The 71,877-nt window shown below is 38.6% G+C and overlaps 4 protein-coding genes across 10 annotated transcripts in view; 3 read left to right on the forward strand and 1 right to left on the reverse strand.

Moving 5' to 3' along the window:
• Positions 1-4,803: 4,803 nt before the first annotated feature.
• cfd (complement factor D (adipsin)) lies at positions 4,804-8,178 on the forward strand. 2 transcript variants are annotated; one of them, XM_060872246.1, is made up of 5 exons: positions 4,804-4,959; positions 5,323-5,467; positions 5,592-5,730; positions 5,855-6,115; positions 6,650-8,178. In XM_060872246.1, the coding sequence occupies exons 1-5, from the start codon at positions 4,902-4,904 to the stop codon at positions 6,797-6,799; spliced, it is 753 nt and encodes a 250-aa protein (XP_060728229.1). In that variant the 5' UTR covers positions 4,804-4,901; the 3' UTR covers positions 6,800-8,178. The 2 variants fall into 2 exon arrangements, with proteins under 2 accessions (XP_060728229.1, XP_060728228.1); XM_060872245.1 differs by having other exon boundaries at positions 4,813-4,959; positions 5,320-5,467.
• Positions 8,179-8,319: 141 nt separating this feature from the next.
• Positions 8,320-30,743, forward strand: dnaaf9 (dynein axonemal assembly factor 9). The gene is made up of 38 exons (XM_060872244.1): positions 8,320-9,822; positions 10,006-10,205; positions 13,235-13,314; positions 14,119-14,235; positions 14,519-14,643; positions 15,573-15,669; positions 15,757-15,863; positions 15,949-16,026; positions 16,104-16,205; positions 16,476-16,531; positions 16,645-16,780; positions 16,873-16,954; positions 17,043-17,079; positions 17,156-17,240; positions 17,437-17,513; positions 17,849-17,893; positions 18,006-18,051; positions 18,159-18,270; positions 20,161-20,231; positions 20,365-20,415; positions 20,522-20,612; positions 20,706-20,809; positions 21,241-21,387; positions 21,473-21,558; positions 21,699-21,800; positions 21,891-22,011; positions 22,308-22,396; positions 22,477-22,611; positions 23,706-23,831; positions 24,032-24,069; positions 24,212-24,347; positions 24,461-24,547; positions 24,645-24,751; positions 24,997-25,071; positions 26,302-26,477; positions 26,853-26,918; positions 27,072-27,165; positions 27,267-30,743. The coding sequence occupies exons 2-38, from the start codon at positions 10,150-10,152 to the stop codon at positions 27,368-27,370; spliced, it is 3,444 nt and encodes a 1,147-aa protein (XP_060728227.1). The 5' UTR covers positions 8,320-9,822; positions 10,006-10,149; the 3' UTR covers positions 27,371-30,743.
• Positions 30,744-31,923: 1,180 nt separating this feature from the next.
• Positions 31,924-39,724, reverse strand: ky (kyphoscoliosis peptidase). The gene is made up of 7 exons (XM_060872247.1): positions 39,578-39,724; positions 38,706-39,414; positions 35,568-35,682; positions 35,283-35,400; positions 34,414-34,605; positions 34,085-34,275; positions 31,924-33,458 (listed from the first exon to the last, which is right to left on the reverse strand). Exons 2-7 carry the CDS (start codon positions 39,408-39,410, stop codon positions 32,113-32,115), a joined length of 2,667 nt encoding a protein of 888 aa, XP_060728230.1. The 5' UTR covers positions 39,411-39,414; positions 39,578-39,724; the 3' UTR covers positions 31,924-32,112.
• A 10,551-nt stretch (positions 39,725-50,275) lies between these two features.
• The window catches only part of slc4a11 (solute carrier family 4 member 11), a 48,317-nt gene continuing 26,715 nt past the window's right edge, over positions 50,276-71,877 (forward strand). For 2 of the 6 annotated variants that reach the window (XM_060872251.1, XM_060872253.1), the window contains exon 1: positions 66,290-66,636. Coding sequence is in view for 2 of the 6 variants with exons in the window: in XM_060872249.1 (XP_060728232.1) it covers positions 50,406-50,466 (61 nt within the window). In the remaining 4 variants the exon portion in view is untranslated. Of the gene's footprint in view, positions 50,467-55,251; positions 55,437-66,289; positions 66,637-71,877 lie in introns of those variants that run through there. The other 4 variants (XM_060872249.1, XM_060872254.1, XM_060872250.1 and 1 more) reach the window with 4 other exon arrangements.

Genomic DNA, 71,877 nt, shown 5'->3' on the forward strand with positions numbered 1-71,877 from the left:
TCTCATCAGCCGGATCTCTAATGACACCCCCAAAGGCCCACACAACAGTCCCATGGGGCTATCAATAGATCAGTAGAGTTCCTCCAACGCTCCTCTCCAGGGATCCACGTATCAGAAGTTTAGAGCCAGAACCTACAGAGAAAGAAATTAATGCTTTTCCTCTAATCTGTTGGATTATACAAAGACTAATAGCATGTTGTGCTACGCAGTAGCTGAGCTGACAGGCAGAATTTGGACATGACCTTCAAGTGTGAGTGTGTCATATGTGTGTGACCCTCCACTGGGGGGTGTTTTAAACAAGGAACATCCTACATACAGCAAGGATCAAACGTCTGAGAGCAATAATAACAATATTTCAATTTTTGCATTTGTTTCTAATTTATACAACAGTTTTCTTTACAAATCACATTACTGAGTAAAAAACAACCTGAGTAAAAAAGTATTATATTTTAAGTTTCAGAGTTTAGTATTAATTGCTATGTTTTGGCTTTAATGACAGTGTTCATGTGCTAATAATATTCATTATTATTTACAGTGTTTTTAACAAATGGTATTGTTACAAAAGAAGTTGGAAATGTATATGTTTTGTATGAACATTCTGATTCATAATTGTATATTATCCCCATTTTAGATCAAATCCATCAGTGTCATCTGAACACATGCAAAGCAGTTAACAAGCTCAATATCACACATTTGTTTGCATTTAAATAGATGGGGGAAAAAAACCTCTATCTTCTTCCTTGGACACATCGTCACCTGAATAAAGGAGTGAGGAGTGCGGAGACGTGTGGGATCAGTGGTGTTGAATGACAGCTAGGCTTAAAATTGGAAACAAAAAGACCTAAATAAAAGCAATGAATTAACACATTAATATATTTAAGAAAATATAGGCTTAATACAAGCCTAAAGTTTAACTGCTATGATATTGAATATGAAATTTCATTTATATAAAAAATATCTTGCTAAAATTTAGATTTAAAAAAAGCTAAAGAGTAAATCAATGCACTTTTGTTAGTTAGTAGGTATTATGAGTTGCAGGAGTTATTGAAAATACAATTTAAAGCTGTTTGCATGTGAAATAAATGATGACAAAGGAATCCTGAGAGGCAGGATTGAGGGCTCATCTTCAGTGTGTTGACTGAGTGAATGCTTCCTCTTCCTCTTGGTTAAGAGATACTTCCTCATGCCAATCATTCCCAAACAATCCTGACTGGGGAACACTGACCTCTGACCCCAGCCAGAGACATTAAATCATTCTGAGTTAAAATTCTTTCAAAGAGAAATTACATTTCACTTTTTCCCCTTTACATTTCCTGACCGTGTTACAGATTGTCTCTGTCGGAAAACCTTCTGAATAGGAAGCATTCTGCTGAGTTACTATCTTTGTGAGGTCCTTCTGTTGATCTGATTGTTAATGCAGCCAATGAATGCTATGACACACCTAAATCTAACTCTAACCTTGACCTCAGTAATTAAAACCCTTTTTGTTTGTTTGTAATTTGTTTTTTAAGCAATTTTTGTTTAACAGGCAAACAAACAACCAAAAATGTCTCCAGATCATATCTCTCTCTCTCTCTCTCTCTCTCTCTCTCTCTCTCTCTCTCTCTGTCTATCTATCTATCTATCTATCTATCTATCTATCTATCTATCTATCTATCTATCTTTGTATACTTCTTGAATCCCAGCACCACCAATCTGCCAGATGTTATACAAATGTAAATGTAGAAAAAAAACAAATGAACAAAGCACTCTGCTGCCTCTTTGTGGTCAAACCGTAAAACTATACTTATGGGGTCACAGGCATTAAGAAAGAGTACACAAAAAACCTAATACAAAAAAGAAATATTATACAAATAATATAATACAAAAATTCAAGATTAATATTATACTTATATTTTAAATGTGTTTGTATTTATCCCCAATAAACAAGCCTGAAGTAACTGAGGCAACTGTGGCAAGGAAAAACTCCCTTAGATAGAAGAGGAAGAAACCTTGAAAGAAACCAGATTCAAAAGAGAACCTCATCCTCATTTGGTTGACACTGAAGGGTGTGATTATAAATATACAGTCCAACAATTATGTATTGATTAGGAGGTTGTTGTCCTCAAAGACCACATGTAGTTGGCATCTCTTCTTATAATGTTTGAATACTTCATGAAGAGGAATCCAAACAGAGCTGATACATCTTTAGATGCCTCAGGATCCTCACAGGGTGGGCAAAGGGTCATCTCAAGGAAGGTTCAAAATCTTCATCACAAAAGAACACAACTAGATCTCTTGGTGCCTCGGGATGGGTAGAAAAATAGAAGCAGTGGCAAGGAATTAGTGTAGCTACGGTTCATAATATTAGCAAGCACTAGATGATAATGTGCATTTGATCAACTGTACTAGAGCACAAGATTATGGGAAGTATTATGTGGATGCCTGGCTAACAGTAGTTTATAATCAATTCTAAACTTAACAGGTAGCCAGTGTAGAGATGATAAAATTTTGGTTATATGATCATATTTTTATATTTGTAGCCTATTTATTAAAGATGCAAGACAACTAGTAATGCATTACAATAGTCCAGTCTGGACATCATGAATGCATGAACTAGCTTCTCAGCATCAAATACAGATAGGAGGTTTCTTAGATTAGCAAGATTTCTAAGATGGGAAAAGGCTGTTTTTGTAATATGGGTGATATGATTTTCAAAAGACAAGTTGCTGTCTAATATAACATCCAGGTCTTTCACTGCCATGCTAGTTATAACAGTACATCCCTCTAAAAGGAGGCTGGAGTGTGAAAGCTTCTGTCTACAGCAATTGTGGGAAAAACTGTAAATGGGCACAGAGGTACTTAAAAACAGTGTACCAATCTATGAGAATCATAGCAATGGGGGCATGGGAAATCACTGGGTTATAACAAAAATTTGAATCCAAATTTGGCTTCTCATTTCCAAACAAAAACCTTTGCACAACCTTGCTGCTGGTGCCTGGTCTTTGATGCACATGATTAGAAGTGTTTGAAACTTAAACTAAACATATGGGACTTAAACTAAACATATGGGGCTTTTAGTGATATCCCTTAACCGTGGTCACATTATTTCTAAAGAAGAATTTCAGAAATCACAATGGATGTACAGGTATATAGATATGCAGAAAACATTTTGCACAATACTGGTACAGCAGCAACAGATAAGAACAAGTTTAGGCAAAAACACAAGTGGTGAGTTCAAGTCAGGGCAAGCAGTGATCAAATTTCTAAAGCAGGATTTGTTCACCTGAAGCACAAGAGAATTCCAAGACTGGACAATAACATCAGATCCATGGTTAATGAGCACACTGTCCATAGGCAGTAAAACAGTCTGTACAGACTGTCCATGCATACCTTGCAAGATATTTCCTCATAGGTAAAAATAAATGGAGGGGGAATTCGCCCCATGCTAAATCTGCCATAACTGGATGTGTTCTTAAAATGATTGCCTTTCCATATGCTGTGCATACAAAATGTGATGAAATAACATCAAAATATATCATTCCACCTGATGTGGAACACAGACAATTTCTCCACCTCCACAGAAGTACACTGTAGTGTGTTTTCTTTTGGCTTAGCACCCAGATTACTGCTCAGATATGAAAGATCTGAATGAAGGTAAACAGGCTTCACAGCAAATTACCATTATGTTGGCAAGTCTCTGATAGGTGTTAGAACCATGGAACTTTCTCAAAATTGGAATTATTTACTTAATTAAAGAGTTCCAGTCTGGCCTCCTGATTCTTACTGCTGATGAGTGGTTTGCATATTGTGCTTCTTATGGAGGATTGTGATACCTACACCCCTGCCCTGTGGAGGTTGTTGGCAATATCACTGACTGGTTTTTCTTCACAGCTCTCATAATGTTTTCATGTACTGCTGCTGTTTTCCCTTGCTGACCTGTTCGATGTTAGCTCAGCAGTGGTGTACTTTCATTTTCAGGACATTCCAAATTGTTGCTCTGATCAAATTTCCTTATTTTCTCTGCTTCATAATGGCTTGCTTATCTCCAATAGACAACTCTCCGGTCTTTTTGTTGATTTATACTTTTAAAAATAAAACCAGTCTTCACAGAACAATCACTCTAACAGAACAATCTAAGAAACACCTGTCAGTCACGTGTTCCAATATTTTTTGTCATGTAAGAATGTGAGGAGGAATGTATATTATAGCAGAAACACACATTTAATAGTTACTCGTTCATATTAGGCAGCAACACAGGGAAAAAGCCAGTCATTTTTCAAGACATCTGTGGTACTTGTCTAAAAAGCATTACAATATACATACTGTATGAGAATATTACAGTTTTAATTTTAAATCTGATTGTAGAATTTCATAAGCAATGTTTTCAGCCTGCTAGAAACAAAGCCCATCCTGCTAATACTAACTTGCTGTTTTTATTTCCACTAACATAGATCTAACTAGAACATGTTGTCACTGGCCTAAAGTATTTTATCTGTCTGTTTGTATGTGTGTGTGTGTGTGTGTGTGTGTGTGTGTGTGTGTGCGTGCGCGTGCGTGTGTTTTGAGGGGTTTGAGTGCGCAGGTTGTTTATTTATGTGTCATTTAATTCACTAATAAAAGAGTTGGTCAAGCAGTCAGGGTTGTTATAATTGTCCTATCAGTGGATATTGGAAATATCTGAAAACAAAAACTACAGAGAAAATACAGTGGTAATGTAATAAAGTTGAGATGGTGCCAAAGTGGAGATAAGAGACATGTCTCAGCATCACATAAATGTAGGAGGAGAAAGTAATGATTTCCAAGAAGTCAGCATTTTTCTTGTAAATGCAGACCCACTCCCAGCTTATATAAGGCTAGCATACAAGACTATAAATATATTCCATCTCAACAAGGGAGTGCGTAGAAAGGAGTTATTCAGTATGTGTTCTCTACAAGTGATCCTTGCTTCAGCTCTCTGCTATGCATTCCTCCTTCCTGGTGAGTAGAATACATGAATTCCTTTATTTTGATTATTAATTATTAATATTAATATTAATTATTAAATCTCGGACACATATTGAGACTACAACATCTCTGTCATTATACAGAAGACCAAAAACACTACATAATAGATCAGTCAACATAAGAGAACATGAGAGAAAGTTGTGCACAACTGGATTAATGCATACTTTAAATGGACCGATATAATAAGAAAATTCATCATGTAGTTTTACAGATTAAGTTGAAATTAATTAATTAATCCAAGACTTTGATCTTTACTGTATTCCAACTCTAAAATATATTTTTCAGCTCTTGCTTTTAACATTAGCACTTATTATTCTTATATGTGTCTTTGAGAAGGTGAGTGTATCACAGGAGGGAAGGAATCTACACCACACTCCCGTCCCTATATGGCCTCACTGCAGCTGGAAGGCAAACACAACTGTGGTGGATTTCTGATCTCTCGTGAGTGGGTTATGAGTGCCGCACACTGCTTTCAGGACAGGTAAGTACCATAGACCAACCTTTCACATATCTATTATCAAATTATCCTAAAATTCCTCTTTTAAAAAAAACTATTGAAAATGTGTTAACAAAAAACGATCATTTGTGTGTATTCTCTACTGCAGCAGTAATTATAAGATTGTGTTGGGCGCTCATTCCCTATCCCAGGAAGAGGACACGAAACAAACGTTTGATGTGGCTGCTGTCTATAATCATCCCGATTTCAACATTAATAACTATGATAATGATATTGCACTGGTTAAGGTAAAGTATATAAAGTTTTTGAATGAGGACTAGAGCATCAAGAGGGTGGGGAATTTCTTATACCATATCACTGTACCTTGTGTTAAGTTCCACTGACACTGACAATATCCTCTGTAATTGGCAGCTAAGTCAGTCAGTCACAGAGACTGATGCAGTGAAGCCTGTGAAGTTCCAGAGATCAGGAGGGAGTGATCCTGGTACAGATGCGTCTGTGGAAACTGCAGGGTGGGGCAAATTAGACAATCTTGGCAACCGGCCAGATAAACTGCATGAAGTGACTGTTGCTGTTATAAAGAGACGTACCTGTGGTCGCAGTAACTCCTATGGGGAATCATTTACAACAAATATGCTCTGTGCTGGAAAACAACTCAAGGACACCTGCGATGTAAGTTTTTATCTTAGTCTTTCTGTTGTACGAATTAGTCATTGTTTGCCCATTTCACACTTTTCCCCAAATTTCTACATTCTGGCTTAGTTCTTCCCTGTTGCACAACCAGAAAGAATAAAGACTAAGACCAAACACACTTGAAGCTCACAGTCAACATTGCTTATCTTTTTTACCAGTGGAGGAAGCAGTACCATCCTTCCCAGCCAATTCTGCAGTCTTGATCTCCCAGCCACAGATATTAGACACGGTGTTTGAAATTGAGATTCATTTATGTGAAGTTTTAATTGCAATTCACATCGAGAGGAAATTCTTTTTAATGAATGTAAAATGAAAACATAAACAAATGTATCAACAATCTCTGGAGTCAGTGAAACAGTTGAATCAGTTTCTCTCCCCCACTCAGTCCTCCAACTACCTCCGAAGTACATTTCAGATCTGTGCAAAACACTAATTATCACTATAGTTTTTCCATCCTACCTAGATTTCACATCATTTAAGCAATTCTCTCATGCCTATATTCTACTCTTACAGGGTGATTCTGGTGGTCCTTTGCTCTATAATGGCATTGCTGTGGGAATAACCTCAAATGGAGGGAGGAGTTGTGGTTCCACCAGGAAGCCTGGACTCTACACCATAATATCACATTATGATGACTGGATCACCAGCACTATGTCCCAGTAACCTGTCAGCGGTTCGACTGACAAATTGACCATATTATTGCTTGTTCTATCACATCATATTTGAGGCAGATTAAATGAAATCTTTATTGTCACACTGTACACAGAGGTTAGTCACCACTTTCGGTCTTTCATGTTGTGACAGGTTACTTGCTATAGCTCACCATTATACGAAATATAGCTTTTTTTATTGTTCTTTGTGAACGGTAATATTTTATTATGATGTATAAGTATAATAGGTTTGTTCAGATTTTATACCAGAATTTAAAATTCACAGGTTATCATAACTCTAACATACATATAGGTTTTCTTCATTTTTGTAGTTACTCTTTTTCTTTCATGCTAATGGGGTGTATTATCTTGTATTCTGGTTTTAAAAATGAGTTCTGTAAAAATACTTTTTTTTTTAAGTCTGCCAAATAAATAAAGAAATAGGCAAATACTAAAAGGATAACTACATGGATAAGTGCAGCAATGTAAGGAAATGGTTTAATACATAGTGAAATATACAATAATATTAAATAATCTGGTCATTTTTAACTATTTAAACTTTAAAATAACCATTAAAATGTATTTCCGTGATGTCAGTAAATATATATATATATATATATATATATATATATATATATATATATATATATATATATATATAGGGAATGCAGCCTAAAATGATCATCAGGTGTGAAATGACTTTAATCTGTTTTGTCTGCCAAATTAATTATTACAACACATACATGATCCGGGTTTTCAGTGAGTAGGCCTGTAAGTTACTACCAGTTTGAGGTAAAATTAATGAACAGTATTCTAAATTATTTAGTATATAAATTCAGGACCCATTCCAAACCCATTAGTCTTGTTGAACAGGTGATTAAATCATTGTTAAAAAAGTGATTGTCTATTAACCTTTTGGCCTAATGTATGTGACACACTGGGAAAAGCGCCCAACGTTGTACTCAACGTTTGGCCCAACCCATGGGATATAGCTACCATACACTAGCTACTATAGCCCCATTGCCCAAGTGGTTGTGTTTATTACTCTATTAGCCTGGAGAAATATTTTTCTTAAATGGAGTTGTACCACTTCCCCTACTCACAATAAATGGATACAAGCTATATTTTTCTACATTCATTTGGAGAAATTATGTTTTATGCAGCAAACCTGGGATCCTTTCTCTGCCTGCTCTGTCCCTCTGATTCAGACTCATATGATAAATAAGAAATGTCTCCTTTAGAACATCACTGAATGCTATTCATGACAGAATATTGTACATCTGTGGTTTTTTTCTGTGTTGGGACGGTAAAGGTTTTGCGTTTGATGTGTCCTGTCCTGTTAAAATTGCAAGAAAAATATAGACAAATAAAAATGTGATTATCTAAATACAATTTAATGGCGTGTTCAAAAGCAAAATATCTCAAAATTAAGAAAAATGTGTTTAATAATGTGCTTACTTGTAGGAGTGACCAACCTCAGAGGTTTTCATATTCAGATAAAGTAAATTATGCCAGTCTTAATTCTTCCATGCAAATTGTTTAGAGGTGACGTTTAATGCACTGAATTTGCATCTAGTGCCCTGTGACAGACCATCCAGGGTGTATTTCTACCTCATGCCCAGTATAGCTGGGATAAGTCTCTGGATCTGCCATGACCCTAACTGTGATAGCGTGGTTAGTGGAGATGAGTGAATGGTCAAAGATAAGGTGAGATAATCTAACCCTAGGCAAGATACTTTTACTAATCAGTGATTAAGAAATAAGAAATAATAATAAGTGGCTTGAGAAAGACGAGACCTACATGAGAAAATAGTTTCTCATTTCGTGAAACAATAATTATTTGAATTATAGATGTCTCTCCTGTTTTTCACATACATAGGAAATCTTTAGGGCTACATTTTGTGTGTGTATGTTGGCAGTGTGTTTTGTGTGTGTGTGTGTGTTGGCAGTGTGTTGTATGTGTGTATGTGTGTTGGCAATGCGTTCTGTGTGTGAGTGTTTGTGTGTGTTTGTGTGTGTTTAAGTGTGTGTGTGTGTGTGTTTGAGTTAGAGGTCTTCACGGGCCCACTTAGATCCGAAAACCCAAGGTCCAAAAAGAGACCCGAGCGGGTTCGGGTCAAAAAGTTTCACGTGTGTCTCGGACACCGGTCGGGTATAATAATAGCGGTATCGGGTCTCGGGTAATTTAAAATGAATGTGTTTTTACCGAACGGACCTGAGAAGACCCGAACTACTGTATCTCGCGTGTGTGCATCGACTCGACCTTTTCCAACCTCTCCTCTGTTTGCCAAGACCGCTGTAGCGGTTACTTTAGTGTAGAGTTATGCAACATTCGGGTCCAGTTGGGTAAAAAAAAATTGCCAACGGGTCGGGTCGGACTCGGGTCTAATTTTTTCGGGTTTGTCGGGACTTTCTTAAAAAAAATAATATATTATGCACGTCGGGTTCGGGTAAAAAGTGATTCGGGTCACTTGGGGTCGGGTACATTTTTTTAGACCCGAGAAGACCTCTAGTTTGAGTGTCTGTGTGTGTGTGTGTGTGTTGGCAGTGTGTTACAGGAAGTTCAAGTGCAAAGCTTTATCTTTAACTACATAAAGCTCTTTTAGGAAGTTCTTGTTCCTGTTTTATGATTATTTAAAATCTCAGTATATGTTTACACAAACCATAATGCAGTGTACACAAACTATAATGCAGTGTACGTACAAGCATTTCTGGTTTGTGTAAACATATTCATATTGTTTTGGGTTTTTTAAATTAAATGAATTTTTCTACATTTTTAGTTATATAAGTCTTAAGTATGTGGCAAACTAAACACGTCTGAGCCGTGAAACGTGAACACTTACACATCAGTTATATAAATCAGTTACCATGTAATAGTCACTACTGTCATGCATTAACCCACTTATTTATTAACCCTTTGACGCTCCAGTCTAGCAAGAAAACCCTCAGCTCACGTTACATACAGTTGAGGTCAGAGGCGTTGCTCTAGGATTGCGTTAGCCATTGTAACAAGGCATGTGGGACTCATACTTCAAGGTAGGGGAATACGTGAAGCCAAATTCTGTATTTTTTTTTATCTTTCAATGCATTCGAATTCAAATCGTATTTAGAATTATGCGTTTTAATATTATCTACCAGAATTGCCTTAAGAATGCTCATAACACCCATGTAGAGAAATGTTTATTGTATTAATTGACAACCAGAGTACCCTCCTTACAGAAATGGTACAGTCGGTTGCTATCCTCGTTCGCCTGTGTTGCTGTTCTCCAGCTGAGGCTATTGACTATGGAGATGTGCGCGAGCTGAAGAAAGTAACGGCAATTTTAATGTCGAGCCTGACTTTCTAATATAAATATCGCCAATATGTCCGGCTTAAATAAAACGACAGGAAAGTCTTCTGTGGTCTGTTCGCCTGTAAGGTAATTGCAAATTTCGCTTTGTATTCAAGTGTATATCTTTTTACTTGAAGGGACGTATTTTGTGTTTGAAAGGAGGTGACGGTTGTTGTGGTGATGTAGTTGGGCCGTATGCTATCGCTAGCTAGCTAGTTAATGTTTGTATACAATTGTTTGTCTTCAGTCATACACCAGATTGGTAATAATAACATTTGTTACATAGAATATGTATTTGTCTGATTAATGTACAACAGAGACTATCCAAGGCCATGGTTTTCAGATGCATTAAAGCCAGATCAGTTAGCATGACCATTAAAGTCTAACCTATAATGCTCTACTAATGATGATTTACTAATTAAAATAAACAAAACATTTCCTTTTTTATGGCCCCGCCATATACTGAATTGCTATATACTGCATTATGCGATTGTTGAATGGGCCAGAAAGCCTGTAAAAAACAAACAAAACAAAAACAATCCTGTAACAATGCAGGAAAATGTAATCAGTAGAAAACAATAAACAACATCTATTTACTTGTGTAATCTCAAATGTATTGAAAATCATTACAGTCAACACCGAGTTTAGTAGTTTTCTCTTTTATTAATGGTTCAATCTCTGTAAATTAAGCAATTTGTTTTTCTGCCTTTTGTTTGTTTGTTTGTTTCTTAGAATACAAAATGTCTATTAAATGTCTATTAAATTCGGCTGATCTCGCAAAAATGTTTTTTTTTTTTGCTGTGCCATGACATGTGATTACATAATAATAATAATTATAGTTATAATAATGATGATTTAATAATAATTTCTCTGCTTATTTGTAGAGTGAAAATTAAAGTCGTTTTAGATATTATTCAGAAGAAAAAACTTGATCCTGTAGATTGCAAGGCACACTATCTCATTTTATTTCTTTTTTTTTCTTGCACACCCATTGCACACAATTCAACAGGCTCAAAGGGAAATTAAAATGTAAAAATATTTAAATCATTAAAGAATTTGTTTTAATAATTCTGATCATTTGTATATTTTTTTAAAATAATCCTGTTCAGGATATAGACAGTATGCAAATGTTACATCAAACAGGATAGTTAAATTATGCATATAAATATAAAAATACTAAATACAGTTGAGGCCAAAATTATTAGCCCCCCAGGAATTTTGGAACATTTTCCTAAAGATCTTTCCAATGTTTGCAGCATTGATAAAACTTGATATAATCAAACATTCGCCAGTGCTATTTAGTAGCTTTTGGTACATTTTGGAATATAAAATACATTTTTAGGCTTGCTTTATAATCAAATATAGTGAAAATGGGGTGGTCAAAAATATTAGCCCCTTGTGAATATTTGCTTTCAAAACACACCCAATTAATCAATCAGCTTTCAAAACACACCTAATTAATCAATCAGCTTTCAAACCACACCTGTGCAGTCAATTGGCTTCCTAACAACACCTGGGCATTCAATCAGCATTAAAGGACTCCAAGGAACAGGGCACTTGAACACATTATTGGGAGAGACTACTTTTACTCACCATGCCAAAGACAAAGGAAATCAGTCTTGAGCTCAGAAAGAAGATAGTGGAGGCTCATGATAAGGGGGAAGGCTATACTGCCATTTCCAAGCTTTTCACAGTGTCTAGAACCGCCGTACGTTGCATCATTGCCAAGTACAAGGAGACAAATTCTGTAAGAAACAAACCTGGGCGTGGTCGTAAGCGCAAGATTTCAAGAACCCTGGAGAGGAAAATAGTCAGAGATATCAGCAAGATGCCCCAGACATCTGCCAAGATGATTGTTGCTGACCTGGCCTCTTCTGGAGTTGATGTTTCAAGGAACACAGTTGTGAGGGCTCTTCATCGTGGTGGGCTTCAGGGCCATCGTCCCAGAAGAACCCCTTTACTCAAACAGCGGCACATCACAGCTAGACTGAGGTTTGCCCGTGAACATTTGAAAGGTAAAGATGAGTTTTGGGAGTCTGTGCTTTGGTCTGATGAGACTAAACTGGAACTGTTTGGGCACATGGATGTTGCTTATGTTTGGCGAAGAAAGGGTGAGGCCTTCAACCCTAAGAACACAGTTCCCACAGTTAAACATGGTGGTGGGAGCATCATGCTGTGGGGCTGTTTTGCAGCTTCAGGCACAGGGAGCCTTGTTCGGGTGCATGGCATCATGAAAAAAGAAAATTATGTTGACATTTTGAGGGATAATATGCAGAAATCTGCTCGTAGTCTAGCCTTAGGTCGTCGCTGGGTCTTCCAACAAGACAATGACCCAAAGCATACATCGAAATTGGTCCAACAGTTCCTGAAGGATACCAAAACAAAGGTCCTGGAGTGGCCCGCACAGAGCCCAGACCTCAATCCTATTGAGAATCTGTGGCGAGTGCTCAAAGTGAATGTCCATGCTCGGAAACCACGTAATTTGGACCAGCTGGAGCAATTTGCAATGGAAGAATGGGCTAAAATCCCTCAGGAAACCTGTGCCAACCTAGTAAAGAACTACTCTAAGAGGTTGTTGTCAGTTGTGGCTCAGAAAGGGTTCACTATTGACTATTAATGACCGGGGGCTAATAATTTTGGACGTTTCATTTTTGCCCTTTCTTGTTTCAACTCACTATTTCAATTAAATATCCTAATCAAACTTAGTGGAGATTTTGTCTTTGTTATTTTGGAAACAAACACACTATAAAACACTTGTTGTTAATGGTCATTTCCATGGAGAAATCAAGAGTTTTGTCTAATTTCATAAGGGGGCTAATAATTTTGGCCTCAACTGTATAAATGCTCATTTTCCCTGTTACTGATACCATGATTTTATTAGAATTGATTCTAAAATGGTGCAGAGGACCCTGCTCATTAATGTTATGTTCAAGTGTGATTGGTTGGATTTTTATTAGAATTGTTATTAGTTATAACTGCTCTCACTGCCCCTAAGCCTTAACCTTGCTTAAAAAAAATGACAGAAATATAGGCATCTACAATTATGTGATTTGTGATCATGATGTGAATATTGTTAAGGAAAAGGGTAGATCTGTACAGCTGTGCTGTGTTTGCAGCTGTTCACGCTTGCGTCAAGTTCAGGCTCTCCTCAAGGCTGGTGGTGAAACCGTTCCAGATGGCATCCTCTGTTCACTGGGTAAGTTCATCAGAGCACCGATTCCCTGTTACTTATTACTCTCTTAATACACTGTACCCAATCCACAGCCCTCTGTGGTGGCAGTGAGGAGAATACTCACTTGAAATGAAGAGGAACTGAATTGCACTGATTCTTGGTTTTGCGATTGTGATTAGTAGATTATGCACAGTACACCACAGATTGATATTTGCTAAATTCTTTTATATGTTGCTATTATATTCTTTTATATTTCATATGCTGCTAGTGCATATTCATATTAAACAAGCAAATCACATGTTCCATATACTCTCTCAGTCCACTTTAATAGGAACACCTTTACGTTCACATTTATACAGTTATCCAATCAGTCAATCAGCAAATAAAATCACCCAGGTACAGGTCAAGAGTTTCAGACATGGTGATTTAAACCATGGTATAATTGCTGGTGCCAGATGCTGCTTTGATAGTATATTACAGTAATTATAGTTGCTATAGACCTCTTGTTTCTGTTATCAGCACAGTGTTTTAGCGTTTGTGTTTTTTTTGTATTTCTCACCATTCTGTGTAAACTGTAGAGATTGTTGTGTGTGAAAATCCCATGAAATTTCTAAAATCCTCAGGCCAGCCCATTTGACACCAGGAAACATGCAATGGTTAAAGTCACACATATGACATTTTTTTCATTGTGCTTCTACCACTCGATTGGTTTATTAGGTAACTGCATGAATGTACAGGTGTTCCAAATAAAGTAGATAGTAAACAAATGTTGCCATAATCTTATTTCAAAATGAATTCTGTCGCTATGTGCATCCGTGGCTTTTTCAGGTATCGACAGCCGTTATAATGAGGGCTGTAGTGAGTTGGCCAGCTACCTTTTCTTTGGTCTTTATCAACACAACCAGAAGCAGCTCTGTGAGGAGTTTCCTGAGGAGGTGCTGGATGGTATGACCCTATTTGCTTTATTGTTTTCTTAAGGGATGTGAAAGTTGTTGCTTGTGGCTTTTGTCCAAAACATTTCAGAATGTAAACAAGAAAAGTAATGCAGCACACAAAGATGTTGCCTACATGTGTTTTTGCTTGAGTGTGCTAAAGCGATGATTACTTGTCCAGTTTACTCAACTTTAAGACAATAACTAGAATATGTTTAATATATAAAATCGAACATATCTGTGATCCTCCAACAGAAGTTACACAAAATATTTAGTCTCTGTGTGCTTGTCTCCAGATGTGATCCTTCTCATAAAGGCAGAGTGTGTGCACCTGTATTGTAACCCTGTGAATTATAGCTACTTGCTTCCTTACATTTCCCACTGGAGGAATCTACACCTTCACTGCATGACTGAAGCAGAGGTGATCAGCTACACTACACATTACAAACATAAGGCACAACTGACACTGAATCATACGTTCTATATAAGCAATCCATACACTTGGTATGTCATTCCTATCTACATAGACCATGTACATCCCATTTGAACTATTTGGCAGAATAGCTCAATATAATTTATTTAAAGACATTTCTATTGCTAAGTTCAAGGTGTTTGCTTGTGCAATGGCATGTCGGTTGCTATGTTACTGAGACACCATGTTAGTATTGCATGCCTTGCACTGTTTAAGGCTTTGCTCTTCATTCAGTGTTCATTCAGTATAATGATCTGTATCCAGGAACTGTGATTGAGTTAATGAAGAATTTTCAGACCTAGCATTTAACCACTTCTTATGGTTTAGTAATTTAATAGGTCAAGAAATGTACTTTTTTACAGCTGTGATCCTTTTGTTTCAAGACAAAACACAAGTAAATGTATTTGTATTATTCAGTATGTTTTAGTAGCATTTTTAACAATTGACATTGTCACAAAGATTTACAAATATATATATATATATATATATATATATATATATATATATATATATATATATATATATATATACACGTATATATATATATATACGTGTATATATATATATATATATATATATATATATATATATATATATATATATATATATATATATATATATATATATACACACAGGACATGCATCAGATTGGATCAGGCAAGTCTAGTGAGCAAAAGTGGTCATGATCAATGATATCTCAGGAATCTAGGATGATATCTAGGATGCATAGCCGGAGGGAGAGACAGAAAGGGAGAGAAGGATAAAACAGATTACTATATAAAATAGTCTATTTATCTGTCTACATCTTTATCTTTATCAGCATATTTAATTATGCTATTTATAAAGGATTTATTTCTGTCATTCTCTCCAACACTCAGTATGAGGATGAGGAAGCCGCAGAAGAGTTTAAAATCTCCAGTTTTGTGTCCATGGTTGATGACTGCAGTTACATCGGAATACCCTACAGCTCTCAAAGTAAGACACTTGCTTGTTACATTTACACATGGAAATCAATTATTATACTATTGCTGCTGCTGACTCAAATTTTAATGTTGTCTGTAGGTCATGTGCAGAAGTTTGATATGTTCATGTTAGAGAAGTGGCCCATTATTCAAGCATTTGCCCTGGAAGGAATAGGAGCTGGTGGGTTTTTCACCATGAAATACAAGGTACTGTAGGGCATTGCTGCATCACTTAGCCGTAGCAATCCTATGGCATGTTTACCTATGTGTCCTATGTGTAATATATTTCTAGCTGACTGATATGAGCGAGTGTCTTTGGGAGATTTACGGAAGACTAGACCCAGTGTCTTTGGACTATCTGCTCAGTGAGGTACAAACATATCATTAACTAATTAAACAATTTAAACAAATACACATAGGTGATGTGAGTTTATTGTTCCATTGCAGGATTTGCTGTTGTTTGAGAAGCAGTGGAGCTGCTTGTTTAACATTGTGAACACAGAGAGCCCACTGTCTATGCAGGAGATGTCAGAGGCTCAGACTGCAGAGGTACAAATACTCTGTTCAGTTTTTGAACATTTTTTAAGTTGTAATCATTACTAAAAAACAACTCCCAGAAGATTGTCTAGAAAATGTGATTGGTAGGATTATTAAAAGACATAAATAATTAATAAGATAAAGCAAAAGATTACAAATGTGTGTCAGAGTGAAAACAAACGCTAGTCGGGTAATATTTCATTGTTTCGGGTTTCACTTGTCTTGTTTACATTTACATGTTTGTCTTTTACATATTTTCTTTCTTTTCTTTCTTTAATGAAGTCATTCAGGACCTATTACTCCCATGGTCTCATTTCAAGTAATATCACGGATAAAAGGTACCTGATACTTCTTTGTCTAGGCCTTTATATATCTTCATAGATATATAGGTTTATTTTTTTTAATTTTATATAGAAATATGTGAAAAATACTTTCCTTTGCGTGTTTAAAGTAAAAGCAGGCAACCATATGTACTGTTTGGGAGTCACTCCTCCAAAGATGACCTGGAAAACTATTGCTTCACCTTCCCCTCTGAGGGCCACCAGGTCCGCAACACTGGGCCTAGTGGGAGTGCTGCGAAACACATGGTAATAGAATACCAACAAATATGACGATAATAACCAATCACTGTGTAGGAGCATGTGACAGAAATAGCATTTTACTGTCTTTCTGTTTTCAGCTGCTTCAGTGTGTGGCTCCTAAAGGCCCATTGACGTGTGCAAGAACATATTTCTTTGGCAGCACTCATGTCCCATACCTAGGTAGGTTTGTCTAATCAATAAAGCTTCTTATAATGACTTTGTTCTGAGTAACATTTTCCAATCTATTTTCTACATTTTTGTCATGCAGGAAATGATAACAGCACCCCACAGAAGTCATCAGTGATGTAAGTGCTCAGACAATGTTGGACAATGTTATAAGCTGCCTCCAGTTGAGTAAGAAGTGGATTTGCTCTTTTGCAGGCTGCTTACACAGATCTACACAGCTGCTGTTCAGTCAGTGCTGGCAGGAATAAAATGCTTCTCAATCAACTCCAGCGCTTGCAAGGTAGGGTTATAATTTTAAGTACCATCATCTGCACTTACAGATTCATTTCAGAAAATAGAGAAATCATTTAGACAAGATGATAACACTGCATGGTTCATAGCAGCAAAGCAGACCCGGATGTGTAGTCAGTTAATTTGCTCATTTAAAGCTATTTCTGCTGTAAACCAAAACTGATGCAGCATTGTTCATTTACTAGGCAAAGGATGTTGCAGAGCAAACATTTCATCTGGCTTTGGAAACCTTTGGGATGCTTCAGTACAAGAGTGCTCTCAGGTCTCTCATTCTGTCTTACTTTTACATACATTTTATATAAACCCTGTGTTCAAGGTCCTCATTGGGCACAGGATCATTGTCATTGATTTGGGCTTATTTTCTTAGTTGATGAAAGTTGTCACGCTTTAGCATACAGAGATATCCTATGCAATTGTGTGCTTCTAACTTTGAGGCAATGGTTTGGGGACGGACCACACGAGGTGATGACATTTTGGCCATATATTGTGCAATACATGAAGCTTATGTTATGCATTGGTTAGTTATATATGATGTTTAATCCTTAGGACATACTGTTAATGGCACTGCACTTATTGTTGCTTTTTGTGGTAATTCAGGTCTAAGGCAGTATTTACCATTGAAGCTGTGAACAATGTAGGCAGGTAGGTTTTCACATGCACACACACACGCACACACACACACATACACACACACATATATATATAGTTTCTTTCACAACCTGATCACATTACACATTGTCTTCCTCCTTTCTAGGGTTATACCTCTCAGTGATGAGCACAGTCGCTTTCTGGTCAAAACTGTAAGCTGTTTGTCAAATGCCTAACAAGCTGACTCAAACATTCTGCTGTGACTGTTCCTTCCTGCCATAGTATAGAGAATAATGGAGTGTTCTCTGACTCTCCTCAGGCCTCCATGGCGGTGTATGATATTCCAGATCTCCAGCAGGGGGGAGGGGATCTGGGATCTGTAGTCTTCTCTGAATCCTTCCTGGAGTCTAGCATCTACATTCAGCAAGGGGGTGAGATTTTTGTTTTTATGCCAAGTATTTACATGTTTCAGCTGGAGCATCTGCCTAAACAATTCTTCAAAAGCATTACATTAGAAACGCAGTGGAGCAACATGTTGCATGCATGATGGTGTTGATACTGTCAATCATTATTATTTATAGCTTCACTTGACATAATGCAGCTTTTCCAGAATTGTAGGTATTTTTGTTGATCCATGGAAAACCTCTGTAATAGTTACTTACTATTACAAACACATATCGCATTTATTACTATATTAAACCATCATAAGTGGCCTCCATACATAGCTGACTTTGAGAGTGAGCTTTGTTTTGTCTTAGAAGAAATAATGTTTTATTTAATCTGACAGTTATACCAGGGGTGAGATATGTACAGCTCACAGGCCCAGACCATTCTTATAAAGGCTCTAATCTGGTCCAGGAAAAGAATTTTTGAGTCTGTGCTTTAAGTTGAAGCCATCCTGTGAACCATTTGATATGGGAAAATGTGTCTTCTAGAGGGCGAAATAGAATAATGATCTCTATTGTGCTAATGATAAGTCATTTTTCATAATAGGCACTGTAACCATTTCTTTTTCAAATGAACTAGTTTATGGTTTTCACACCAATGCAAATGAGTAAAATGACTTATATTTATTTCATTTATGATTGAAAACTTGGGTTTTCTGCCTTGTTCACCCACAGACTAAAACAATGGCATGTTCTCATTTACAAATCTCTCCCGGTTTGCTTCTGTCATATCTTCAGAACTACATCTGTAAACAAAAATAAAAACATATCTACAGCCTTTGCCCAGAAACTCTTCTTGATCTCTGTTCCATTGGTGCAAGATGAAGTAAGATAAAAGGTGTTTAAATATGCCACTTCCCCTGCCTGTAATACTGTAACTTGCAAAGTTAGGTGAAACATAAAGAGCTGATCTCATTATATGCTTTAAAGTGATTTTTAATGACTCTGAGACAAACATCTAGCTGCAGATGCTTTGTCTGATTAATTACTGCTATTAATATCCTTCCATTGTACATTTTATTTTATTGTAATTTGATTTTACTTATATGATGGTTGTATGTATGTATGCTGTCTGTTAAAATCATTTAAACTATGCTGCTGCCTGTTTTGTCCAGGACTCCCTTACAAAATAGATTTTTTTATCTCAGTGTGCTTTTTTCCTGGTAAAATAGGTTAAAAGGTTAAATTAAAAAAAAAAAAATAAAATGCTCCATCAGATTGGATGTGAGCATCTGTGAACTGCCATCTTCAGGTCTCTTCACAGATGTTCAATGAGGTTTAAGTCTTTAAGTTTAAGGCTTTGCCTGGACCACTCAAGGACATTCGGAGACTTGCCTTCAGTGTTGTTTTGGCTGTATGCCTAAGGTCATTGTTGTGTTAAAAGGTGAACTGTTGATCCTGCCTGAGTTTGCGTGCACTCTGGAGCAGGTTTTCTTCAAGGGCATTTCTGCATTGGCTGCAGTCATTCGTCCCTCAATTATTACCAGTCTCTCTGTACTCTTATTATAGGGATGGTATTATCCAGGTGGTATGCAGTGCCATAGTGCTTACCTGTTTGTCCAGTGAGATCAGATAAATGTTGATAAGTTGATATCTTTAAGATGATTTGTTAATGTTTATTTAGCCTATCCTATTTTTTTCTTTTGGCCCTCTTGATATTAGACTAAGTGAAATATGACAGATTACATAAAATGACATCCGTTTCACAACCATTAAATTAAACCACAAACAACCCCATTCATTATGGTAATAATGTCCGTATATATTCATGCACAAATCTCAAACAAAGCAAAATGTGAAAAAGAGCTTAGTTTAAAATATATTTGGCTTTCTATCTGATGAGACATTAAAGTGTATGTGTGTCTTGTCCTGTAGATGGAGCACTTGCGTCAAACAGCTGTTTTACTCTGCTTACCTCTTCAGTCCCTCGCTATATTTCCTGGATGGTACAGTGTTTTCTTTTCTCTATACAGTGTCTGTTATATCTTTATTTATGTGCTGACAGATGGATTGTCTCGATAATTCAATTTTTTCAATACATTTTAACGTAATAATATTTCTTTTTTCTTTCGACTGTAGGTGGACGACGCTGATGTGAGATTGTCTGAGCAAGCTCTGAAGTTGTTAAAGGTGAAAAATATTTCACTGCTTATTTCAGGGAGATGAGTATCACTCAGTGCGCTTAATCTATGTATTCTAATTTATTTTCCCTCCTATTGTATGTGTGTGATAACAGGAGGAGAATGGGACATGTTTAGGGGTTCCTCTAACAACAAAACACTCAGCACAAGTGTTCTCTAACAGTTTGCTTTCTACACCTGAAGAAGGTATGAGTTATTGTCACTATCACATATGTAGGGTGCTTATTAAATAAGATACATATTTGATTAGTCTCTTACATATGGAATTTTGTGTTCCAGTGAAGTTGGGTTTTTTTTCCGAGGGTTTATTGATTGTCCATCCACATTATGGCATCATCGTTCTCTCTAAGAATCACATCAGAAGCATCAAAGTTTATGATGGGGTTAGTATCTACTTTAAACATAAATCAGTGTTCTGTAAATTGGTATTATGTGTTGATTCGCCTAGAAAAAAACACTGCCACAAGAAGCATTATATTACAGCATTTGAAACCTGTGCTAAAGCTTCTGATATATCTTCACCATCAACTGCTAGCACTCTACCTCCATCTTACTTGTTTTTATCTATGAAGCTGCAGCTTAATTTGGTTAGGAGATTAAAAATGAGCTTAGGGTTAATACATGATATTATGAAGAACTATATTATTTCCTCCTTAAAGCTGCTTCCCATACATTTTATGTACTTTTTATGTAATAGAACATGGCAAACACCAGTGTAACACTATTCAAATTAGACAAACTGCAGGTCAGATGAACAACATCTGCCAGCTCAGGTACAATGTGTCACTTAAAATGCTGTGTGAATATTTTGCAGGACTCTTTCTCCGTTGCTACCATGCTGTTTATTGAGTACGAGACCTCTGTGCTTCCACACCTTCCTTTTCCTCTACACAGTGCTGATTGCTGTATAGCCATCGCTCTGATGCCCAAAACCAAGGGTTACAAAGAGTTTTACTCACAGGTATTATCATCCCTCTATGTAGAAACCTAGCTAAACCATTTCAGTATTTATATTTTGTATATAAATCTCTGGGTTTTTTTCTCAGGTTCTGCAGTTTTGGAATAAGCCTGATTCCAAACTCCATGTGCAGCATGTTTCCCAAGACCAGCTGGGTCCGGACCAGATGAGCATGTGAGTTAGTCATTGTAGTAAAGTATTAGTTGTGTTTTACAACAGTAGGTAACGTTTATATTTCATTTTTTCTTATTTTTCTAAACATCAGGCTTAACACCTCTTTCTGTGTCTGTGTTTAATCCTGCTGACCCGGACAGGTACTCCAGATTGCTGAAGCTTCAAGAGGCACATGGTTCTTCTGCAGTAAATACCAAAGCAACCCTGAAGACCGCTTATTCAGACCTGCCAGATATGGACCGGTAGTAGCATTTTCATTCAATGATCAGTTCCAGGATATAGTGCTTCCATGATGGGTTTGTTTTAATTTACTGCTGTGTTAACATCCTCAGGTTTCTGAAGCACTTTGCTATCAGTAGTAGCATCGGTGAGGAGTCTGTGTACAGTGAACACCTAGCAGCCCTATTCTCAAGCACACACCCCAAATCAGCTGTTCCTGAGTCAGAGAAAAAGGTTAGTAAATTAAATTCAGAGCTTATAAAAAAGTTGTTAAAAGTTATAAATAATTTAAAGTGTTAAAAAAAACTATTACATATTTAACAAGGAAATGGTGCTCAAATTATATGATTGAAATAGAATCAGTTAGATTTTACAATGAGTGATGGTAGAGTTAGTCGTTTCAATTCATGCTTGAACTCTCAGAAAAAAGCATATTGTCAAGTGCAATTGCTACTATTGTGAGTAAAGATAACTTTGTGTGTGTGTGTGTGTGTGTGTGTGTGTGTGTGTGTGTGTGCGCGTGCCTTTAGGTGGCCCTTTCAATCATAACAGGCTTACCAGGCAGCTATAAAGAAAGTTTGTGTGATTTTTTGGTGGATGTGAATCAGGAATGTGGCAGGTAAGCTCAAAAGAGTCTTTAAACCAACATTATATTGGGCAGTTATGGCCACATTTTTATATTGAATGTTTGGTTGATAGGTGGGAGGTATACCGCCCTGATCTGGACTCAAAAGAGCTATGTGTTCCACATCTCCAGAGGTTCCTGAGTAGCCTAGTGGCCAAAACAAGTGATACATATTTTAAAGCACCACAAGTTCTGCTGATGACACCAGGGTAAGCTACTGGCATACAGGTAGACACACATTCACAATGAAACCTAGAATAGCTTGAATGCTTTCTTACCTTTTAGTGATGTTTATCTCGCCCAAATTGGAGTATAATTGATGCATTTGGTTTGTTATCTATTTGGCCTTATTGTTGCAGGCACACAGAAATAATGGAAATCCTGTTTGTGCTAAATCATTAATCTGCAATTAAGTCATCTGTAGGACTCCAGGTCTGTCCTCTGACACTTTGCAACGTGCATCAGTTAACATGGAATGTTTGCTTCACATTCTGGCTGACATCAGGGTTAAATTGTAACTTTTAGATCACACTCTATTGTTGCTTATGAGTGGACTAGACTTCTTTCTCTTTGGGTAGGATTCAGGTGCATTTGCTCTGCCTAAACAAGTCATCATTAACAGAATTTACATTGGACCAGCAATAAACATTTTTCTTCTTGGTTCCAATTCATTTTGTATTGAGAAAAGTGAAAATCGTGTGATTTGGGAGGGAGAGTGGTGAGAAACAAGTGAGGATAGCAGAAACAGTTTGAGAAAAAGTCTGCAAAAGTATTTTGCCATGATGATTACAGTATATGTTTATATACCAGTATATATGGTGTTTATATCCCAGTATACCTTAAAATCAGGTGGGAAGTAACTACATTGGTTTAAATGTTTAAACCTTGAGTTAAATGTGTGAAAGTGCATGGATAAGAAATACATAGGATAAAAACATGGACAAACATTTAGCAAGATCTAAGTATATTTGTAAGTACAAAGTTTTCAGAACTCTTAAATATAGCAAGCTTGTTTCTGTGGGGCACAGATCTAGCCTACAACTCTGCATGCACTGTTTTCCTGGCAGCTAAACCTGATTTTTTTTTTTTTTTTTTTTTAGCAGCCCACCCCCAAAGCAGCCAGCGGCTTGCAATAGAAGCGCTTTGCTTCATTGCGATATTAATGTAGTGTAAGGAGCTAAACACAACAGAGTTTGACTCTAACAGTAATACTGCATGTTTGAAAAGCACCTTATGGCTTCAGTGTGATAAGATGTTCTGTATTACATGTGTCTTCATGTCTACATAAATATGTGTGTTGCAGGTGTACAGATGTGCTGGATGTGGTTCAAGCTGTCATTTGTCATCCAGACCCACAGGTTCAAAGCAGAATCTCTTTGGGTGCTGTCACAGCCTGCGTCAACCCACTAACATCCTTCATGGAACACAGGTCTTTACCTTTTTCCCAAAGGTTTCCTGTCATTACATTTATCTGCAGAACAGCCATCACACTTGCATACACAAAGATTAAAAAGATCCTTTACACGCCTGCGCTATATCTCAATACAGAAACAATTTTATTAAAGCATAATTTTCCACTTTCATCTCCATAAAGAATTTATGCAATAGTGAAGTGCTTTATTTCCCTAGGCTTCTCTTCCCCAAACTCCTGGAGCAGTGTGGTCACGGTAAGGACAGTGGGAATATTTTTTGTTTATCTTAGCATATGTGGGTGTGTGTAAACATATAGGCATGTCCTTGTTTGATTGATGAAATAATATCTGGGGTTTTTTTGCTTGTTTGTTTGTGTTTTGTGTGTGTCTGTTACAGGTGTAGTGAGTAACGTGGTGTTTACGGGTTTGACCGCAGAGCAGAAACACCCTCTGTTGAAATACATGCAGCAGCTCATCCGTTCAGCGAATCCCAATGCAGCATTTATCCTAGCCGAGAGAGGAGCTGTGACCAGGTTAGCAAGCGCAAGCATTAATCTTCGTGTTCTATCTCAGACATTAATATAGCATTAATATGAGGTGCTCTAGAGATTCAAGCTTTTGCACATTTTTAATATTTGCATTACAGGACGGAGGATATGCGGCTGATTCTTGGTGACAGCGGATTTTATCAGTCTCAGATGATCAGAGCTAGATATCTGCTCTACCCTGGCTGGTGAATCTCTTTCTACCTTTAATAGTATGTGTGTTTTGCCATGTGAATGCATGGAGCATATGAAGAGTGTTCTGTGTTTTGTTTTGTTGTGCTGTAGGTGGGAAGGCAGATTTGTTACTGGTTGTGGATCTATAGCAATGTCCCAACACTTTGTACAGTTCAACCGTCCTCTAGAAAGATCCTTATTTCTGCACTGCTGCAAAGGTAAATGTGTGTGTGTGTTTGTGTGTGTGTTTGCAAATGCATTTGTGAAGGGAAAAAAGTGATTCTTTAATCCAGGTTGGTAACATACAATGAAAATGATGCAATCTGAAGGTGCTTGCGGTGTGTTAGCAGTGTTGAGATACCGAGATACCAAGTCTAGTGTTGAAAGCTGACAGTGTTCTGTGGTGTATCTCTCTTCTCTTTCTCTCTTTCTCTCTTCCCCCACACACATATCTGTATCTCAGGATTAAAGTCATCCCTCAGAGGCAGCCCTTTCACAGGAAACATCTATCACATCAGTGGGAAAGTGCTCTTTTCCGGTAGGGTGTTCATGCTCTACATTTTTTACTGACTAAAATATCTTGTTCAGCATATAGATAATATTCTAAATGCAGAGTGTTTCAAATTTCTTCACTTTATTCAACCGCAGGATATGTCTTGCTGTGGCTTTCTCTGTTTTGAGTGTGTATGTAAGTGTTTGTAACAAGTGTGTGACTTGCCTTTGGGAAGTGGTAGACAGGAGCCCTCTGGGCTGCTACTGGACGGTAGGACTTTTGCCTTAAATCCTCAAAGTAGTGTGCCCTGTTCCACTCATCTTCGTATTACTTCCTTTTTTCAGTTGTTGCAAGGGTCTGTCCATTATTTTCTCTGGTGTAGTTGCATGGAGAGAGTGAGTAGAATGCAGAGATTTGAATTGCTGTTTTGAATGGTCAGTACAAGTTGATTTAGTAGTTTGTTTTCACACCATAAAAAGCACCCTCAGTAGTATAGCACGTTTTTTATTCACTTAGCAAGATGTTACAAGGCTCTGCCATCTGCAATGCTCTGTTTACACCATGAATCATCCATTTTTTTTGTATTAAATACTTCTTTATTCTTTGGTGCTCTCTGGTATTGCTTTCATTTTGTACAATGTTTGCCAAACACATTAAATTGATTTGTAATGCATTATTTTCAGTTTTTTGATCCTAAGCCTGTGTACTGACATATTAGCTCGTATTGTCATATTGAGAAATGTATTTAAAGTGATACGAGTGCAGGAACTACAGCATGGTTGTAATCAAAGTATGTCACTGTATTAGGCATATAAACTCATAGACTAAAATTCTTCAGCCATAACAGGTTTTCATCATGATCATTATATTATCAAGGGCTGTATTGAATTAATCCAAAATGTTAGTGAAAACAAGGATACTGCTAGTGGATAAGTCTACAGGACCATCCAGATGTTTTTTTTATTTTTTGTTTGTTTGTTTGTTTTAAACAGCACAAGAGCTTTCTAATAATTCTCACTGCTCTGCTTTCATATACATGACTCAAAATAGATGCATGAGACAGCCAAAATCTTGCTTTTGAATGCAGCACAAAGTGGTTATCCATGGAAAGATATTTTACACATGGATACGTTTTATGTACAGTAATATGCTACAAACAAACCTATTACTGCATAGCCAATGGATAGTCATGTCTGCATAATGGTTTTTTTATACCCTTTTTGCTGATTGTGTGCTTGTGTGTGTGTGTGTGTGTGTATAAATGCTTGCAAATAGATAGTGAAAGGTTGTGGGAGGTGAGCTGTAACTCCATCAGTGGAAATGTGTCTATGGCTCTTGATCAGAGCTCAACGTGTAGCCCCCAAATAACACAAACTTGTTACCTGCTGATGCATGGGGTAGGACTCACCCACAGCGGACTGAAGGACTGGCTCAGACAGTGTGCTAAACAGGTACTCATTAAGTCACTTTTGGCTTTGTACTCCACTACATTTATTTCATTGCCAAATGTCAGCTTTACATAAGCATATAAAAATATCAGCTGACGTTTCCTGAATTCTGCACACACCGCCAGTTAAAAGGCTCAAAATCTAGAATAAAGGAAGCAGTAGAATAATAAAGCATAAAGATTTTAGGTAAAAATTCATTATGAACTGCCATAATGTTTAGCATTCCTTGCCCTCTGTTGTTTTCTGCTGGAGATACCTATTTGTAAGAAAAATAATAATGGTGATCTATAATGTGCAGATCCACAATAACAAAAATGGTCACTGTCTAATCACTTCAGAATTGTCTGGGGTTGTCAGCTTACTCATATTGTCTTACAGAAAGCACCAAAGAAAGCAAAGAAGACCAGAAACACTCTTACACCTCAGGAGATCAGAAATATCCATGTGAGCAATGCACATAACACAAAATTGATGGAGTAGACACATAATATCTAGCTGTCTATCTATCTATCTGTCTGTCTGTCTATCTATCTATCTATTTATCTATCTATTTATTTATTTGTTTGTTTATTTGTTTGTTTGTTTGTTTGTTTGTAGGTAAAGAGACACTTGGATCCTCTCCCTCCTGGTTACTTCTACAATGGATATCAGTTTGTCAGTTTCTTTGGAGAGAGGCAGAACGTCCATCCTTGTATCCTTTAATGAAAGCACCACTCCTTGTGGCACCTTTTTTTCACATATGTACTGTTTTTTCACGGTCTGTGTTGTGCTTCCTTATAAGTGTTTATTCAGTAATGGACCAGTTTGTAGAGGAATATCTCCAGGAGGCCAATAAGGAGATTGAATGCTTTAACAGTGAGCTGGACCTGTATGCACCCAGAGATCTCTTTGACTAGAGTTCTTCCTCTGTCCTGTTTACCCTGGAAGGGGTTTCACTCTAGCGTCAGTGATGTCGAAAATAATCTGTTCACTATACTGTCCACATAATGTTAAGGGGATAACAAAGACACTAAGGGAAGGGTGGGGTTGGCCACTTCATAAATCCACACTATAAATTCAGGGAAAAACCACTGCAGTGCAGATGATGAGAGATCTTCACCCATCTCACTACCACGCTCTACTATATCCTGCAAGACCTTTCTTCTGTAAACAGAACATTTAGCATATAATGGAAAGAAACTAAGTGCATGTGAACAGGAGAAATCAAAGCCTTATGCTTTATTTATAATTGCAGCAATTTGTAAGCACATCTTAACTATCTTTGTGCACTGATGCCTTTAAATCAAGCTTCTCTACTCTAATGTATTAATCAGTTCACACATATACCTATAACTCTGTATGTAGGTTTAGTAATCCTGTGATATATTAATCATAACAGATAACAGAAGTATTCTTCAGTTAAAGTTCTCTCTTTCTAGTCAACTTCACCATAATGTATATAACCTGAATATATATGTTAAGGAGATCCTGTAGTCCTAGTTCCACTTTACACAAAGAGTAAGTGCAAGGATCATAGCTAAATGCTAATCGAGTTTGTCAGCAGGGGAAAACTTGCACTAATAGTAGATGCCTTAGAAGCCCACATCTAGGGGTGTGCAGATGGGGAGACAGATGTGATGTTCCATCAGTGTGAAGACTCCAGCTGTGGAGCTGTGGTGATCATCTCTCATCTATTCCATGTCTCAGCCAATCAGTGACATTAGACTGAAGTGACCAAACTGAAAAAAATCCACCAGACAGGGTGGGGGGTTGGAGGTTACGGGATATCCATTATGGGCAAGATGGTTAGTAGAGTTTTAGTGGAGTGGGAGGTTGGGCTGGATAATTAAATTGTGTAGCAACAAGGTGAAACCTTGACTCAGTGTGGGATGAAGGCTTTTTTGTCAAGCCTATTGTAACGAGTGTAGGGGGTTGAAGCGAGTCGAATATTAACTTTGTTTGGCTAAATTGTGGTTAATGCGTGTTTATTAAAGCCTGTAGCGGAGAATCTAATATGTCTTGTTTGCAGGCAGATTTAGCTCTTCACCTGTGGTCTCGATCCTCTATGCATGTTTACTCGAGCTAAATAAGCACAGCAGGGGAAAAGCAGTGTCATTCTCAAAAAGGCATTCCTATATTTGACTTTTCATCTATAAAAAACGAGTAGCCATCTATAAAACAAGAAGCCAAAAGTATAGTGCTTCAAAAGCGTATATTATAAGAAAGAAATGTGAAAGGGGGCAGGGATGCACTTCCAAAGAAATTCAGACACTGCTGCTCCTCTCTGTGCTGCGAGAATAAAAGGTATAGTAGTGGAATTCTATGTAGGTGTTAGCACTCTGTGTGCCCAAGTGTATTCTCACCTTATCCAGTATAAGAGTATATAACAGTTGCTCTGGTCATTGATATGCTCGAGAGGTGTGTTACTGTCACTGTTGCTATGGAGATTTACAATATGGCACACTTGCCACTATCACCATGGTGACTTACCACTTCGTACCTTTTTAGCAATCAAACACAGTTTGCTTCAAGATAGCACACTTGTCTTAGTATAAACTCTGTAAGTACAGGTTATTATGAAGATGTGGGTCCACTGTGCTGTAAACAGTGAAGTCAGAGCTTTTTCACTGAGCAGTGTCACACACACAAAGAGCAGCTGTCCTGAGGCTATGGGGCTCCATAAGGCTTCTATAATCTGTAGTTCAGAGTAGCAGTCATTTTTAGCACATACTATCTGCATGTGTTAATATGTCTTACTGAGGTATATTTATATTTATAACACAAATGCCTTTCACCAAACTGGTACTACAAAGAGAAACAAAAACTCTATTTTGCATATCTAAAGAGAACTGAATTACCTAGAGAGGAAAATATGTATTTTTATAAGGCTGTGAATTTAAAATGCAAAAAACACTGATTCAATTAGGGGTATGTTTTGCTCCTGTAACTTATTTCAGAGGCTTCCTATTAGGCTGACTGAAGTGCCTTGGCCAAGAGGAACATTCACATTGCAAGGCAGAGTTGAGCACCAGTGTTGGTGAAAGGATAAGCAGAGTGTTATGCGTCTTATTTGTGAAGGGTCAGATGCTGGCTGGCAAGAGGGCACTGGAGGGCAGCAAATCAAAACTTTAAAAAAAGACACATCAGTGTCAGGATAAAGCCTATGACTGGATTATATGAAATGGATGTTCTTATAAAGACATCGTATTTAATAGTTGGATGAATGAATGCAAATTTGGCAATAGGGTTGGTCTTTAATTTTCTTTTGTAGACCCGTGAGGCCCTCCAGTCTGTCCCTATAACTCTGTCTGCCAGCTCCTCCCTGATCACTGTAACTGTGGAGCTGAGGTTAGAGGACTAAAACAGAGTTTGGTATCAAATAATGAATTAACCTTTTCTATGTGAAAAAATGTTTGAATAATTTTTTTTTTGTTAGCTGGGTTGGAGGGTTTACCCCTTTACCCCAAATGGCCATTCCTTAAACTGAAACATTTTTTTTAAAATAAAAAATATATATAATCACAGTTGGCTTTCAGCCTCCACTAGAAACAATAATATTATTCAGCAATATCTTAAAAGTGCTATAGTTGCTGAGGGCTTGTTCCTGGCCAAAGCATCTCATTCCCATCTGTTAGCCGCTTTTTGAAATCTGTTCATTCCTAAAATCAGCATGGGCCATCAGAGACTGCTTCTGTTAAAGACACCTTTCTTATGTTTTCAGGTATTAGACTAAATTGGCTGAATCACTATATATGGATTTCCTGTCACAGATGACAGAGGCTTGATTTTTCTTGTTCATGCTAATCAGGTTACAGTTGGTGAGAGGAGCTTATTAGGAAAAGAGAAACTTAAGGGCTGATTTATTCACATTGCTGCTCAAGATGATTGGTAGGGAACAAGCCTTAGGTAAAGCATTCCAAGCCTAAAATAGGAATAGTCAGTATGTTATTGCCTGCTCAATGATGGACATGTTCCCATTCCGTCCATGCCGTGGACAAAGTAACCTTTTTAATCCTAGAGAGAAGATAAAGGAATAGAAGTAATGAATTCCTTTGACGTTACCTCAGAATACCCAATGTTAGGAGTTCATACCGTAACTTGTGGTGAAAATGGTTGTACTTGAAAAGTGCCAAGATGTTAAAGAAATTCACTTAAGTGTGTGAAATTTCAAATTATTGCATTGTATTTGCACAAAGCTACTGAAACTCCTGTTTTCTCCTGTGACTTATGCTTTTTATAATCTATATGTTGTATTTATGAGATTAATCAATTATATTAAACTATTTATAACCCACATACTGGTTGTCTTCTTGTGTTTTCAGTTTGCTGATTGTGGGTTTTTTCTGCATTTTCTGGATGGTCTCACCATTCGTGAGTCACATTTGTTGGTGTAGGTGGGTGTAAATGTTTATACCATCAACAGTGAATTTTTCACATGGTGATAACATCTTTAAAAATGCCAAGTCCTGCATCATCACAATCCTTCAGAGCTTGCTATTACCATGGATATTTGGTTCTGTTTCTCTTTCTCACTCTCTCTCTCTCAGCTGTAGGAGACGTGTGTTTTTATCTGATAGTACATATCCTTTTTCCTGGCCCTCAGTTTTGGTCTCCCTCCAATCGTGGCCACATACCAGGCGGTTGTGTTTATGCAAAGACAAGCAGACTTGACACTCCCTTGAATGTGTCCATAGACCCATGCCAACAATTCCCAAGACATCGCTACACCAGCTCCTCACACACAGATCCAAACCACACAGTATTACTTGCACCTTACATCAGCAGTACTTGACCTTCTCCCTACAGGCGATACCCACACAAACACACACATAGCAGGCATTGTTTTACTTCTTGTTTGGAGTGGATCTGCAGTCCAAGTGAATTCTGAGCTCCTATTTGTTATGACTGCAGCATGTAAACAATGATGTCCCCTCCGGCTCCTGTAGAGCTTAGGGCCAGCCTGATACCAGATACGACTCCAATTTGGAAAAAGTTAGACTTCTCATTTCCCTCTGTTTGGGTTGATTCCACACACTGTGCTGCTCATTTGTCATTTGTTTTTTCCTTGCCCAATACAAGCAGATTTTTCGTAAGTTTTTCAGTAGTAAAAACAAAAGTAACCGCAAACAATGAGCTATGGGATTATGAATGCTTACTTCAGTATCTTGTGTTGTTTGACACATAAACATCATATCCTGAGCATTAGGACAGATTTAAACCTTTTTTAAGTGACATGCCGTGTAAGAGCTGTTCATCCGCCACTGAGCTGGGTAATCTGGCCTTGAATCATTTTGCTGCTAAGCTCGCAATGAGCCCTTCTATGACCCTTTAAAGCTGTACTATGCCCTCCTACAATGTCTAGCATCCTTTACAGCTGTTATTAGTACACTATAAGAGATCAGACTAAGATCATGCAATGAAAAGACAAAGACAGAGACATTTAAAAATACTTGTGATTGAGATTACTGTATTTAAGAAATGCTTAAACTTACTTTATTTTCCTATTCAGTGCAAAACACATTAAACAGAAAAAGAAAAAAACAAAGAATTACAAGCAACTATTTGTCACAAACAAGCTCACTTTATAGATTCTGTCCAGCTGTTCTACACACACACACACATTCATGTGCATACTCTGTCTCCCTTTCTCTCTTTTCCATCACAGCTTGCTCTCCAGGTCAAGGACATCAAAGGTCATGAGCACGGCCATGTCAGTGATGTCTGAGGTGGCTGCAGTCAGTTTAATTTGAGCAATGCTCCCTGTAAAGGCCTTGCCCTCCCACACCCTGCTCTTATTCATTTTCAAATCTACTCGCTGCTCCGCTAACACACTCACTCTCTGCGCTGCCGGGACTCGCACACGGAAACATACCCAGCTCTGTGGGGCCAGCACGCCTTCACGTGGCTCCAGCAGCACGCACCCTTTCCCCCATGCTGAATATACACACGGGAATGGTTCACCACATCTGTCACACACACTTCGTAGCACGTAGTCACACAGTGGTGCGTAATCTTGCTGAGGGGGTGTGCGTCCATACAAGCCAAGGCGATAGACTCCAGGCTGCGGTGCGCACACACTTACTGTCACCTTACTGTCTGTGATCGTGAGCAAAATGTGGCGTGACAGTGGAAAGCTGGTCTGATTCATTTTTTCTTTGTTCTTCTGATATGACTCTGAGCTGAGGACTGCATGTACTTGCAGCTGTGATGAGGTGCAGTGAAAAGTAATATTACAGCGACCCTGGGGCAAATTCACCAATGCCCCTGTGTGGCTAAAGTGTGACAGACCAGCTGCTTGAGTGCGCATTCCTGGTCCACACCATAGACTAAGATCAGGGGGGTATAGCACATTTTGATTTACTCCTGAGCCTCTGCATCGCAGCAGGAAATTCCCTACATTCTGAAAGGAGCCACTTCCATCATCGTAATCACGCACAAACACAGAAAGACGGTAGTAGCCTTTGTATGGGCATAGCACATTGCACACAAGTTTTTCTGCTGCTATTTGAAGTGCCAGGCAGCGCTTGGCCAGAGCAAAGTTGAGTTCAGGGTGTATGAGCTCACAAACCATCATCAGGGGGCGCAAGGTGTGTAACACCAATTCACACTCTCCTTTCTCACAAACATCCAGAGTGTCTTGGCTTGGCACACTGCAACTCTTCACCCCATGCACCCCTGCATTGGACCCTAAGCCCCAACTCAGATAGGGGTTTGCGGGCAACGACTGTCTCTGCTGGACAGCTGGACACTCCAGCTCCAGAGTACAGACCCAGAGCAGAGTGCCAGAGTCTCCCTCTGGTCGCGCAAAAAGCTTCAGCTCATAGACTCCTGGCTCTGGTGGGAGCAGACGAAGACTCATGCCCTGCTGCGTCACTGACAGCAGACCACATGAGCTGTCGACCTCGTTCTGCCCTGCGGCTCCTGTCTTTGAATCCCGCTGCCTGAGCTCGTAGGCAAAGGTCAACCGTCCGGATGAGCTCACCAACACTGTTGTCTCTCCATCATCTGTGTGAAACAAATATTTTGCATTTGTAAAATTTTGCATTTGTAAAATCAGACTACTTAGTGGGGTTTAGTTCATATGCAGTGGTGTGAACCAAGTCTTTTTTTTTTTAAACAAACTGAGCAATTAAGAATAGGGTGGGGTGTGTTTTCCATCACTCACAGCATTTCTTACAACTCTTACAACATTAGTATGGAAAGTATGTTGTTTGGTAAGGGAGTTTGCTGTTTTCTCTTTTACATTTTCCTTTCAGTGTTTAGATATTTGTATCCCTTGCTGTGTGCAGAGGGTATTCTGTCACTGTTTCAGGAAACCTTAGTAACAATAACATATTGGCCCTTATTCCCTTGGGATGCTTTAGTCTTTAAAGCACACAATAACTTCACAAACAGATGAAGAATGTTATTTTGGGCGCCTCTGATGTATAGTCCCAGAGCTCCGGAGAATGGGCTAAGGAGCCAGATATTAACTCTGTCTTTACTTGTACGTCTAGGCAGTGACTGTTTTTCTGCATGTGAATCTGTTTTTCTTTCCTCTGCATTATTGAGAGTGTGGGTGAGAACATGCATTAATTCCTTTATTGTTATTTATTTTGTGTAAAGTATTTGTACATGTGTGGGTGTGTGACCTGTGGTTATTTTGTACTGTGTGGGTTGTAGAAGGGTCAGTCCCAGCGTGTAGAAGGCTGAGGTCATTAATGGTATCAGCTCAAACTGTTCTAGAGAGATTGGAGTGTCCAACAGTTGCCAGTTCTCTTCATCGGGAAAATGAGAGTTTATAAATTCTCTTGGCTCAGTCAGGAAGTAAAAATCATCAAATCTGTGAGACATAACACAAAGACTTATTTATGATGTCTTTTCAAGCAATGAATTACAATGTTGGTATAAAACATTAATGCATTTGTATGCTGTATACAGGTGATGTTGTGATGTTCACAAACACTGACACACTTCTAACCTCTTAACAAACGTTTTGGTGTCCATGTTGACAGTGCCAGCCCCCCAGCAGGCATCCAGAAGCCCCCACTGTCCCTTCACCCACACAGCATTCCACATGTGATCAGAAGGCTTATCTGCCAGCTTGTGTCCAGGCCACTGCCCAATGCCTTTACTGTATCCACTAACTTCCTCACACTGAATGCCAACTTCCCTACAGAACACAGAGAGAAAATAAGATCAATTCAGACTATACTTCAGGTAAATTCTAAATACAGGGGCCCACAATTCTCCAGACATAATTGTTTTCCAAAATATTTCATATTTAGTTATATATAGTTATTATTCTCTAGATTTTTCAGCCATAATTAAAGCTTTTAGAAAGATAGAAGAAGAAAGTATTGAAATCATTCTCATGGCTGGATTGGGAAGCTGTTGCAAGGTTGTTATGGACTTTAACAGGAAACATAGCAAGCACATTACACGCAATATTGCTGCCAAGCTTACTAACAAATTTACTAACCAACCAAAAAGTAGACGTCCATAAACATCCATTGACGATGTTACAACCAACATGTCAACCTAGGTACAGTATAGTGACAAGGGACACCTTGTATTTATTGTATAATGGTGCACTGCAAGTGCAAATGTGTATGGAAATGAGAGTACAATGAAATGTACAACAAAGACTCCCATGAATGGGCAAGTGTGTTTCACTGAATGACTTCATGAGCATTTAAACAATATTATATCTTTTTACTCCATCTTATGAATTGTTGCTTAAGATGTATGGAGTATCTATTAGAGAATCTGAAGAGGTCCTTGAAATGGCTTGTCTAATCCTATTAAAATCACAGCAATCTTCATGCTGGCAGTTCTGTGTCTTTTCACCTGCACATCTCCAGACAGATGCTGGAAAATCCACTGCATACTCCACGACCCTCCTTAATGACTTCCTCTGGGGTGCAGAGCTTTGGGGAAAGACCCAGGTATCCATCCAAATCATATTCTGCACACACACAAACCCATAAAATATTCATAGAGCACTATGCTCCATACATTACAGTATTTGTGTTCACCACATGCAGTGTTCCGTTCAAGAAAAATGCATCAATGTGTCACCAGGTCATTTAGTCTTCTCTTACTCTTTCAGTGAAAGTGGGTGTATGTACTTACCAATATAATGGCAGAGCCAGAACCATATGGCCCTGACTTTTTCTAACTCATTTCTGGTCCCCTGCGTAATAACACGGGCAATACTCTGAGGTGAAAACACTCCCTGCTCTTTCAGCTGAAATACACATGCACACAAAAACCGAGCCCATGTATAGTTATATTGATTATATACTGTATGTGCCGATAATATTAAACCTTATTTCATTGTACAAAATATATGATATGGAAATAGACATGCCTTTGTCTTTCTGTCTTAACTTGGTGAATCTTACGTGAAGGAAGAAAACAGCCAATAGTTTTGGTATTTTACTGTTTATGTGAATCTTGGTATTATGTACATTTTATGAATACTATCAGAGTTGGCAGTACACCTATGTAGCTACACACATTGCCGAGCAAAGGTGAAAAAGGTACTGAGAGTATATGCAAAGTTTCAAAATCGTAGTCAGTTTAAAAGTGATATACAGTTGCAGCTACAAATATACTCAAGACAAAATATAAGTAGTAAAAATAAAAAAAAGTTGCTATTTGTAATAAATGTACTGAAGTTTTAAAAAAATAAATGTTTACCTTTATTTTCAGAAAATAAAAAAATGTCAGAAAATTCTATTCTAAAGCAGCTACACTGTTTTGCCTGAAAAAAAAAAAATCATTCAGTCTCTTCAGGTTTGAGTTATATGCATGCAGAATATGACATAATTCTTAATAGTTTTCTGTTGTAGGTTTCTGTTTTTTGTCTACACAAAAAAACAGATTTTTGTCTATACTTATATATACTTATATATATATCTACAGTCAAGGATATGATATTACTGTATGTGTATCAGATATTATCTTGATATCAACTATCAAAAGGATAGTTGGGATTTGATTTGGTGCAGTATTTATAATCACGTCAGGAGATCTTAAGAAGTGTATGGTAACCAAATCAGATTATTCAATGCAACAAGGTGGTGTGTCTAAGGCATAAACTTTTTTTTTGGAAAGTAAATCCAAATAGGAACTGTGGAAGGTTTACCTAAGATAGCACAATGTGTGTGTGTGTGTGTGTTTGGGGGGGATATCACATACATACACATTATAAAGTGGGCAGAATTAAAATAGCATCAGAATATATCAGTTTCACGAATCTCTATGCCATGAGCTTTGGTCTTTGCCCAAAGCTATTTAAGTCCTTTACTTTTGATTACAGAAGATGTGGCAGATCATAACTGACCAAATGTTCTCTCAGGTACTGTGGTTTGAGGCAAATCAATGCTTTATATGCACACAATATACTTATGTATATATTTAGATATGTACCTACTAGAGTCCATCTTTATGAGATAATAAGATCATAAGTGTTACTACATAATTAGAGCCTACTTCTAGCTGCCTGTGGGACTAGTAAACTTCTGTTTTGTCAGAATAAAAATATAGGAAAGTTACTCAGACTCTAATGTCCTTTACACATTCCTGAAATGTATTAAGCTGGTGGCTCTTATCAGGGATGCTGAAACATACTGGGTGTCATTAGTATTGCAGGAAAAGCTTATGTTTATGAATTTAGAAATAATGAAAAAAGCAGTGGCTAGAACAGGATCTTGTGGAACAGAAACGTTTTGTATGAATTGAGATAATACCAAAGCCCCAACCAAATGTTTGTTCGTTCAAGATGCAAAAAATGACATAGGTAATTTACTATAATCAATACTGTCCCAATACATTGATGAGTCATCAATCCTGGATAAAATATATTTTTTGTACATGATTTCTTTGCAACTATGCTTTCAGCTGCGAGGGTACAACCACCAATATATTAGCCCCTCAGCCAATGCAAATAGTCTTTTAGTACTTCCTGAAAAAATGCACAGGCAGCATCTCCCATACATAGCTGATTTAGAGGAGATCAATAAAAATAGCAGAGTGGGTTTACCTTGTGTTTACTGAAAAAGTTTTCTCCCATTAGCCAAAAAACGGTTGAGTTGTGAAGGTGTTCCATTCCTGGTGGATTTGCCTGCCTTGCATCTAATGTTCCCTGTATGGGTTCTTCTCCTTCTTAAAATATGTATTCACTTCTGCCATTTCCATCAAATCTACCACCATCTGTCCTTCCACACTCCTCTTCTTGACCCTGTACCTACCCATCAGCTTCTCATCACCTACAGTATGGTCTCTTCATTAACATCCCCATTGAAGTCTGCTCCAGTCACCACTCTTTCTTGGGTACACTCTCCACCACTTTATCTAACTCACTCCAATAATCTCCTTTCTCCTCCACCACACACCACTTGTGGGGAATATGCACTGATGACATTTGTCAACAGCCTTTCAGTTTCCAGCTACACAATCATCACTCTGTCAGACACTCTCTTCACTTCTACTACACTCCCAATATACTCTTCCTTCAGGATGATATCTACACCATTTTTTTTTCACATCTATGCCATGGTTGAACAGTTTGAACCCACCTCCAATACTCCTAACCTTGCTTCCCTTACACTTGGTCTTTTGTACACAAAGCATGTCCGCCCTTTCTCCGCTCCATCATATCATGCCAACATTTAGAGTTCCGATTCTCACCTCCTCACTCCTACCTTTCCTCCTTTCCCACTGCCTCTGGAGAACGCCTTCTCTCTCTTCTTCTTCACCAAACAGTAGCACATTTTCCACAAGTACCCTGCTGGCCAACAGTACCTGTGGCGGTTGTTGATAACCTGGGCTTCAACCAATATGGTATTGAATTCTGGTTAATGATCCAAATACTTGATTTTGCACAGGTTTTACACCCTTCCTGACACAACCCTCCCCATCTATCCAGGCTTGGGACTGTCACTACGGTACACTGGCTTGTGCAACTACATTAGCTGGTTTTCAGCAGCAAGAAAATGGTTACTATAATTATGGACCAAAACACTATATAGGTCGGCCCGTAAAAATTGCAGATGAATGTAGCAACAAGGTAGGTGCCACTAAATTAGCATCTCAGTATACACTGTGAATTACCACATCATGAAATTGTCTGTATGTTTATAGTTCAAATACAATGTTCAAATATTATAATAAATTGATATACACAGTTCAATATCATTTTGCTACCTGATATTATTAAGAATTATCTTGATAATGTGAGTGTGTATGTGTGTGCATGTGTGTTACCTCCTTCCCTTTGCTAATTACATGTGTGTCCACTTTGTGGAAGACCCCAATGCTGCTGAACAGCTGTCTTCTTGGCTGCCTCTGACAGGGGGAGCGTATGGGTAGACCAGCTTTCCTGGGCTGTGTGCCAGGATTGGTGTGTGAGAGAGGCTTTGCTGGTTCTCCTTCATTACTTGCCACTGTGCTTCTCTTCCTTACAGTCACACACTTTGCCGCACTCTCTGCAGAGAGCTGCCGCTTAGTACTAGGCCGTTGTTCTTCATATTGCAGGCTTGCCCATTTCTCAAACACAGTCTTGTACAAAACCTTGCCTTTTGAATGGCTATACTCTACTGATGATGAATCCCTGTTCTGTTTTTCAGAAGTCAGATAGGTTTTAATGGTGCCATTTGCGCTCGCTGCAGGCTCCGAGTGAGGCCTGCCATTTGCAGAAGAGCCCATATCTGTGTTCTGGAGGTCAGGATCTGTGCTGGGAGCATGTGCTTCTCTGACCTTGGATGCAGACACTGTGTCCTCATACTCCAGATTTGAGTTGTTTTGGTTTGGGTTATTATTCGGGTCCTTTGCTGCTTTTAATGTTCCTCGCTCCAGTCGCTCAATGCCTTGATGAGTTCTCTGCTCTGGGACTGACTGTTCATCAGTTTTGGCATGACACGGTGAGGGAGAATGAGGGAAGGAGAACTTCTGAACCATGACATCTGTCATCTTGCTGTGAGAATGTACATAAATGCATAAAGACAATTTCGGAAGTTAGTTTAGCTACATCATCTTTGTGAAACATTTGATTGAAAACTTCTGAAATGAAAGAGAATAGAAATGATGTGACTTTGAAAACATAGAAAAACACAAAAACACATACTGTATGTTCTTACTTTGAATTAGCTGTTCTCTCCAGGAAAGTGTCCTGGTATGTTAATCCTCAATTGGCAATTAGGACGAGGACATAAAGAACGGAGAGATGTATAACATTCACAGTTTTTGTTCTTTGTTGTAGGTGGGTTCTGTATATATCCCCTTACTTGTATCCACCCCTCAGAAAGAATAACAGCCTAAAAATATATTTGGGCTTAACACAAGAGCCAATGAGCTAAAAGGGAAAGTGGCAGAGGGAGGGGTGTTAGAAGATGTTAGATGCTGGAAAGGGTGACAAGGGTGGCATGTTAAAGATAAGACTGTAAATAAATGTGAACACAAACATGATTACAGAAGGTATTTTTCTTTAGTGCGTTCTAAATATTCTTTCAAAAAGTGGTGCACAATGCAAAATTTAAAATGTCATTCAAGATGATGCAGACAGGTCTGAGTACCTGTAAACAACTACACTTAATGCAAGGACAGTGCAGAATTTTGTTTTTTCATGTCTGAAACCCGTTATAATAAATATAAATATAATCACAAATACACAGAGTAATCATGAACTCGATGGATACTGTATCTATGTGCTTGAAAACATATTAGATCTTATTTCTATACATAGAGCCTCAACTGTTAAACACAGTCCTTAGTGACTTAGAGACTATGTTAGAGGTCCTCAAGGGTCTTCTCACATGCAACACTCTAGAAGGCCAAATTACCACTGAACAAATTACCCCCAACTGTCTGCCAACATGGCCTCAGTGAGGGGTTTATTTACATTTCCCTTTCTACTCTGGGCATTACATTTGCCTAAACCGTCCTGTATCCTACACACAAGCAGGGCTCTCCTGCCATTTCATATCTTTGTGGTCCGCAACATATTTATAAATGTTTCTATGTGTACATCTACTAGAAAAATAATCAATCACTAGAGAACTTAGTCTGTACTTCAGGAAAAATTGGTCATTATTACAATTCACTGAGGACTTTAGCCAATGATCAATTGATTTTTTTATTATTAATTTTGTAATGCCTTGATACTGTATGTATGCTTAAACCAGATCTGTTATTTTATTTAAAAGGCCAGTACACACATGGGGTGACAAGAACTGCTATTCATATTCAGAGATAGGCGTAACACCTGCTTAAATCCGTTTACTTGGCTTCATATGCAGATTATGCAAATTACTTGGAGGGGGGGTGTTCAGTGGTGTCTAGACCTTTAATCCCCATCAAAAAAAATTTTTTTGTATTTGGACTGGAAAAGGAAGTAGAGTTTATCCTTGTAATCACATAGAAAAAAAAGAACACACTAATATAATGATATATGAATAATATGGCAAGCACAGAAATGAATGTGTGATAGGAATATTGACATAGGAATGTAATAGGAATATTGAATATAATTTTGCTACCTTAATAATTCCCACAATAATTTTGGTTAAATTTAATAAGATGGCTTCCTCCCGTTCATCCATTGTGTGACAGCTTGTAAACAGTTGATCCAGTACATGCAATAAACATATGTAGAGATCAATTTAATGTAGTTTATCTGCATTTGTCCAAATCCGTTTTATCGGTTCCCCAGATAAGCTACTTCTTTGAATCAAATGTTATGTGTTCAATGGCTTTAAGCAGATGATACTATTAATTAGTCAATTGTGCTATTTATACAGTTAATATTGGTCTCAGATTGAATCAACTGAATATGACCTTTAATTACTACACTTATTGGTTGTAAGCATATATAATAACATATTAGTTTATTAATTAATGATATGGGTATATATACAGCTGAAATTAAACCTAACAAGTCTTCCTGTGATCTTCCTGCATACTTTATTTACATTTACATATATAGCATTTGGCAGATGCCCTTATCTAGAGCTGTATACAAAAGTGTTTAAAGAAAGCCAAACTCAGTTGTTTTGATAACTAGGGGAAGTTCAATCCACCACATAGGTGCCAGAGAAGAGTCATGGTGCATATTTATATTTTACCATGAAAGATGGTGAGACCAATCGAGCAGGCTAGATATCTATGACTGAGTGGAAGATGCTCAGGGTTTACAGTACTTTAGAATTAGTCAAGTGTCGATGTATGCTGGTTTCCTTGCCAATTATTAATAGCAGTGTCTTTAACCCCACATGAGTCCCATCTACATTATGTCACACTCATCCTCTCATTCACTTTATACATGCACCATATGGAGCATTCTACAAAAAACATTATGACTACTGTCAGTGCTACAGATCCTGTCCTCCAATACTGATAATAGATTTAACAGGTGATTAAGGTCATGTTCTCATCAATACAATTGTTAACCTTGTTTACCAAGTTCACCACCTTGATTGCTTTATGCAGCTACCACTGCTGTGTGTTGTTACTCTGTGGCAGGACTCACCTCGCAGTTTTCCTTAGCACCATCTCATTCACATTTAATAAAATAGTAAAATAGCTGTGACAGCCTTCCTCAAAATAGAGGCAATCCAAGTGACATGCATCCAGCGGCACCAAACATGCTCTTTCACAGAGGGTCCGTTGCGATGGATTTCATTATGCCACAGTGTAAGGATTTTATCAAGAGCTTTAAAGTACTGACAGATCAACCATGCTTATGTTTTGTGTGGAACATTTGCGTTATTACAACTGACCACAAGTAGGTCAGCTTGGGCCAAATGCTTAATCTTAATAGCTCTCCTCCCAGCGCTATGCCCAGATGTATGCTACTAGAGCACTGATGCATGTTTTATGGGGTAGTGGAAACTTATATTACATTATATTATATTATATTATATTATACATTGGCAGTAGGGTACAGTAGCTGTTGTACAGCTAGCATTGAAAGAAGCACTCCAGTTTGCAGATGCTGTTTTTCAGTTGACTGACACTTAGGCCAGGACATGTGGTGACTCTCCACCGATGTGATTTACTCATGGTGTCAAGTGTAGTTAGCATATCCTGCCTTGCCAGACCTGTGTACATCAACTCTCCAGAATCTGTCCTGTGTTCCAGGGATTCTACTTGGACCTGCTTCACTCTAATAATGTTGCATCTCAAATCCTGCCCCAAAATGTCCTGTCCATCTATTTGCAAACTAATCGTTATGTTCTTTTGTTTTCCACATTAGCTGAACTACGTACTTAAAAATGAGCAATTACTGTACCTGTTCACGGAACTGCTACAAGAGAGCATATGCAATTCCTGACTACATCAGTCTGATGGGTAGGCAGCACATAACGTGTTTGCTCAAATCTTTGCTGAAATTTGCAATTTTGTGGCCCTTGGTCATAAATATCCTGTATATGGTAGTACTGTAAATACAAAACATTTCTATAGTGTTGTTAGTTCACACTATTATGTGTGACTTCATTAACACAACCCCACATAGGTTTAATTTTGCATATACTGATGTCCTTTTCCTTAATACTACTGATACTTGCCTTTGTGATATGGTTCATTGTGTTGATGTTCAGACAAATGTCTAAAATATTAGAAAAGGTTGTGTCTGTTCAATTATCCTCCTTCTTGCAGAAGGACAATATCCTTGAAGAGTTTTAGTCTGGTTTCAGGCCACATCACAGCACAGAAACTGCACTTGTTAAAGTCACAAATGACTTGTTCTTAGCTTTCGGACCAAAACTGCATCTTACTATTCGTTCTACTTGATCTTAGTGCTGCATTTGACACTATAGATCTCTTACAAAATTACAAAGGTATTCAGGGTCAGGCATTAAGACGGTTTAGATTCTACCTGTCTGATCGATACCATTTTTAAATGAAGAATTATCCAGTTTAATGCCAGTTAATTATGGGGTTTCTCAAGGATCCGTTTTAGGACCTTTGCTTTTCTTAATATACATGCTTCCCTTGGGAAACATCATTAGAAAGCATGGGATTATTAGGGCCTGAGCACCGAATGGTGCGAAGCCCTATTGTTTTTCCTCGGGAGTATTATTTTTTTTTTTTTTTTTTTTTTTTTTTTTTTTCCCACACATTGGCCAATTGGGGTCCCTTAACATGCTCGAAAACTCTTGAAATTTGGCACACACGTCAGAGTCGCGCGACACTAGGATTGGACAAAGGTTGGAATACGGGCGTGGCAGGGGGGCTCTGTAGCGCCCCCTGTAATGCAAAAACAAACATTGGTGCACAGATCGGGCAATTATGTACGCACATGTACGAGAGTTGGTACGCATATAGATCTCATCGACCCGAACAACTTTCGCGCTCTAAACTATGAGCTCCGCCCAACAGGAAGTCGGCCATTTTGGATTGTTTTATAAGTGCATGCGGTGAACTTTTAAATACTCCTCCTAGGGAATTCATGCGATTGACATCAAACGTTGTGAACATGATGCCAAGACATTGCACTTGCTAAATTGCGAAGGGATTTTTGATATCTCGAACGGTGCTGCCATGGCGAGGCGACAAAGTTATGGCGAATTCAGAGAAACAGAAAGTGTCTAATATCTAAAGCAAAAAATGTCTTATTGTGATGACACGCGGTGTGTATGTTCGGCCAAGGATTCCGATCGCATCGATGTGCTTATTGTGAGTCCCGGGTATAGCGCCACCAACAGGCCCCAGGAAGTGTGTCAGTCACAAAGGTGGATTTTTTCACAGTTGCATGCAATGAACTTTTAAATACTCCTCCTAGAGGATTCATGCGATTGACACCAAAAGTGGTGAACATGATGCCGAGACATTGCACTTGCTAAATTGCGAAGTGAGTTTCGATATCTCGAACGGTGCTGCCATGGCGAGGCGACAAAATTATGGCGAATTCAGAGAAACAGAAAGTGTCTAATATCTAAAGCAAAAAATGTCTTATTGTGATGACACGCGGTGTGTATGTTCGGCCAAGGATTCCGATCGCATCTATGTGCTTATTGTGAGTCCCAGGTATAGCGCCACCAACAGGCCCCAGGAAGTGTGTCAGTCACAAAGGTGGATTTTTTGTCAGCTTCATGCAGTAAACTTTTAAATACTCCTCCTAGGGGATTCATGCAATTGAGACCAGACTTGGCCAACATGGTGCAGAGATATTGCAGATGCGAAATTGCGAACGGATTTTTGATATCTCAAACACTGTTCTCATGGTAACGTGTCAAACTTTACTTTCTTTTTCAGGCATATTTAAGTCTTTTGGCGTGCTTAGATTAACTTGAAATTTGACACATACATCACATTTGTCGGCTGTTAAGTGTGGACAAAAAGGTCAGACAAAGGTGTGTCTCTTAAGTGGCTCACTAGCGCCCCCGTTTGTCTAAAATGTGGGGTTTCATTTACCTACAGTCCCCAAATGGGTCAGTTTTAGTTGTTATGCTGACGATACAGTTATGTCATCAGTTACCTTATCAAAACCAGATGAAATATCTAAATTGTCTAGGTTAACCATGTGTGTTAAAGATATAAAAGTCTGGATGACCTGTAATTTTCTATTATTAAATTTTGATAAGACAGAAATATTACTTATCAATCCAAAAACCAGTAGACAGAAGTAGACTTTCACATTCCATCCTCAATATAGAGGGATATAATGTTACAACTACCTCAACAGTGAAAGACTTGGGTGTTATATTAGACAGCATCTTGTCTTTTGAAAATCATATCGGCCATAAAAAACACACCCTTCTTCCACCTTAGATATATTGCCAAGCTAAGAAACATCCTATCTGTATCTGAAGCTAGTTCATGCACTAGGTGGTTGTCCTGCATCTTCAATAAATAGGCTACAGTTAGTCCAAAATGCAGCTTCCATAGTTCTTTCCATGTCAAGAAAATATGATCAGATAACCCCAATTTTATCATCCCTACATTGGCTACCTGTTAAGTTTAGAATTGATTACAAACTGCTGCTACTTATATACAAGGCTCTAAATGGTTTAGCTCCTACTGTATATATAACCATACTGTATAAAATCTTTCATGCTCCCTGAGTTCACAAAACTCAGGACTTCTGGTAGTTCCCAAAATATCTAAATCTACTAAAGGCGGTAGAGTGTTTTCATATTTAACTCCCAAACTTTGGAATAGCCTTCCTGATAGTGTCCGGGACTCAGACACACTTTCCCAGTATTAAGACATATCTCTTTAGACACATTCTTCTCTTTTTCTTCCCATCCCAAGACATCCAGAGATTGTACCAGCTCCAGTTGTGTTCCATGTCATGAAGATTACAGACCTTCAGTGAGAAAAGGCCAACCCTGTGAGGATCCTGAGGCATCTAGAGATGTACCAGCTCCACTTGGATTCCACTTTATGAGGATTTTGGACAGTCAAAGAGGAGATGGCAACTACATGTGGTCCTTGAGGACAACAACCTCCTAATCAATACACAATTGCCAGACTGTATATTTATAATCACACCCTCAAGTGTCACCAATTGAGGATGAGGTTCTCTTTTGAATCTGGTTTCTTTTAAGGTTTCGTCCTCTTCCATCTAAGGAAGTTTTTCCTTGTCACCTCAGTCACTCAGGTCTGCTTATTGGGGATAAATACAAACACATTTAATATGTCTATATATTAATATTCATTCATTCATTCATCTTCTACCGCTTATCCGAACTACCTCGGGTCACGGGGAGCCTGTGCCTATCCCAGGCGTCATTGGGCATCAAGGCAGGATACACCCTGGACAGAGTGCCAACCCATCACAGGGCTATATATTAATATATTAATCTTTATATTGTGTATAATACCAATCTACTAATCTTTGTAGAATATTAAACTTTTGTGTTGTGTACTCTGGCCTGTACTGTTTTTTAAGGACTGACATTGTGCTGTAACTGAACAGGCAAGTACTGTTGATTGAACTTTAATCATAGTGAAAAGCCATGAAACACATAAACCAGACAATGTCCTGGTGGGCAATAAAAGAATTTCACATTGTACAGTATATACTGGGAAAATGGTGAAAGGTTTAATATCATAATATAATATTCCTTGTTTAAGTCTCATTTACTGTAAGTGGTACCTTAGCCATTGTGCTAATATAAAATAAGCCACATTGGCATTACAAAATATAATTCTTGTACAGTGCAAACAATTATGTAGTAACAAAGCAATAAATAGCTTTTATGACAAAAGGGAGCAGACTGAACAGACACTGCCATTCTAGACAGTGTCATTCAGTGTTTCCCTGACTGCTTCAGGAGCCCTTTCAGATAGTCCATACAACAAATGTACACTTCAGATTAGGATCAAATGTCGTGATGTATCTGCCATGGATCTGCTTAGGAGACCATGTCTGTTGTCCTTTTGCACAATGACCCAGTAGAAGAACTGATAAATTTCTAGGAAAAAAGCCCAAAGAGTTTACTTTTGATGTAGTGTAATATTAACTAAAGATATTGACATTTTTTAATGCAGAGGTTGTGTTTACTTATCTTTACTTCAAAAACCAGCAAAATATATGTTTTTACCCAGGGGTCCCCAAACCTTTACATAGATCTGTATTTATATGCAATTATATGCACTTCCTCCCTTACCACCAATTTTTCCAACACTGAATACATCTTGCTCATGACCCTGTCCTGACTGGCAAGACCGTCCACTACTGCTTTTGTTAGTGGTTGGAATACCCTGGGGAAGGGGCCTCTGCTTTGGCACTCATATCCAGGTCACCTGTGTCTGTTGGGCAGGCCTCTTGGACTGAATCACTAGCTGAGAACTACAAACTAGAACCACTTTTATACACAAAGGCCCATAACATAGAACCGTGTATCCCTTAGTTGTAACCTATGCATGGTGTTCACCTCATCAGCTGAATCTGGTTCACTGCTCAATTCCCAAGATACAGAATTTTCTTTTGGGTCTGTAAGGCAGTGACAAGTTCCCATCTAAAAAGTGTATATAATAGCCATCACAGTGTCCCACAGCAGTGTGGATTGTGTCTCCTTGGGGAATTATATACTTATTACTGACTTTTTAAAGTATCATGGGGCCCCCAGTCATCCCAAGTGAGATCTCCTCCTTTTGCTGTAATCCATTTCTTACAAACCAATGCTGAATTAAAATGGGATTTCCAAAAATAGCCTTATTGTTCATTCCTCAAAATTATTATACTGCTGTGTCTGCATTTGATTTCACTAGATACATAACCTACATATATCATTATAACAATCAGCAGGGCAGTTGGACTCCCATGCTGTCTCACTCCCACAGAGATGAGAAACGCATACAAGTCTTAGAAGTCTTATTAGAACAGGCTTTACTTTAGTATACTGTGACAAACACTTTGGATGTTGATAAAGTTAACTTCATGCACTGTGGTTATGGTGTGATTAAAGGCATAAGAGAAGTAACACAGAATACTGCTGAATCTTCAGTAAAAGGATATTACGGCTCTTGGAAGTCAACTCACATTCACATACAAGAAATGGCTCAAAAAGTCAATTTATTCATAAACGACACCACTAATTGACTCACATTTGTTTACACTGGTGAATTAGCAAACTAAAATCATGTGCAATGAAGGGAGACGCATTACATTTCAATACAAGCAGACATCTGCTTTGAAATTAAAGACATCTGATTTGTAACCTTCTGCCATTTCAAACCTTAGCACACTTTTAAAATGATATTTAATTTGAAATTAAAGCAGCTTTATGTAATCATACTGACCCGTGTGACCTGGCTTTTTGAGATAAGTGGCGAGAACTAGCTCATTAGCTAGTGTATAAACCCTATATTCTGTTCTAATCTAAAATTTCATGCGGGTGTTTTATCCAAAAAGAAAAGAAAATTCTTATTAGCTAGCTATACGAAACAATACCTGACCATTATGCAAATATGACCAATGATTCAGGAACAGTTTTACCATTTTATAATATGATTTCTATTGAAGGAACAGTATTAAACTGCTATCTACTATATCCCATTTGCATTCAAAAGGTTTTTTCATCTTTTTTTTTATGTCAATATACTGTATGTCAATGCTGAGTGCAGGGTTTCATACGTGCCAGCTTTTGGTTGCCAGATTTGGTAAAGCTTTAGAACCCTTTAGAGTTTACTAGGTAGGGACTTTTTTTCACAGACACATTCTGCATGTGTTCTGGTTCTTCGGTTCCCAGCAAAGCTGGTTATTGGAGAACGTCACGTTTCTCTGCACTGGTGGGTAAACAAGCAATGATGTTTATTATTGATCCCATTGGCTTATCGTTGATCAATGTTTTTCAAATCCTTTGCACTTCTTTGTTCTTCATCTTCATACCATTTTTAGTTATTGCTATGAAAGGGTTTTCTTTCATGTCTATTTCCCACCTGCTTCATTTTATCTGTGTTTTTTATTGTTTACAGTTAAAGTACCTTTGCAGTTATAGTACCTTTGCAGTTATAGTACCTTTCCCACCTGCTTTATTATGTTGGCTTTGTAGAAGCCAACATTCTGTTTTCCTATTTAAGCTTAGACAAAAATGTATAAAATTTAATGCGGCCTAGGGCTTTCGAGCCACATGCATCAAATTTGTTGTTGTAGACCCTGGTCTGAAGTTTGTTGCTATTACTTTTCTAAGCGATCAGAGTACAGGTACTTCCGGTACCAGGTCTCAAAGTGGCCTTTTTTCCCATAGACTCCCATTATAAAATTTGGAGGTTTATAACTCGGCAAGCTTTCGAACTATCTACACCAAACTCGGCCAGCTCCTTTAGGGTGATACTCTGAACAAACTCTTAAATTGGTGTACCGACTGGCCTTCCGGTTGTGAAGCAGCCCCGCCCACAAAATATGTAAAATCAAAAAACTTTTTACACCATGGACATGTGACATATCAAAACACTCACAACAATGAGGGGAACTTCCTCACGTGTATTCTGATGACGTCACGTGACGTCACGTGAAAATAAATAATTTTGCACAACATGGGCATGTGATATATCAAAACACTCAACACAATGAGGGGAACTGCCTCGCGGGTATTCTGATAACTTCCTCAGGAGTATTCGGTGACGTCACATGCTCGTCTCCACTTGCTTCCAAATGTTTTGGCACCCTATTTTTCTGTCCACTTGCCTCCAAAATTAAAACTGACCTCGTCAAAACCAACATAAAAGTTTGTCGCAACGCACTTTACAAATCTAGTTTTATCTGTTTTTATTGTTTACAGTTATAGTACCTTTGCAGGTGGAGCCAAAATATCTTTCTTTATTTACAACATTTTGATATCAACATGTCGTTTCAGGTAATATGTAAAGTAGTATCTGGCGTCATCTGGTGTCATTTATTTCAGACTTATGAATTTGCTTTGATTACATTAACATTACTTGAATATTTTTCATTGGGTTCTCCATTATATTTTATACCAAGTCAAAAGTATAGCAGGTCAAAAGAACACAAATAAAATCAAACATATCACCAAAGCGTCGTTGATATATTGACATATTTTTCTTTTTATTTTTTGGACCCTTTGGTTCAGACAGTTTGTTTTTCCACCTCCATCAGCATAATTTAAATTGAGTCGATTCAGTGTGTCATCTGGTCTAGAGCTGTTGGGAGACAAACCGGTTCGAGCCACAGGTCATCAATCCACGACTACAATCGCGTTCTGACCTACTAAAAAGTGCGTGGTAAGTTTACTGAACGTTAGTGTGGTAGAATGTGGTTTGAGACACAGCCTTTGTTTGCCTCTCGCACGGGGGGCGCGTGCTGTCACGCACACCTGCGGAACACCCGCGCGCGCGCTGCTGTACTTTACACTGAGGGGAAGACGTTAGGTGACGCAGAGAGCTGTTATATGTTTGACAAAGAGGTTGTTTTGACTAAAGACTGAACGGAAAAAACTTTCCCTGGAACTTTTACTTGCGTGAAAAAGCATCTAAATATATATTTTAGTAACTGAAGTGATGGAAAGTGACAGCGACGGAGGGGAGAAGATGGGAGTGACCGTTAACAGATTCGTTGAAGGTAAGAGTTTGAACCATGAACGCTGTGAGGTGAATTACCTGAAAGTGACCGTTAGTTTTAAACGTTTTAAACGTGAACATCGTCTTCTCAGAAAATGTACCGACTCTGTACCGACTCCAACGGCAGCATCCTGGTTCCCAGAGCACAGGCTACTGAATTTACTGAACCTAATGTTGATGAAACTTTTCTATACTAGCAACATACAACACAGCAGGAATGAAGTGAATTCAACAGTTTAACACTGTATAATCCAATAAACACTAAAAAAGTTATTAGGTATGAATGAATGACTGAGGTATATGGTTAAATATATGACTATTAGGCTGAAAGGTTGAAATTCCTTGCACTATATTACAGCAGACGTCTTCAGAATCCTTGAGCTGTCATAACTCAGGAGCAGCCTGCATTATTTCTTACCAACTCCACGAGAACTCGAGACATTAAACCGATCAGCATGATATATGATAGACAATACATACAAATGAGATTTTAAGTAAAGATAAGCTTCTTTCCCAGTCCTGGTTTGTGTTACAGAGCCTAAATAAAGATGCCAGCATCTTTGAGCATCTCTTTCACTTTGCCATAGAATAGAGACAAACTTAAGGCTGTCAAAGATCATGTTGTAAGAGCTACTCTCTCACCGGCCACAACCTGTTTCTTCTCCGTTCAGGAAGACGCTACAGATCTCTATGCACTACAACATCTAGGTAGAAAAATAGTTTTTTCCCCATGCCATATCCGGCTTAAACAGCTAATACAGGGATTATTACCTGGGTTCTGTAATTCTATACTGTAATTCATTCTCCAGCTCTAATTACTGTCTCTTTCTCAAGTACTATTTAAATATGGAAATCCATACTATTTAAATGTTTACTGTTCTCATGGCAGATATGTATGTAAGTATGTATATATATGTTGGGCTCCCAATCGGAAGGTTGTGAGTTTGATTCCCAGGTCCACCAAGCTGCCACTGTTGGGCCCCTGAGCAGGGCCCTTAACCCTCAATTGCTCAGTTGTATAAATATGAGATAATGTAAGTCACTTTGGATATAAGGGCATCTGCCACATGCTGAAAATGTAAATGTAAATATGTATGATTGTATGTACAGTATGTACAAAGAGAACCTTAAAAACCACAACAAATTCCTAAACACTTGAAAAACCAAAAACACAAAAAACCAAAACACTTGCTGTGCACTCACACAATCTGATTCTGATTTTGATGATGAACACCAGAGTACAGGATGAACAGCTATCACTGAACTAAACCTAAAGTCTAAACTTTTTTACAGGTTTAACAGGTAAAAGTCAGTATTCTGTGTGAGATCAATTAGCATCCCAACAGACAGAGGGATTTTATACTAATATAAACAGCTTGTACATATGTGGGCATGGGGTAATAAGTGGTTGGCATGTTTGCCTCATACCTCAGGGGTTGGAGGTTGCGTGTTCTTCTTTGGTGGTTTCCTTGTGGTCAACAGGTCAATTGTTTGTGGTGTGTATGAGTGTGTGTGCACGATTATGCCCTGCGATGGCTTGGCACCTCGAGTCCTCTAGGCGAGGCTCTTCATGACCCTGTTTAATATAAGCAGTACAGAGGAGGGATGATACAGTTTTATACTACAACACTGTAGCATTAAAATCTGCATTTATTGTGTATTAATACCAATAAGAGAGAGAAAAAGAACAGCTTGAGGAAACTGTGATGTTCATTAATGAATTATTAATTGTAATAGTAGGGAAATCTTAGTGGTATAAGTGAAATTACACACAGTGATATACAAAAACAATGAAAAGGACAAATCAACTAACAAAGTAGTTGTACAATTTTTGTACTTATCAGATTGAATGACCAAGTAACTCCTGAAAGGTGCTAATAGACAAAACAAGATCGTCTGATTTATGATATGCTCTCACATTTTGTCCTGGTCTTGGAGCCCTAAACATTTAAATATGGTTCCTGGCCGGCAGTTTTAGGTAAAGAGCTTTTGAAGAGCTCTGTATCATGTACCAAAAGGAAGCCAAACTTTTTTTCTTCACTGACAAGAAATCAGTAACCCTTTTACTTTGATACAGTATTTTGATGGATTTCAGATGTTGGCAATCACTGTGGCTTGTGTTATATTCAATGAAGTATGCCAATCTTTCAGTTGTATTCCAGCGCAGGCGCTTGTTCATGCTCACCAGTCACAAAGCCTCACACACATACAGACAAACTGACATATAACTTGGAGGTGAGCATCCAGGGGAAGGAAGGTCCACCCTCTGTTGTTCAGTAACTCTGCTGTGTCTTCCTGCAGCTGTATTGCGTGTGTGTGTGAGTGTGTATGTGTGTGTGTATGTGTGCGTGAGTGTCTGTGTGTGTGTAAAACAGAGAAAAAACTTTCAGAGGGGGTTTAAATGAATGTGTGTTTTTGAGTAGTTGAAATAAAAAAGGAACTGGATGGTGTTGAATGATCACATTTAGAGCTTGTTCTTTTTGGCCCAAACTACCACCGTCAGTCTCCATTACCTATAAATAGAAATAGAATCATTTAAATAGAATTTAATTGAAAGATTCCCTTTAAAATTTGACAGTTTTGTCCTTTTTTGTCCCAATAATAATGATTACTCTCGCGCACTTGGAGAAAATGAGGTCAGAAGACAAACAGTGACACAATAAAATAATAAGTGACAAACTATTAAAGAAAACTAGTGCATATGTGGTGTTTGTTTTATTTATTTATTTACTTATTTATTTATAAGTGAGATACATAACTGAGAATTGTTCATCTTGAACAGTGCTCTTTGTCTGGAGATGATGAGGTTTGCAGCTTATTAAAAGCATCACTAGGGGGCAGTGGCTCATACTAAAACTCTCTCTGTGGATTATTTTTAAAACATGGTGCACCTCTAACAGACATAACAGTTCCTTTGGACAACTGTGTCCAAGTCACAGACAATGGCAAGGTCAAAGGCGAAGGTGAGTTTTCTCTCAGAGTGCCTCTGGCATCCTGTATTCGTACCACAACTTGACCATTTATGTGCCATAAACACAGTGACTAAGTGAACACTCACTGAACTTTTACTGAATAACATGTACAAATCTAAATACTACTAAAGTCCCCTAAAGTACAGCGCTTTTTGGTTATGATGCATGTTGGACATATGTTAAAGTTGGCACCATTTACTCACAAGACCTTACTTTACATCAAAGTCAATACTTTTAGGACAACTCCAGCATAATTTATAACTTATTTTCCATTTTGATGAGTTTCAGATTCCAGTGTACCATCCAGCCAAGCTTGTTTAATTGTAGTTGTTCCATGCTGATTCAAATTAAGACTACTCGCGGATTGACAGGAAGACGGGTGTGTGGCATTATGCATCTACAATAGTAGATGTAACTGGATGCTACAGTGTTTGTTGTGAAACAGTTTTCTAGAACAGCTAAGAAGCTTCTTATCTGGCTGCAGGATCTAATAAACACTATATAGCCAAAGGTATGTGGACAGCTGAACATCACAACCTTGTGTGGACCTTCAGCAAACTGTTGCCACAAAGTTGGAAGTACAAAATTGTTTAGGATGTTTAGTATTACTTCACTCAAACTAAGAGAGACAAAAGAGAGCAAAGAGCATGCTCCTTGAAGACATGGTTTGCCAATGTCAGAGTGGAAGTTATCACATGTCCTGCACAGAACCCTTCCTCAATCATACTGAATACCTTTGGGATTAATTGGCAAGCCAGCATGCAGCAGGCTTCCTCATCTAACATCAGTGCCTGACCTCGCTAATGGTCTTGTGGCTGAATAGATGCAAACAGCCATGCTGTAAAATCTAAGCACATGTGAGTGCGATTGATGAGATGTCCGCAATCCTTTAGCCGTGTCTACAATGTGTACAGTTTCATGACAGCAGTCACTGTTGTGGTTTAGTGAATAATTATATTGCAGTTTTTACATGCTACACATGAGCTGTAGCCTCCCCGCCACACAACGCCAAACCAATGCTGATTCTTTTATAAACACTCTCAGTCATGTGTGAAGCGATCAACATCCTTCGCCACCCAGTTAATACACTCATCACGCTCGCTCACTTCCATGTGTATGCTGCTAAAAATGTGGTTGCAGCCAACAGGTGTGTGCTGTGGAAAGATCCTTTGATGCCAACTACATGGCTAGAGCAGAGAATAATCCTACTTGTTTTTTATAAGACTCCTACCATTGGCAACAATAAAAAACAGACCCTGCAAATCCTGCCTATCCGGCTGTCGAGGAAAAAGAAAACAATTACTAATAATGCAGCCATGTTAAAGACCGTAGCTTAATCTTCACCAGTTGATACTCCAGTGTTCAGTGATCAGAAAAAAAACACTGAACATTGAAGTATTGACTTTAAAATCCTGATACGAAGCCAGAATATTTAGCCCTGTTTGAATATCAGATATAGCTGAACTTCAGATTTATTGTCTGAACCCAGAAGAGCAAACTAATGTCCAAAAACTAATCAGGACCTGATATATTAACCACAATGCAATTTGTTTGTGTGTAATTGAACAATCTATTGTCTGCAGCTGGTTTGTATTGTTACATATTCTTTAAATTACATATTCATTAAACTGATGCTCGTAACCAGATTTCACTCTCAAGCCACACACAAACACGCAAATATGGGTATGATATAGTTATGACTTATGAGTGCAGGCTGCAGGTAAACAGAAAGACAGCGCAGAAACAGAGGAGCAGGCTTTAGGACCCAGAGTCACAGCTGTGGTGAGGCAGAGTGAGGCTGACTCACTGAAGCTGTCTGAGAGGGAGCAAGAGAGAGTGAGAGAGAGGGAGATAGAGGTAGAGGGGGAGAAAGGAGGAGAGAGAGGAGGAGAGCAGAGCATAGGTGATCTTCCCCTCGATAGTGACTGGACTACGGGAAAATGATGGGTTGAGAAAGCAATGATGGAACCAAACAAAGTTCTTCATTTTGTGCCGTCCGGTAAGAACCCCACATGCAGTCAAACACACATGCCCAGATACACATGCAAACACGCTCTCTCTCTCTCTCTCTCTCTCTCTCTCTCTCTCACACACACACACACACGCATGCTTCTGCACTGTCACGACAATGCATCCAAGGGGTCCCTTAACCCCAAGATTGTATGTGCAAAAAACAAGCTCTGTGTAAAGGTGTGTGTTTGTGAGTGTGACCGTGTATTGCTTTAAGTTTTCTTCTGGTTGAATCCTGCAGGTCTGCGGAGTGTTTTTCTCGAGATCTGGTGCTGTGTTTTTTTGGGGGTGCGTTACACTGGAATGCAGACAGGCTTTTCGGGCTGGTCTTCTGGAATGTGCCGTAAATGCTTTTTATGTCGTTAATCTTTACCAAACAAACAAGGGAAAAAAAGGAAAAACAATATCATGCCCTTTCATAGAACCACATATGCAAAACTAAATGCGCATGCATTCATACTATTACCTGCTAATGTGAAAGAGTGGAGAGAGAGATGTAGAAAGAGAAAGAGGGATACAGCTCACACGAAATACCTGTAGAGCAGGACGATGCTCTGGGACACTAGAGCTTTTTTGTAGGTGTGATGCTGCTGTTCACTCTTATTCATCCTGCAGCGTACACACACACACACACACATACGCACACATACAGACACACACACAGACACACACACCTGTTTTAATTCTACTGTCACCTTTTTTGGAAGCACACTCACTTGTGTTTCAGAATCATTAATGGGAACATAATGTAAACACACACTCACTTTGTCTCTGAAAATACACACACTATCTGCACACACGCACATACGCACTACTTTGCATATTTTATCCTCAGGTTTTACTTAAAGTGAAAGAGCAGCTAATGTCCCCATCAATTTTATTACGTGTTAATGAAAACAAGCATTGTAAACTTACGTGAGTGATGATTTGCTTGTGTGACGTATTTTCGAATGAGGCAAATTATGTGTTTTTTTTTCTTCCGCAAAATAACTATTTGCTTTGATGGTCTGTCAATACACTTGTTTTTGCTCAAAAATGACTTAGCAATTGCGATTCCATTTTGCCACTAACCCCCAACACACACAAATACACACACATGTTGCGCACACAGGTTACATTTGAAGGCCTAGCTATTGGAAATCAAATTTGATTTTGTCCTTGACTGGGACTGTACATGAGGAAGCACACAGCCTGATGCATGATGGAAGTGAGTTTTGGAGCAGCAGTATATGGCGTAGGAGAACGGGATTAACGAGATTAATGTTTTAGCATGCGTGAAGGCTCATGTAATGAAGAATGCCCCCTGCCTTTATGACTGCCTTTCCCTAACGAGCAATGTGAGCGACTGTTCGTCTTTCATTACACGCATATGAAAGGTCCGTCTGTGGATTCATTTATTTACCCTTTTCTCATTAAACTTACACTTCTCATTTATTGTTACAGATGGTGCAGTGTAAATAGCTGTCGTCTTTCCGGGGAGCTTCATCTATGTGTGTGTGTTTGTGTGTGTTATTACTGAATTGGTTATCAACCAAGTAGGTAACTGCTTTAAAAAAAAACATGTGGCTGTTTAGTTGTCCAGCAGCGTAAATGACACACTGTAGAGGAAATTAGAATCAGGCACTCTTCAGTGGATGCTCTGTGTTTTGCTTTTTTTTTTTTATGGTGTGCTATAAATCGCCAATGAAGACGTGCCCTCATACAAAAGTATCTCATTCAGAGTCTGTGTGCAGAGGAACTGCCATGACAAACGTTTGGATCACACAAGGCTTAGATTTTCCTCTATTAATTTCTTTCACTTCATTGCCATACTTTGAAATGTAGTTGCATGACAAAGTGTGCTTTATTTAAAAAGGTCATCTTTCTACGTTACAACGATGGGAGAGAGACAGAACGTTGTTGTGTATGTACTTTGAGGTGGTGGTGGAGTTGGGGTAGTGAGTGAGGAGAGGGTGGCTATCACACGGTGGAATGTACCAGCATCTCAGTCGTCATAATAGATAAAGCGGATAAACATGCCATTGCGTCTTTGTAATGGAACAAATATAGCACACAAAAATCATCCCAAATGTACCGCTCGTCTGTTTACCGCAGTTTTCTTTTGCCAGCATTTTTCACCCCATCCCTGATACTGCATGTCATAAACTTCCTTCACACACGTGCACACAGATATACATGCAAAAATATACACTTAGGCATATAAGCAGCCCCCAGCAAAGTTGAGATTGCTTCAAGATGTCAGAGGATGCCAGTGTTGCTAAATTCCGACCTTTGATTGCGAAGCTGCGCATGTGCATGTCTGAGGAGAAATCTCACACCGAGTACACACTCTGCGTACACATTTATATACAAGCCCATGCTTATATATACTCATACAATCAAACCCACAAACACAGGCTTATCATGTACAGTGAGAAAAGGTTTTTATTAGTCTTAATTCAGTTGTGTGTATTTATTTCCAGTTGGTCTGTTACCTGTCTTCTGTGCCTGCTGTATAGTATTTGCAAATCTGTGTTTCAAAGCGTATAAAATATCCCGTACACGGATCTCATATTGTTTGAAAGGATGTCTGTGCGTCTCTTTCTTTCTGTCGTTCTCTGTCTTGTGGCAATACTGTGAATGGGAAGGGGAATGGTGACCTGGCTTTAATAGAGGAAGACGGGAATGTGCAAGCAATTAGCAGGAATCCCCCAGCAGAGTGCACATGAAACCAGAGCAGCACGAGCCGAGAGCAAGAGAGTGAGACAGAAAGATAGAGAGAAAGAGATGAAACGACAGAGTGTGAAGGGAAAGGGAGATCTGTATTCCCTTGATAAGCAAGACACCAGTGTCCACACAGGCACTTTGAGCTCTCCGTGTTCCTGTGTTTTCCTGGTGCTGTTTGATTAAAGACAGCCATCGTGTTAAAACACGTCGGGACTGCAGTGACTGGACCGAGTCTTTCACTCACTGTACTCTCAGTGCGTCTGTTGTGCTTGCGAGGACATTATACAGCTGAAGGAGGCATTCTTGCTTTCTCTAAGAGAAAGGACGATGCAGTGTAATTATCAGATTATGTTTTCTAGCTGCAGCTTTTTCGATGTTGTTATTGTTTTTTATGCTGCCGTGTTTTCCGATTCACATTTTCAGAGAGCGTATGGCACCTAAAGAGCACAGGAATAATGATACAGAAGAGACGCACTCATATATATGTCTGTGTTGTGTCAGTGCGTGGTTCAGGTATGTGTAGATCATGCTCAAGGTCGTCCAGTGACAGCCTTACTGTCGGACTGATAGAGCACATTGCAGGGGAGCGGGGAACCACTTGGAAGCAATATCAGGATGAGCCAGCCAATTTGCATATAATAAGTCATGTAAATAGCTTATGTTATTACAATCATATTGCACCTTATTATTAAGACTCCGGCAGAATATTTATTTATTTATTTATTTATTTATTTCAGAAAAGCTTTACCATCCTCTGGAATGCCTGTTCAGCCCTACATGCACTGCAGCTATTCACAGTTCAAGCAGAAACAGGGCCTGTTTTGAATTGTGTGCGGTACTTAGTGAAACTTGTAAGTAGACGATGTAAACCACATTTGCAACCTCCTGAGCAGGCTGCTTTACAAACTACCAAAGAATGTCAAGCAGTAATCGTCCCAGTCCAGCAGCTACGATGTAAGTTGGAGTGTGTTTACACCTTGTCTCTCTGTTAGTACAGTACAAGTTTACCACCATGTTCAAGATTTCGTACGGATTTTCCCTTTATTAAAATGACCACAGAATTGACACTGGAGTATTTATGTTAAAAGGTCTGACAAAAAGAACGTTCTAAATATCTCAGTTCCTCATTAGAGCCTCCTGTTACTGCCATAACAACCTGCATGTGTGTGTGTAAGTGTGTCATTACTGGTCATCAGAAGGAATTCCCTTTCTCATTAAGAATTCACAGAGTCAGGGGGATGGGTGCCAAAAACCCTCCAGGCAGATTTAGACAACGAACTCTCTTCTCTCTGTCTTCCTCTCTCTTTCTCAGTCTCTCTCTCTCTCACACACACTTTCTCCCTCTCTCTCTCTCTCACACACACACACACACACACACACACACACTTTCTCACTCTCTCTTGGCTGCTGGAAGTGACAGCCGAATGCAGCGGGGAGCACCTTTCTCCTCTGTCTCTCCATTACTCTCTGCGCTCCATTGTGCAGTAAAGGGGTGTTGCATGTTCTAAAGGTCTTTTGCTACGGGCTGTTAGACAAGAACTGAAACATCATGCTTTACTCCCATGCTCTTGTTCTGTCTAGATCTTTGTCATGCCCACCGTCACATGGAGACTGGAGCATCTTCACCGAAGTCTGAAAAGCTGTAAGGCAGAAACAACACTTGTGACACATCTCTACACTACGTCCTGCTGCCTATATAGAAATGTGATGTCACAGCCATAAACATCTTATATAAATGGTATTTCTGAGAAAATCTGTGCACATAGTTGGTGCATGCATGTTCATTACTGAAGGCCATATGTGGCATTATGCTTCCGCTGCTCATATTCTGTAGGAAAATACCATGCGTAAGAAAGGGGATTAATGGTTTTTAGAGACAGAGCTTAATGCCTAATGGCCTGAAAAAAAAAAAAGCTCTGCAGATACCACTTATTTGATTTGTTTTAAGCTTGTTGTGTAATCTGCTTGTTCTGTGTGGCAATACAATACTTCTATGAAGTAATCTGTATAGTCATTAGACCAAGACTGAGCTTCTCAGAGTTTCTAACTGCCTGAAGCATAACTATCCTTAGTGTCCATTTATGATACCAAACGTACATACACAAGCACATTGCAATGTAGAGTCAAATGGTTCATGTAGATTCAAGTGAGAGTCAGGTCTTTAGTTAAATCTCAAAATTGAGATTTGAAGCAGACTGGCAAAAATAATCTGAGGAGTGCAGTCTCACTGGTTTCTACGCTATATGGCCAAAAGATTGAGGACATGACCATTAAATGTATACGCTCATCAGGCTCTTATATTAGGAAAACTAGACTAGTACTGGGTAGGGCCTTCCTTTACTCTTAAAACATTTCTTTAGTATTTAATGGCATGGATTCCACAAGATGTTGGATACATTCTGCTCCATCTTGACATGATTACATCACATGATCCCTGCAGATTTTTCAAGTGCAGATTTTTCAAAGGTGTTCTACTGGATTCAGATCCAATGACTTGGAAGGCCACTGAAGAACAATAAACTCATTGTCATGTTCCTGAAACCAGCTTGAGACTGTTTTTGATTTTTTAAATTGACATGGTGCATTATCATGTGGAAACTTGCAGAAGATGTGTAAACTATTAGAAGATGGGTAACTTGTGACCATGAATGGATTCACATGGTCAACAACAATGTTTAAATAGTCTGTGGCATTAACGTGGTTATTAATTGGTATTAATGCCCCAAAGTGTGCCAAGAAAACATTCCCCACATTATCACACCACCCCCGGCCTGGACTCTTGGCAGAAGGTACGTTAAGTCCATGGATATGTGCTATTAGCTCCGTCTACATTTTTCCAGTCTGTATCAGTCCAGATTTTGTGAGTCTGTGCCCACTGCAGCATCAGCTTTCTGCTCTTGGCTGACAGAACCTGACTTGGACTTCTGCTGTTGAGCCAGTCTGCTTCAAGGTTCAACTTCTTGTGCATTCTCAGATGCTTTTCTGCTCACCACAATTGTACAGAATGAGTTGCAGTAAAGGTCTGCACTGTATTATCATCTTTAATCAGTCTGGTCATTGCTCGGTGACTGTATGTTTTCATCCTATAACAGATTCTGTCCCTCTCTGCAGTTATAATAACCTCCACTCTTTTAGGCTGTATTGTGTAAGTTGAAGATTAGGAGATTACTTGGGACTTGTTGTCTTCCTACTTCTGCCTATGAACAATTTGTTTAATTTAATTATTGTGCAACCTGGGCTGATGCAAGAGAAAAGCATTCTGATGCAGGATGCAGCAGTTGCAAGATGCACTTGGCTGACTTCACATATCTTGGAGGAAGCATGCTTTAGCTTTCACCCTCCCTCTTTGGTAGCTCTCATATAATGGCGGAGATTATTTTGGTTATTGGGAGCTGGCTGGTGGGTGGAAATTGCCAGGTAACCAAATCTGAAAAAATGGAGGAAATAATAGAGCAACCTGATGATATGAATCTTAAGGTGTAGGGCTGGGTATGGTTTGAAAATTGTTAACATTGATGTGATTATTTTAAATTTGATACAGTTACTAAAAGAATAGTGCTTTGATACCTTTGTATTCCCCACTTATTATATAGCCTGTATTGCTATTATATTATATTTCAATATATATAATATTTGTTTGCTGCTGTGACATTTCTGCTTAAGGCAACTTTGCTGTTTTCTGCTATAGTATGTAGAATAGAATTGCCACTGGCTCTGTCAGCGCTTCTAACACATGAAGTCAAAACACTATAGAGAGTACATTTGTACGCATTCATATGGTGAGAGCCGCTAGAGAGTTAATAGTCTCAGCCACAAACGTCACACCCATGAACCTTTGGCTGAAGGTCTAATGCATATGGCATACAAAATAGGAGGCACCTAATTGGTTGGGTTCTACAGGATTTCCAGGAGACGTGTGTCAGGTTTTATAATGGCCCGTCTGGAAACACAGCCGTTGTGACTCTCTACTTCCCTCACAGAAGAAGGAAACCGTCATGTTTACAACTGTGACAACGAGTGCTGGAGTTTCCAAATTATGTGAAGTTCACGTTATAGAAGTTCATTTTCAAGACTTTCTTAAATGAATAATCTATAGTTTTATGCCAGACTGTTTTTGTAGTGTCAACCAAGTGTGATTGGTTGCTTTACATGTCAGTCAGATGCCCTTTTGGGCTATCCTTGGCGAATAAAAGTTGCTATGGAGTCCAGACCTTTTTGCCTCCAGTCTGGCTATATGAGTATAGATAGTAAGTAACTGCTAGTTTTGGTGCTAACTGTCGAATCAAAATGTCTTCATAGATTGACAAAGACACAATAGTTGCAAATATTGTCTTTTTTCAGAAAGCTGATGGGTAAACTGCTAATTGTGTTTGGGTGCTTTGCTCAGATTCTTCAGTCTCTAGTGGTGACTTAGCAGTGCCTTTTGTGCAGTCAAAGGTTTTCTTGATGGAAATTAATCCCATGTTTAATCAATTGTTTCATTAGGTGTGAGTTATTACCTAACTTTGCCATTACTAGTCTAAGCCATTTATTGCACTGGGAACTGTTCTCATCTACTTTTACGATGCACAGCCAGGCTCTAAACCTCTGTAACATGTTGATGTGCTGTCTTTTCACTCTCTGTGCATCAAGAAGCCAGTCAGACTTGGTAGAACCAAAATACTTCAGTTGAAGCATTTGGGGTTAAGATTTTGTTCTCCAGCTGCAGTTAGGAGTAGAAAATAACATGTTACATCACAGGCTATGAGAGTTTGTCTTATAAGTCTGCTTAGATCTTAATAAAGGTCAATCTAAGTGTCCTAAAGTCAGGAAGTCATTGATCTAAAGCAAGAGCCTAGTTTAAAAAGAACATTGCAGTTTTATAGTATGTTGTTTATCAGTGCTTTTAATTTAAAAAAATGATAAAATTATCAGTACAGTAATTGTCACCCACAGGATTCCCACTGGGCATATTATGAGACAGCAAAATTGCTTTAGGAAGCTCTAAGGCAGCAATAAATTATTCTCCAAACTGCTGTGCAGAACATTTGAAACGTAATTTCTCATGTAATAAGTCATTTTGGAAAGTTGTGTTCTTGCAGTGTAGCATGCCACACAAAAGGTTAGGTAAAAGGTTAGGAAGCAAACATGAGTTTTCACCCTCACTTTACTCGAAGTGACCAAATTGAAGTTGGTAAACTGTGGACATCCACATGGCAAGCAACAATACTCAAATGTTCTGTGACAGTCCATGCAGTTTAACATTTGGAAATCATTGCATATGTGCAGCACAAGTTTACCTCAACACTTCTTCAATAGACCTACAGTGTGTCATTTCAGGCACGGCACAAGCTTACTTATACAAAATGGTTCCTCTGGTATCCTAAATGGCTTTTTCTTTGTTTGGACTTAATGAACCTACAGTATGTCAAACACTGCAGCAGATGGTTCTCTTTCAAAAAGGGTTCAGAATAAAAGAACTTTTGGAAAGATAGAACATTTAACCATCTAACTAATTCGTGGGGAGCCACGAATCAAGAAGCAAAGAGTTTATGGCCAGAATAAAAGCGAGTTAAAGGTTACAGTTGCATCCAGAATTATTGGCACTGATGGTAAAGATTGGTTAAAAAAAAAAAGGAAGATGAAAACCTTGGGAAAGACTTTGGATTGTGAAAAACGCATACATGAATGTGTATATAATGCATACAAGAATTATATAATGCATACATGAATGTGTCACGACAATGGCTATAAAAAATAGCTACATGCCTGAAATGCTCATATTCACATTAATTAAGTTTCAAACAACAAGAGCCATAATGAACCTGCCTGGAAGAGGATGCAAGTGTTTCTTGCCCCCACATGCACTGAAGTTTCTGGTTAATGAGGCAGAAATCGCTGCAAGGGTCACAGTTGGAGATTTGTAGAAGATGGTAACATTTCTGCTTGCTCAAATCTCCTAATCTACAATTAAAAATCAGCTCTGTGCCCACAAACAGAGGGACATCTATTTGGACATCCCTTTCATCTAAACACAAAAGTAAGTTCAATAGTTACTCATAGAACTATGACTAAAGCGTCATTACGTTATATGGTGAGAAAAGATTTAAAATAAAAGGTTATTAGGCAACAAAAATCAAGGTGGATTTTGGTGTACCCCTTTAGAATACATGGCACTAAAAACTCCATGAAGTACCAGAAGAAATGTTGCAGCGACCACAGGATAACATGTCTGTCAGGGTCCCCTGATCTTAACCTGTGGAGTGAGCTGAAGAGGAGAAGTCCACAAGAAATGACTGATCACTTATCAAGCATTGTAGGAGAAAACACGATGCAATAACACGTGTTTCTACGGTGCAACAATTGGAACAAGTTTGTTTTTCAGAAGGGTTATTTTTACTTTTAAAAAACAAATGCATGACACAACAGAAAATTATTTCTGTCTGCAGTTACAGTACCTGAGGTTTTTTGTTGTGTCATGCATCCTGACCAGGATCACGATCATATCTATGCTTCAAAGGATGCTACGGACCATAGAAGTTTCCTGAACATGTAGACAATACACTTATTTGGGTATTTTTGTGGTATGAAATCCATAATGCGTTGTTCATCTGAAAGTTTACTGTCACAATACAGTCCTTATTGGAGATTTGTACAATAACAGTGCTGCAGCGGTATTTATGCACACCGTGTAGTCTAGCGTGTCTTTATTCTCAGAGCAGCTGTGATGTCTTAGCAGCATAGGACCTGCACAACATCTCTAATGAACGAGAGAGAGAGAGAGAGAGAGAGAGAGAGAGAGAGAGAGAGAGAGAGAGAGAGAGAGATGATAATCTTTGACTGAAAACTGTTAAGTGCACAAATGCTTGTACAGTACATAACTCCAGCTGTGCATTCCGCCCTTAGCCCTGCCATTCTCTTTGTCTTTGCCTCTCTTGTTTCTCAGTCATGGATGTTAAGCCCAGAGCTGTAAATTTTCATTATTATTGTCTGAGACAGAGGGAGTGTGTATGGTACTGTGTGTTTGGCCATCCCGTGTTCATCTTGTATTCTCAGTACTGTCAGAGACACAGAGAGAGCTTATGAGACAGACACATTTTGCATTTGGTGCTTCTCATTTCAGCTAGGCCTGTAGGAGGAAACAGAGCATCAAAAGATATGCAAATAGCCTTGTGGTTTAGAAGCATGCAAACCACACATATGTCTATTGCTCAATGATGGGGGGGACTGATTTTTTTTTTTTTAATCCAAACCCCCCTGAGTTTCTCTTGCACTGTTCTCTAGCATTGTGTAATCACAACTTCATTCTCATGTCTCTGTGAAGAACTCGTACAAGAATCAAACTTTTTTGTATGGAACACTCATAGAAATATACGAGGACATGGGTTTAGCATGTAGAAGCACATAACACACACTCACACACACACACACACACACACAGACAAAACGATCTGCTTTGTGAGTTCTCACTTCCTGTTTGTGAAAAGAGCTTGCCTTGTGTGAGTAATGCAGCACTAAAGGCATCCCTGCCATACCTGCTCACAGTGCCGGCGAAAACACAAAGTACACAGCTTAGTCCAAAATGGGTTTAGCATTTTTTTTCCCCCAGATATTGTTATCCATCCAAATATAAAGACAGGTACTTTCCTGTACTGTGAAAGAAATGCTTTTGCATCAGTTCTGACTTGAGTAGAATTTACAGTGCCTCCAGAGACTCAACTCAACTCTCTTGCTCTCACTCTGTCTGTCTCTCTCTCTCTCTCTCTCTCTCTCTCTCTCTTGCTCGCTCGCTCTCCTTCCTTCTCTCTCTCTTCTGATCTGGCTTTGATCATGAAGCGTCTGTGCTGTTTACTGTCTATGTGACTAAACAATACACAGAAAAATCTGGAACAGGAAAGAAACAGAGGTAGCTTATCTGTGTCTGCATTATAAATATCCTCACAGTAAAATAAAGAAAGATGAAGATGAATTAGTTTGGATTAGTTCGTTTGCGTGTGTCTTCAGCTGTATGCTTAGTGCAAATCATATGTGTACAAGCATTGAGTACTTTTGTCTTGTGCGATCCCAATAACACATGTCATGCTCTGGTGCTCTTGTTGTGTAGTTCAGTAAGACGTGAGCCCTGCAGCCCGTTTGCTGTACAATAATCTCAGATCAGGAAGCGTGATGGCCGCAGTCACACTCATCCCTGCCGGGTGATTTAGCGCTGAATCTGCCACAGTACCACTTCCTTCATCAGTTATTAGTTGTGCCTACTTCCTACAGCTTTGGGCGTGCACCACTTTTATTTCTCATATCAGGATCTGTGATGGTGGTGATCAAATACGGAACAATAATGTCAGAACAACACTCGCTACCTGAGCTATTTATATTAAGAGTTTCTGGAAGATGATTAGATGATACACAAAGCCTTTGGCTGCAACACAGATTCCAGTGAAAGGTCATTTTAGGTGGAGTAAGCGGAGTACGCCACAAGACCTGGGGGAAGGCTGCAGGGGCTACAGGTGAGTAGGAACAGCAGCACATAAGGTTTTATCCTGTAACACATACAGTACACATCGCATCGCTGCCACTCCTTTGAACAAGAGAGACAGTTGGAACACCGAAAGACTGACAGGAACTGTTTGTGTTCCTGTTTCTACAAATCTAGGCCAGGCTGAATTTACAGGTTTTATAAATGTGAAAAATTCTCTCCACCTGCCTTTTGTGGTTGAATGCTAAGGATTATCGTTGAATGAAAGCAATTGTCCTACCCTATTTTTGAAAAAAATCCTACATCTAAAAAATAATGTGCAGGATAACAACGGTTGCCATGGAGGTAACTTTGTGAACAAAACTAAGTCATTTGTTGTTTGAATTTTCTGACTTTAGTTTCTACTTCTGATAACTACAGACATTCCAGGACTGACAGTTTATTTTCTCGCTATTGCACTTTTCTCAATCGCAAGTGTAGACTTGTTGGTAACAAAAATAAAAATAAGGGAGAAAAATGCTTTTAAATATGCATTGGGTGTCTAAAAGTATTGATTTAATTTTAATGAAGTAATAAAGGTCGATACATTTAGGTAAATAAATAGATGTTATCAATATACAACTATAGAACTATAATTATTAAAGCTTAATCTTTTGAACTCTAGATCTAACCTAATGCTTGTTCCCTGTTACAGTAACAATAAGGCTTTTATGCATTAATAAAAAATGGCATATACACAAGGAGTACAATGCATGCTGTTATAGGGCAACAATGCACTCTGGGGGCTTGTGATGCAGCATGACACGCAGCAGAGAACATGATTTTAAATCTGTTTGTTCTTTAAATCTGTATATCTGTTTCTTAGATTATGTGAAAAGTCCACCATACACGTCTCTTTGTCTGAGCTGTTACTATATAAACAAAACGGCATTTGAACAAGTGCATTTCTACAAACCTCTTGTTCATGCTACAGCCAGAAGTACAAACTTTCTGACCAGTCAGATTCAACCTTTCAGTCATGCAGTGGTATAAGGAATTTATTTGAAATTAAAAGCACATGATGGGTGATTTTTTTTTTTTTTTTTAATGTAAACTCTTTGTCACTTCTTTGCACATCTCATTTTAACAACTAGGTTGTAACATCTTCAAATGAAAAATATCAAGCCCCTTGATGCAATATGAGTTTTGCTCATCATACATCTCATCGATGTGCCGCTATGTAAGGTATGAGAGCACACTGCTCTCACAATGCTGTGCTGCATTTTAGCATGTGTTTACTGTTTAGCATGAAACTGTGTTAGGTTTTACTCATTTCGAATCTTCTCTCCATTATTCACAAAGTTATGTTTGTGTGTGAGAGAGAGTGCGGTTGTGTTTTCTATCACTTCTGTTTACATGATCTCGGTGCGAAACGACAAACCTTTTTTCTGTGTTTAGTCTGACAGCTCAGTTTGCCTTCTGGTTATCTAAGCAAGAAGCCTGTTGCAACTGAAATCTGTTGATCTGTGTTTTTGTGTTTTTTAAAATGGCCCCAGTGCCAGGTCTGAAACCATCTTTGCGCAGCTCTGTGTGGTGTAATTGTAACAGCAGTTCTGCTGCGCTCAACCCCTTCGCAATAGAATTATTATAACAATAATATGTATAATAATTATGTATCTGTTTTTGTTAAGTAAACAGCTAGTTAGTTCATTCTAAAAAATTGATGTCAATCATTTTTTATACAACACAACATAGTTAAATTTCGCTTGCATGTTGTTCCACATCACTCTGCCTGGTGTGTATTATTTACAGCACAGTTATAAGCAACAGTACCGAATATTGTTCATTGGACTTTATTAGAAACTCCTTTACACCTACCAATTCAAGCAATTATCTAATCAGCCAGTTGTGCGGCAGCAGGGCAACACATGGGTCACCGGCTTTAGCTAATGTTCACATCAACATCCAGAATGGGGAAAACATGCTTTTTTTGGTGTCAGACTGGCTGGTTTGAGTATTTCTGTAACTTCTGATCTTCTGGGATTTCTGGAAACTGCTACAGTTTGCTCAGAATGGTGCAATAAACTAAGTAAGCAGCAGATCTGTCGAGCCCAACATGCAGGACCGTGAGGTCGATGGGCTACAACAGCAGAACATCACAGTGGGTTCCACTTCTGTCAGCCTAGAACAAAAAGCTGAGGCTACCTTGCCTGAGGAATCTTGATTTCTGCTGAAGCACACAGATGATAGAGTCAGAATTTAGCATCAACAAGCATATATCCATGGACCCAACTTGCCTTTAACAGTCCAGGCTGGTGGAGGTGGTCTAAAGGTGTGGGGTTTGTTTTTTGACACATTTTGTGCCATTAATGCCAATCATCACTTGAATGCCTCAGACTACTCGTGTATGGTTTCTGAACATGTGCATCCCTTCTTTCCTACAATCTAACCTTCTTCTAATGGTCACTTCCATGTCACTTTCATGTCACAAAGCAAACTGGTTTTAGAAACATGACAATGAGTTAATTTCTTCAGTGGCCTTTCCAGTCATTGGTTCTGAATCCAGTAGAACACCTTTGGGATGTGGTTGAACAAGAGACTCACCTGAAAAATCTGTAGGGATCATGTGATGTGATCATGTTAACATGAGCCAGAATCTCAAAGGAATGTTTCCAACATGCTGTGGAATCCATTCCACGAGAGCAAAGTGAAGCCTTGACCTAGTATGAGTATGTTGTTCCTAAAAAAGGTGCTTATTGAGCCAATAAAAATTGAGTTTATCATATTTAGTTAGTATTTCTGGAAATTGCTTATTTTTATGAAAGAATATGGACAGATAAAGTATAGATTCACAAAATCAAGTTGTAAAACATATTCTTTTTTTTTTCTTGGCCTTACTTTTTTGCCATTTAGAGGATGTTGAAGAAACAACTGCTACAGCCACATCAGCAAAGGTTCGGCACATTTCTGTCCCCAGAAAAAGCAACTGGATGAAAACATGAAAAAAAGGGCATGCATCAAACTAAATCATCAGTACACCAGCATCTTTAAGTTGCACCTGCACATAAACAATGTGTAGAGGGACTACACACGCCCCACTGTTTCTGAGTCAGGGTTGTCCACTCATTCTCCTGTGAGGATGTGACCTTCTAGTCTGACCTATGATCAGGTTCCTCTCCACCATAACTGCCACTCAAAATGAATCCCAGCTCCTGGAACTATGTTTACACTTTCTCTGGCCTTTTTGGGTGATAAAGGTCACAAAATCTAGTAAGAAACAGACATTCAGTTAACATGTCAAACACACTTGTAGTCATGAATGCTAGAGTGAACCCAAGATTCCATAATGACCTTAGGACAATATGACGTGTTGTCTTGTATCTAACTGTTATCAAGGTGTAGTTAGAAACAACCGAATTCATTCAGACTTAAAAACCTTTCCAGCCTTTACTTAAGAATGTCTGCATTGTCTTGTCATTTATGCAAATTGTTTCCTGTTTGATTTTCCTCCTCCTAATGTCGTACGTATGACGTTGGGTTGAGGAAATAAAACACAGATGGACCGTTCATTGGCTGTACCAGCAGCAGTCGGCAGTGTCGAAAATCCCAATCATATTGCCTTTAGCCTGACACAGCGGGGCATGTGTGGTGCCACCGAGGGAAATTATTGTTCCATGGCCGGAGCTGATGTTTGTTTTTCATTATTCGGTTTAGAGCTGGAGGTTCAGTGATTCCAAGTGATCAATAGACAAGTGTTATATCAGTGGTGTGATGTCTGTGAATGTGTGTGTGTCTGTGTGTGCATGTGCTGGTGTGTTTTAATTGTCTGGAACAGTTAAAGGTTGTCTGTTTTTGTTGCATTTTTTGTAAGAGTGGTAATAAGGATGATATGTGTAAGGAGCTGCCAAAATGAGACTTACATGAAGTGGTGTTTACAGTAGATTCTGCTAGAAAGAATCGAGTTGGAATATCTCAAAGTCGAACCAATATTTTTTTTTTACAATTTATCCCCAGAGTTCCAGAGTTCAAAACAGAGGTTAATGACAGCATCATTTTTTTTTTCATGTGTGTCTGTGGTCTTGTATGAGTGTCATTTAAAGCCATTTGTGGTTGAACTTCCAAAAGGTGGCCTTCCCACAGGCATCATGATCCTGATGGAGGTTTGCTGTTAAACATCAGGAGTCGCTGGTTTGAGTCCATGCTGGAACTCCAGGGGATTTGGACCATGTACATGATGGTTTTAACGCCCTTGCCTTTCCACTTGACACTGGCATAGCGCCTATGTGAGAGGCACTTAACTCTGAACCTCTGTACTAGAGCGATGGCAAGGTAAATTGTGTTTGCCCATAAGTGTTTTTGATACATAGTTTTATAGTAGGGTGTGTGTCGAGGCTCGGTGAGCATGTTTCAGGGAACGTGTGTTTCTGTTTAGATGGAGAGAGTCAGAAGGAGCTGGAAAAAGACATGCCTGACAATTAGGGAGTTAGAAACTGGAGGGAGAGAAACCTCAGTCACGGCTGACTTCACCTCATAAATATCCCCTTAAGCAGCACCAAATGAATGTAGGGCACAGGTGTGGAAATGTGTATGGGGTTTGTCTGTCAGTGCATGTACATTTCAATGCACTGGTGTGTGTATGTGAAAGAGAGAGAGAAAGAGAGAGAGAACGCATTATTCTTTTTTTTACAGTCCAGCTTCAGGTCTGCTTGTTTCAGGTATATATAAGGTGTGTATATAATTGTATGCGTGTGTGCCTACATGCAGTGATGTAAACTTCTAATTTGCCATTTAGCAGGGCGTGAGGCTGGAGGCCACACATCATACTAGTTATTGCTGTTATAGGCTCAAATACAATAGAGCTTTTGAGGTTTAAAAAAAAAAGGTTGCTTTTTTTTTTTTTTTTTTGAAGTTTTACTGAGACATTCTCTGTCTTTTTAATTATTGAATGATTAGTAATTTTAAAATAGATCATTAATCTGAATTCTACAATGGTAAACGTCATTCCACTAATCTGATTGAACAAACCGTGCTCAAAGATTACAGCATTCTGCTTAGTTTCACTGTTTGTAGGAAGCCATTTTGTGTTCACTGCATAAAATTCCAATTCTAGTTGAAACCGTTACTACACATAGTACAGGTTGTCAGTCAGTGTGTGTTGCATGGCAACACACAACACTTTATCCAGCATCTCTGTTCAATGACGGAGCAAAATCTGGCCATATTGTGGCTGAAACATAAGCTACTTTAATACAGAGTAGCTTATGTTTCAGCCACAATATTGTCAATATATTCT

Source organism: Tachysurus vachellii, chromosome 6 (assembly GCF_030014155.1).
Source record: "Tachysurus vachellii isolate PV-2020 chromosome 6, HZAU_Pvac_v1, whole genome shotgun sequence".
Classification (NCBI taxonomy): Eukaryota; Metazoa; Chordata; class Actinopteri; order Siluriformes; family Bagridae; genus Tachysurus; species Tachysurus vachellii.

Excerpts from the sequence above, each read along its gene's own strand:
- ky (XM_060872247.1), bottom strand. The coding sequence starts at position 39,410 with ATGACAGATGTCATGGTTCAGAAGTTCTCCTTCCCTCATTCTCCCTCA. Across the intron at positions 35,401-35,567 it reads CTGGCTCTGCCATTATATTG|AATATGATTTGGATGGATAC; the intron begins GTAAGTACATAC and ends GTGTGTGTGCAG. Across the intron at positions 33,459-34,084 it reads ACAGTACAAAATAACCACAG|ATGATGGAGAGACAACAGTG; the intron begins GTCACACACCCA and ends TGTTTCACACAG.
- cfd (XM_060872245.1), top strand. The coding sequence starts at position 4,902 with ATGTGTTCTCTACAAGTGATCCTTGCTTCAGCTCTCTGCTATGCATTC. Across the intron at positions 5,468-5,591 it reads GCACACTGCTTTCAGGACAG|CAGTAATTATAAGATTGTGT; the intron begins GTAAGTACCATA and ends TCTCTACTGCAG. Across the intron at positions 5,731-5,854 it reads ATGATATTGCACTGGTTAAG|CTAAGTCAGTCAGTCACAGA; the intron begins GTAAAGTATATA and ends TGTAATTGGCAG.
- dnaaf9 (XM_060872244.1), top strand. The coding sequence starts at position 10,150 with ATGTCCGGCTTAAATAAAACGACAGGAAAGTCTTCTGTGGTCTGTTCG. Across the intron at positions 18,052-18,158 it reads GTCGCTTTCTGGTCAAAACT|GCCTCCATGGCGGTGTATGA; the intron begins GTAAGCTGTTTG and ends GACTCTCCTCAG. Across the intron at positions 27,166-27,266 it reads GAGGCAGAACGTCCATCCTT|TAATGGACCAGTTTGTAGAG; the intron begins GTATCCTTTAAT and ends GTGTTTATTCAG.